At 39.1% G+C, this 60,948-nt stretch overlaps 1 protein-coding gene across 1 annotated transcript; it reads left to right on the forward strand.

Annotated features, from left to right (window-relative positions):
* Positions 1 to 47,556: 47,556 nt before the first annotated feature.
* Positions 47,557 to 60,533, forward strand: JDP2 (Jun dimerization protein 2). Its single transcript, XM_070931415.1, has 4 exons — positions 47,557 to 47,613; positions 56,449 to 56,672; positions 59,051 to 59,155; positions 59,381 to 60,533. The coding sequence occupies exons 2-4, from the start codon at positions 56,472 to 56,474 to the stop codon at positions 59,564 to 59,566; spliced, it is 492 nt and encodes a 163-aa protein (XP_070787516.1). The 5' UTR covers positions 47,557 to 47,613; positions 56,449 to 56,471; the 3' UTR covers positions 59,567 to 60,533.
* Positions 60,534 to 60,948: the final 415 nt, after the last annotated feature.

Consider the following 60,948-nt stretch of genomic DNA (forward strand, 5'->3'; position numbering starts at 1 on the left):
AACAGACATTATCAGTTCCTTGCCATAATTGCAAGACATGAGCTCCCAGCCGAAAGGCTGCAAATTAAGTTCTGGCAAGCAGACTTTGTGGCACAAAACACAATGAGCAAAATCTTCAGAAATACGAACTGTTGTTTCATACGACAACCACTCCCATTTCCTTCTATTTATTCCCCAGCCAGGGAGGGGCCATTCAGTGTCCACGTGTGCTTTACTTCCTGAGTCGACTCCTTGTCCTCCGTTGTTCACTTCTCCTAACTGCTCTGTGCATACGTGCATCTGGAACAGGCCCCAGCTGTTCTTCCTCCTCACTCATATCAGCCTCCAAAGGCAGCTGCCTCTCCAGTGGCTAGGAAATGTCCTATGGCCCTGGCTCTATCTCTGCATCTGACCCAGAGCATCCATCAGAGCCTTCCCCAGACTCCAGAACTGGCCCAAGTTCCTCCCCAACCTCCTCATTGTCTGAGTGATATCCAAGTTCCCCCAGCTCTGCTGGCAGCTGGCAGGCCACAACAGTTGTATAAGATTTAAGCTCTTTCCTCTTGAACAAGTTGACCAATAACAAAGGATTGTGGGAGGGGAGAGGAATCACAGTATAAAACAGGGGTGATAGCCCCTTTATGACTTGTAGACTTCAACTCTCAGAATTCTTGACCCAGCATAGCTGGCTCAGGAATTCTGGGAGTTGACTTCCAGAAGTCATAATAGGGCTATAGTTCCCCACCTCTGGTATAAAACATCAAAAAAGTACCAGGTGGTGTGTCCTGCATCCTTTCAAGCCTCTTCCCCAGTCAAGTACCCTTCAGATTGGGTGCATCATAAATCGCACATTCGTAATCAAGAAATAGAAACACCAAACTGATATTGCTCACCTTTAACTTCACCTTGGATTATCACTTTAGTTCAATCAAAAAATTCAAAGATAAACTGTAAATAAAATATATTAAGTACATAAAATAATCTCTTTATTTTACTTAATTTGCATGGTTCACAAAGTGGGAAATTATTGGTAAATTTTTCTCGGTGCTGGACATTTTTTTTCAAAAAACAAAAAACAACACCAGCCCTTTTCCATGATCCTCTACAAATCTCAGCCAAGCATATACGCTACTTTCCTTTCTCCTTTTCCCCAACCTCCACCCTGTATTCTAGTCTACTGCAATACAATACTGTATGCCCTTGATTCAACACTCTCTGTATCTCCTAGTATCATTCAGGACACTGCAATTGCCAATTTTAAAACCATTTAGGAAATCTTTTTCTTTGTTTCAGTTAATTGCCAGCATCAGTCAAATGGTATTTATCACTGTATGCAAATGAGCACTTAGTGATTGGGAGATGAACAAGGCGCCATCTTTCGCTTTCAGCAGGGATTGTTAATTTAGCAGATTTTGTTGCATTTTCATTATTTGGCTCAATGTAAAATGCCACCGTAAAGTAGCACTGTTGCATCTCTTCCAAGAAAGCTGGGCATAAAGTTGAATCCCAGAATGTATGAACTGGTGCTACTTTAATCTGTGTTAGAGCCCAGAGTCGTATGCAACCTCATATGAGAGCAAAGTTCCCTGTTGTCAGAAACCATAAGAAAGAAAGTGTGAAGTCATGTCTTTCCAGTATTGTGATAGAGACAGGTGAAGCAAGAGTTTTGCTCTCAACACACATTTGTGCCATTTCTGACACCCATGATACAAAGCACAAAAAAAAGATCTCACTGACAACATTTATTTAACTTCACTGATTTGTTTTGGATTTGGTAGCTATGAGTTTAATAACGATATGTTCATATGGAAGTAAATCCCATTGAGTTCAATGAAGATAATTCTGTCACAAAGAGAAACCTTCAAATATACAAATTGATTTAGGGGGTGGGGTGGGGTGGGGGAGAATGGGGCCGCACATGTGTGCTACTCCAATGTTCCTCTATTATGGAGAAAAAGTTATTCCTATTGAATTTCCCTTTTTCTACTTCAGAAGTGACAAGTTTTCAGGTTTGTAAAAATCTAATGATTTTTTAAGTTACAAATCTGTGATCCAATCTAGTGGAAAATATTCAATTTTAAAACCATTTTGAGTAGAGCTTCTGGTCTTTTCAAAGAAAAGCCATTGCTATTACCCATCAAGATTTTTTAATGACAACAATATAATTTACAATAATAGGAAATTTATTTTATTGTTATTTTGTTGAAAAGAGTCAAAACAACAAACTTTGGGGATAGATTTATAAGAGATGAAATCAAAATCTAAAAATCTAAAAATTCAGTAGTTGGGACTTCAGTAGTTAGTAGACTAACCAGAATGATACAAAATGAGGCAAATGGTTTCTCCAGAATTCTTCATCAGGCAACATGTTACACAACATAAAGGAAGGAAGTCTCCAAAGTCTGTTATTCGTAAGTGTCCATTCCTAACCACAATGCCAACATGTCAAAAAGGGTGTAATGATGTCACAACACAAATTCTGCCCTTTCATATTTTTGTCACAAAGTTGCACTCAAATCCACAAGTAGCAGTGTTTGCATCATGAAGTATGTTTCATAATTTGATCTCATTGGCCCCTCAAGTGCTTATACTGTATAGATGCTATATAGATTCAAGCTGAGTGTCAAAATGGGAGTTATGGGATGGAAACAATTGTTTCTGGGAGATATGACCAGGTTAAGATTTTATCTAGCATTCAGAGAAAGGAAGAGCTTCTTCAGTTTTAAAAACATAAAGGATTTGCCTTAAGTTATTAGGAAAGTAAACACATCTGGCTCTGTCCAAAACCAATAGACCTTGATGCTGGAAATCAGTGGACCAGGTCTTTGCTTGATGATATCATTTGGCCTCACTGCTAGCAAATCACTGTAGAAGCATCTGGATTGCTACACAGACTAGCAATAAAAACAAGAAAGGCAAAATAGAATGAGGTTGCCTTTCTTCTAGAAGAAATATTAATGGGAAATTAGGGCAAACAACTTCTTATCTGCTTAAAATAGAATGTAGCCTGTCATTCCCAAACTTGTAATACAAAACTTGCTGTCATAAAAACTACAGCTCATGTGTAACATTTGGAAAAAATGCCTATCCTTTATGATAATTTTATTGAGGTGCCCTATAAAATCAGAACCCTTTCCCAGAACCTTGATTTAAATTATTTTCCACTAAGCCCTTCACTTTACCCACTCCCTTCATATTTGGTTTGATTTGATTGCTTTATCAGTTTTAAAGCACATAAGCACATGTCTTCATCTTAACCTACAGCGAAGGCATTGACAGAATTATGGTGACAGTTAGTGCTTTATAGACAAAGTTGATAAAAACATAGTTGGCGCTATTCTTCTTCTAGTAATCAAAGAGTCGGTTTCTTCAAATTGGCCTCTCCTCTGTGCTTTCCAAATCTCTAACCCCAGACACAGGGGGATACATGGTGGCTCCTCTTGTTGCCTCTCCCAACTAGAAGGGACCAAATAAGATGGAAGGGACTGTTTTGCTAAATGAAACAAAAGAAAAAAAAAGACTATGCTGAAGTTTTGTGGACCTTATGGAACTGTTAATTTGCTCTTTTGAATAAATAGTTTCAGTCGATAGACTATTCTGTTCACAATACCTAAAGGGGAAGGATCGATTTATGACTCCACAGATCCCTCCCATAGTGACTGCTCAAATGTATTTTGCATGGGATCAGAGAAACATAAGTCACCACGCTCACTTTAAAATGCAGCTGGGATTGTTCTGAACTCTGCTGATTGCAGATTCCTGCAGCTATTCCTGCCTGCTTAGTACTGGAAGCGAGATGAAATTAGCAAATTCTGTTCCTTCCTCTTCAGTGCAAACTATCCTCCTGTTTAGATTCCTTCTTTCTTTCCTTCCTTCCTTCCTTCCTGCCTTCCTGCTTGCAATTGCTTCACAGAAAGGGATAATCTAACAATACTCCTTTTATGTGGAGTAGGAGTAGTAAGGGGATATTTGTTTATCTTAAATCATCTCTCCTTCTCACCTACACACAACCTTCAGCATCATATTCATGGTACCGTCTGTAGGCATTGTTTGGAATATATCTTCCATCTCGTCAGCATTCCAGCCACTCCAGCAACTTGCAGCCATGGTTACAGCTACTGGGGAAAGCATCTGGCTGCAAAACTGCCAGCACACCATCCTTCCACCATCACAACTAGCAAAGGTATTTAGGTCAGCGGTAGGTTTCAGGAGGTTCTGACCAGTTCTGGAGAATCAGTAGCGGAAATTTTGAGTAGTTCGGAGAACCGGCAATAAAACATTCTGACTGGCCCTGCCCCCATCTATTTTCTGCCTCCCAAGTCCTAGCAACTACTATATAAACCTAACTTTTTACAGCAACTTCTATGATATGGTGTGGTCAATATCAGGTATCAGAGTGGTCAACACCTGGAATGCTCAACCCAAGTCTGTGGTTACATCCTCTAACCTCACAGCTTCAACCTTAAACTGTCTACCATGGACCTCACCTCATTCCTAAAAGGTCCGTAAAGGGGGCGTGCATAAGCGCAACAGCATCCTACCGTCCCTGTCCTACTGTCCCCATTTATTTGTATTCATTTCTTTCGTTCATATCCATGTTTATATTTATACCTGCTATCTTGTACATGTTTGGCAAACTAATAAATACAAATACAAATATTTTTGGTAGGGAAGACGAGACAAACTTACCCAATAAGTTTTTGAGAAAAACTTTTTGCACCTTATTTCAATTCCTTTTAATCTGGAAATGTATCTAAGTAGTTCTATAGATATGAATACAACTATTTAGACTTCACCAGAAGCTAAAGGTGGCCTGCATAGCTCTCCATACCTAAAGTGAGGTAGATTAGGCTAAGAGAATGGGCTTGGCACAAAGTCACTCTAGAACTAAAGCATTGAGGTGGACTGGGCACTGGAAATCAGAATAACAATGCCAAAACCATCTCCTTTCCTATTTCTTTGTCTGCAGTCACCCTTGCAGAAAACCTGCTGTCCAGGGTTTCTAAACAGCATAAGAGGACCTTTATTTAAAATTTCCAGACAACACTTAGTCACCTCCATGGAATGCCAACAGAAATCATACTCATCAAAGCTGCCAAGGGATGAGGTTTATATTCTTTTCACATGAATTCAATAGCATGGGGATGGAGGCGGGGAGTGAATAATTTTCATCCTTTGCTCTGGTTCTGTGGCCTTGAACTGATTTTTCCCATATAAATCTATTTGGATGCTCAGATACACATTGAAGATTTCCTTTGGGTCTCCCACCATTTCATACTGAAACGTTTTGCACTTCATTCCATCCTAGCAATATACAGCATCTTCTAGAATCATCCAACTATTTCATTGTGTCAAAATGACAATAATATAGACAGATTTTATATCACTTCAGTGATGGCTGAATTGTGCTATGAAAATACTGTAAGACTCAAGTGGGCAAATTTTGTTTGTTTGTTTATTTAATTTTTATGCTGCCCATCTCCCCTATGGGTGGTGCAATGGCTCAGTAATTAAGCTGGCAGTCCAGGTTTGAGACCCAAACACCACGCAACGGGGTAAGCGCCCTTCCTCACCCCAACTCCTACACACCTAGCAGTTGCAAATCAGTGGTGGGTTTCAAATTTTTTTACTACTGGTTCTGTGGGTGTGGCTTGGTGGGCATGGCTTGGTGGGCGTGGCAGGGGAAGGATACTGCAAAATCCCCATTTCCTCCCAATCACCTGGGACTTGGGAGGCAGAGAATAGATGGGAGCGGGGCCAGTCAGAATTTTTACTACCGGTTCTCCAGAACTGGTCAGAACCTCCTGAAACCCACCTCTGGTGCAAATGCGAGTAGATTAATAGGTACCACTTTGGTGGAAAGGTAATGTCATGCTGTGCTCTGTGCTCTGTGCTCTGTGATGTCATGCTGGCCACATGACTGTGGAAATGTCTTCGGACAGTGCTGGCTCAATGGCCTTGAAACAGAGATAAGCACCGAACCCTAGAGTCGGCAACAACTAGCAGAGCAAAATCAGCAGGGACTCCATTTCTCTTGTAAGCTCACATGTCATAAAATAAGTAAAAAATAATTAAAATATTAAAACATTTAAAAATTATTAGAATTAAATAGTAACAAAAACAAAAGATTCTGGCAACTATCAGAACCAGAGTCTTGATGCAAATCTGACAGGAATTTTTTGATTGGAATCTGTCATCGGAATTGTCCGTGTTAAGATATTTAAATTCAGTAGCCTAAGCAGTGGGATTGTGCAGTGAGTCAGTTGTGGTTGATTGGTGGCTCCTGCATGAGGCAATCTGCGCCGTGATTCGTTGCTGTGAGTATGGAGGGGGAGTTTCCCTTTATCCCACCTTTTTCTTCAGTGTGCTCTGTGATTTACCTGATGATGCTCTAGTTTGTTGCACATATTGATGTAAATTATATTTATTTATATAAAACTACAAGTTCATATCAGTGTCTCTGATTCCATCTGGACACTGGCTGCACAATTCCCTGACAATCCGTATCAGAAACTTGCAAATACCCTTTTAAGTTTTTTATTATGGTATCTGAAGAAAGTGGTTTTGGTATAGTTTTGTCAGAGAATTTCCTTTTTATGCCATCGGCAGCTTATGTCACATGATATACAAACTTTCTTTTATGCCCCCATAATTCTAGAATAATTTCCTCCTTTTCTTCCTAATTTTCCTCTGATATTTGCAGATGTATTGAAATCACTATGCTTCATAAGTCCCTGCTCTCTCTTCCAGCACATTTCTCATTGCAACAACCTATGTCTAACCTTTGCTGTCTCTGTTGCTTCTCTTCTCTATTTCTCATTTCATTACCCAACATAATCAGTGCTGATGATGTTACTTGACTCGGTAATGAAATGTCTGCAAAGAAACAACCAAGCTCAGAGAGCACCAAGGACTCTACTTACAGATCTTTCTACATCACCATCCTTGAGCTATTCTTTCTCTTTTCCTTACCTCACAAGTACTGTGTATTCCCACTACCCCATTACTTAACTCAGCTGATTTCTTCAGAAATTAAATGACTTCTTTACTATCAAATGTATTAGCTGCCCACCTCTGTTGTTCCCTGCTTATCTTAGTCCCTACTCTTCAATCTTGTTTGTGGTTGTCTTTCAGGCCGTGTCCCTACTTGCACTTTACCATAACCCACACAATCATGCCCTGACAACGCCTATCTTTCCTGTCAGTCAACAGTGTTTTCTACATTTCATTCCCAGTCCATCCAAAGGTGAAACGGTCTTACATAACCATTTTAAATAGTCTTCATGCCCTTGAGCTGACCCTGTCCGACCACAGCTTTGAGGTATTTTAAACCTGTAATAATTTCTTGCTATTATCTTGTAGGTGAGCTCCTCCAAGTGACCTCTTCTTGATGTGATTCATAGGCTATAGTAAGAGTCTGGAGATGCATGAACACATCCCCTTCCCTCTGGTCCCTAGCTAGTTTCCATCTCAGCCATTTTTGTCCTGATTGCCTTTTCCATTACAACCCTGTCTCCTAAGATCCTTTCATATCTGTCATATCTACTTTTGACACTAATGTATCTGTAGGCTTCCAGCAAAGAAAAGGAGAGGAAAACTACTGTTATATTTGGGGAACAAATGGGTGCATTGGCTCTGCTGTCTTCTGAAACATATTTTTCTTTAAATGCAACAGCCCCACTTTTTCTCAATGCAGCATCCAGAAAATCATGAGACATGTTGAGCTAAGCTTTTGTTGTTCAATTTTTAATTTTTCCATATTTGAGACCCGATTGCCCAACTTCTGTTCTCCTTTTCTATGGGATATATACTCCCCCCTCTTCCCTAGGATTGTTTCTGCTCTGGCATCTTTTCACCCATATCCTTATTTCATTTTCTTTTAACTCAAGAGGCATTTGACTGTGGTATTGAAGGAGAAGTGGAGAAACCCACTGTCAGCTCTTTGAGGCAGTCCAGACAAGAAGCACCAAGTTGAATACTAGCACTATTTTTACCGTAACAGAAACTCGCAAACCTAAAAGTATCTCTCCCCTCCCTTACTTTTACTCTTCTCAAAATTAGGGAGGATTCCTTCTAGTACTTTTTCCACCACCCCCAGCCATCCTTCAGACTCAGGTTTCATTTATTATTCTATTGTCTGAGCTTTGACTCTTCTACTTGTACCCTAAAATCATATCCACACACAATTACACATATTCAGAGACACTTAGGGAAAGTCCTGAAGTAAGACCTGCTCCATTCTTGCCACAATTCATGAAAGTTCCCCCTCCCCCCCCGGCTGATAACATGCTGAAAGAAGATGACAACAAAAGCAGAAAAAAAACCCTCTAATCATCTTATCCATAGTGAGGGGCACATTCACAAATCAGTTTATCTATTGATTAGACATGTTCCCACTTTATTTTTAGTAACTCACAACAATGTACATAATGCTCTCTCTTCCTGTTTCCCACCCAACAGCAACCTTGTGAGATGAATTGGATCAAGAGAGTGTCTGAAGCAAAGTCACCAGCCAGCTTCAGCATCTAAGGGTGGACTAGAGCAGCAGTCACCAACTGGTGGTCCATGGACCACTAGTGGTCCATGAGAAAATTTTGGTGGTCCGCAGAAACATTATTTGCACTTTTTATATCGCATTAAATCAGGGGTCCTCAAACTATGGTCCCTGGGCCAATACGTGCAATGAATGTTTGTGATGCTGCAGAGAGTCTCCCCCTTCGGGGTCTTTTTGTGTGGGTTGGAAGGTGACAGAAATTCTGACTTGGGGTCTGCTTTGGCCTCCTGGTGCAGGGCTTTGGACGAAGGCTGGAGGGAAGTGCCCCTGGTGGCGAAGAGCCAGAGGGCCTTGTTCCAGTGGGACTGCATCATAGGCTTTCCAAGCAGAGGGAAAACCTACGGGAATGCAAGGTCAGGTACTGGCGCCTGTAGGCTCAGCGGGACCATCTCAGCCTGCTGAGCCTACAAGCGCCAGTACCTGACTTTGCATTCCCGCAGGTTTTCGCTCTGCTTGGAAAGCCTATGCTCGTAGTCCTTAGTGAGGTGCTTCTACTGAGCCTCCTTCTCAGTCAGATCCAATCTGAACTGAGCTGTTTTGCCAACTCTTTCTCGTGGTGGCTCCTTAGCTCCAAAAACTGCTTCCTGTTGGGGCCCTAAGGAGCCCAGGCAGGGAGGCGAGTGGCTAGGAGGGGAGGGGTGAGTAGAGGCTGGCGAGGCGCCCCTTGACATGAGTGACATTGAGTTTGCCATGCCCACCCAGTCACATGACCATCTAGCCACACCCATCCAGCCGGTCATTAGGCAGATCATATTAGTGGTCCGCGGGATTTAAAATTATGAATTTAGTGGTCCCTGAGGTCCGAAAAGTTGATGACCCCTGAACTAGAGCTCATGATCTCCTATTTAGTCCAGCTTAAACCTCTACACCAGAATGACATCCCAGTGTTAATGCCATGCAGAAGCAGAACAGGAAAAGTATACAAATAGCAACAAATTTATGGGGGCATTGTTTTATTTTGACTTAATAATGGTTGGCTGGCAATTTAATTTAGCACATTCCCTTCCTCTTTTTATAACTTTCGATTTTAGCTTCCTGGGCCCCATATTCCTCTCTCTTATCTCTGCTATTCCTTACTGGTACCTTACTGGTCTTTCCTTCCTTTCTTTCTCTCAGCAATTTAGCTCAATGAATAATTCTGTTGCAATATTTTCAGGATCAGACTCAATAATATTAGTGAGAGTTGAAGGTTTAAATATACTTCCTTTTATTTACAATAGGCATTCTATATTCACTGAATATTCACAGATAGAAGCGAGGAAAAGGGTGTAGGTGGCTCCTTATATATACAATGGGTGGAGCTATAAGTGGGAGTGGTGAATTATGAATACATTAAGAAGTGAAGAATAAGTTAACCCCTGATACGCCATTCATATACTATTTACACATTAGAGAATAAGGCATTTACATCTGACAAATCCCCCTCTAAATGCCGATTCGTTATACAACACCAATTACATTCAGATTCAGGACAATACAAGACATACAATTTAGATGTTAAATATTTGTGTTGCTTAGAAGGTAAAGGCTTTGTCAATATGTCAGCTAATTGTTCTGAAGTATCACAATGCACTGCTTTAATAAATCCATCCTGAGATAATTGCCTCACATGTTTAAATTTTATATCTATATGCCTGGACCTTTGTCCAATGGCATCAGATCTAGATATTTCAATGGCCGCTTTATTGTCTTCATGCATGACAAAAGGCAAAGCAGGTTTTTTCCAAACATCTGAAATTAAATCATTAAACCATACAAGGTTATTTGCAGCTTTGGATAAACAAACATATTCCGCTTCTGTCGTTGAAGTGGCTACTAGTTCTTGTTTACCAGTATACCAGTAAACTGGACAGTCATTTAAGAGAAAAATATAACCAGATGTACTTTTTCTGCATGATGTGTCTCCAGCCCAGTCCGCATCTGCATAACATGCAAGCTTTGGTTCTTTATTATCACTAGGTTCTAATACTAAGCAAAAATCTAATGTACTTTTCAGATATCTTAAAATTCTTTTAACAGCTTCCCAGTGATACATTGTTGGTTTGCTGACGTGTCTGGATAATAAATTGAGTGGTAAGGCGATATCTGGTCTAGTCCAATTAGATATATAAAGAAGTGAACCTATGATTGATCTATAAAACGTGTTATCCTTGAATTCAGGGGAAGATTCATCAGTATTTCTAAGAAAATCAGTTTGCATAGGAGTATCACAGGGTTTGGCATTGTTTAAATTGCATTTATTTAAAAGTTCTATAATCTTATCTCTCTGAGTAAGTTTGAATCCCCTTCTAGTCTTATTAATTTGAACACCAAGATATTTGTTCACTTTACCTAGAGATTTCAACGAGAAATGTTCATTTAACTTATTTACAAAAGTTTCTCTTCTCTCTTTGTGTTTTCCTATATATAAAATGTCATCTACATAAATCAACACAAATTCAATGTAATCATCACCCTTTTTGACAAAGAAACAGTTATCAGCAGTGGTAGCGTTGAAATCCATGGTCTTAAGTACTTTTACTAAACAATCATACCATCTTTTACCAGATTGTTTTAATCCGTATAAACTCTTGTTCAACAGCCAAATTTCATTTTTGTTGGTGTATTGACTGTGAGGTGCTCTTACGTATATTTCCTTATCTAGTTTTGCGTGTAGATACGCAGTCTGTATGTCATATTGAAATACATCAAGATTGAGTGCTGATGCTACCACTAGAGCTGTTTTGACACTCTCTGTTCTTACAGTGGGGGAATACGTGTCAGTATAGTCCTCCGGATATTTCTGTGCATAACCTTGTGCAACTAATCTAGCTTTATATAGAGTATTGCCTCCTTCTAAGTTCTTAATTTTATATATCCACCTGGTACCAATAATTGTTTTATCTTTAGGTGCAATTGCAGGTGTAAATACATTTAATCCTTGTAAACTTTCCATCTCTTTTTTCATAGCTAATTCCCATTTTTCTTTTTCTTCACGAGGGAGTTTTAACACTTCCTCATAAGTATTAGGTGTTATTGGCTCACCATCCATATGCATTATGTAATCTCTGTATTTATTTGGCATTTGATTTCTGTTGTTTCTAATGACTCTTTCAGGTTTGCTATTGTTATCATGCAAATATCTTGCTTCTTTTTTTGTTAGTGTGTCTGTCTTTATTTTGTGTTGGCTATTTGTCCAAGTTTTGGTTTTGCTTTTATATTTGTTGATATTCTGTTTTTCTATGGTCCCTTTCTCATGAGATTTTGTATCTTTACATTTATTTGGAAATATTTCATTAAGATGTAATTTAGACCAGTTGGCCTGTTCATGGAACACAGCTGTTCTGGAAACTATAAATTTGTTATTATTATCAATGAATCTGTACCCTTTGGTGCCAGTTTCATATCCCATAAATCTGAGTCTTCTGGATACGTTTTCTCCCTTTCTTCTCAACTGCTTAGGTATGTGTACGTCTGCAGTGACTCCAAATATGTGCATGTGTGCTAATTTCGGTTTCCTATTATACATTACTTCATATGGTGTCTTATTTACAATACTGGACCAGGTTCTATTTTGTGTGTAATTTGAATAATGTAAGGCTTCTGACCAAAATTGTTTGCTTAAGCCAGCATCCTCCAATGTGCATCTAATCATGGTTTGTAATGTGGAATTCTTTCTCTCTGCAATCCCGTTCTGAAACGCAGAAAATGGACTAGACGTGTAATGTAGCATTCCTCTATCCTTTAACCATTGGGAGAATTCTTTAGACATGAATTCACATCCCCTATCTGTCATAATTTGTTTTATTTTGATATTGTGTTGTGTTTCTATGCGTTTGTAAAATTCCTTAAATTTTTGAAAGGTTTCATCTTTGTGTTTTAATGTATAAACAAACCCATAACGGCTATAATCGTCTACTATTGTCAGGAAGTAACGTTTTCTATAGGTGATTGATGGAGTTAATGGGCCAACTAAGTCCATGTGTACTAAGTCAAAAATTTTGTTAGTTGATCTAGTAGATTTTCTTGGCCTGGGACTAGTTTTTAGTTTTGTAGATTTACATACTGAGCATTCCAAATAGTTTTCACAATTTTTTATTTTGACACCTTCTGCGTGTTCAGTCATTTTTTGTACTACAGGAAAACTGGCATGTCCTAACTTCCTATGTAAGATGTGAGCACACTCATCATGAATTGGTTTACCTATTTTTGGTTTTTTTTCATTGTGTGCATCTGCGTGATCATGAGATATTTTACATTCATCATTGTCACTGTTGCTAATATTTTCATCATCTGCTTCAATACAATCTTCCATATTTGAATCAATGTTATGCAACCATTTTTCCTTTGTTATCAGATAAGGTAGGCCTCCTTTAATCATCACAGTGCCTATATTTATTTTATTCTTCTCCAAAGTCGCTTTTCCCTTTGAGAAAACTATATTAATGTCAGAATCTCTACTTAGTTTTATGGCACTTAGTATGTTATGAGGTATTTCAGGTATTAACAATACCCCCTCTATTTTTCCTAGACCAGGCAAGGTTACATTTCCTCTGCCTAATACTTGAACCTTTTCTTGGTTAGCTACCTTTATTACAAATTTATCTTCTGTAAATGAAGACAATATATTTTTGTTATTAGTGGTGTGATTAGTTGCTCCAGAATCAATAAGCCAATTATTGTTCTCATTTTGCTGTATTTTAGTGTTGTCTTGTTTATTTAATCCATTTAGTGAACCAGATTTTCTATCCTTTGAATTATCTCTGCCCCCTCTATTCCCTTTGTAATTTGGTGGGCTTCTATATCTATGTCTATCTATGGAAGACTGTCTATAATTGTATTTGTTCCTATATTCTGACCTATGTCTTTCCTTTGAAATTTTGGGACAATCTCTTCTATTGTGTTCCCTGGATCCACAATTGTGACATTTAAATGTTTCATTATATTTTTCTTGGAAAGCTACTTTCCTATAAGGTTTGTGTTCTGTGTGATTGCTAGAACGATTTCTTCTTGAATTGTCTTCTGCTATCAATTTATTGGATAGACTTTCTATGGATAAATATCCTAGATTGATAGTGTCTAAATGTGACATAAAACTGTCCCATGATGAATCAAGTGAGTTGATAATAACACTTTTCATTGTTTGGTCTGAAATCACCTCCCCCCTCAAATGCAGCTCAGCTCTTATTTTGTTTAAGGATATTAAATGCTCACTTATGGAAACCCCTGGTTTCACTCTAGATGAAAAGAAATCCTTAGACATTCTTGTGGTGGTAGCCACACTATCGCTGTGAAACAAATTAAACATGCATTGAATAATTTCTGAAACAGTCAGATTAGGTTTGATGCTATGATACATTGCAGGAGACACACTAGATATTATTAAGAAAAATGCTCTATGGTGTAAACAATCTATTTTTAAAGTCCAAGGTCTTTTTGGGGGACTAGTGATAAAAAATAGTAAATTTTCCTTCATAAAGACAACCTGTAGCTGTTGATACCATTCTTGCAAGTTAATGCCATCAACCCTTAGTTTTGGGAAGTCACTGGGTAAATTTCCGACATTATTTTGTCCATTACTTACGACCTGAGGTAGTCCGTGGTCTCGCAAGTGTAGAAAATTGCAAAACGGCATGGGGATGCTCGCAACGAGTCTGCGTGGTTCTCTCGCCAGTTCATGTCTTCCCGGACCGTCTGCGTAGTTTCGTGCATGCGTGTTGTCCATTTCTTCTTTGAAGTCGTCGTGGAAGGTTCTCTCCGTTGCGGCTCGCTCGCTCTGCTCTGCTTCAGACGAGTCGGTCTCTGGTTCGACCTTGGGAGTTCTGACGACGGCGGCTGCTCTTCTTTTTCTTTTGGGGGCGTTGGCACTTGCTTCGGTCTGTGGTGTAGGGCGGAATCGACAAGGCTCTCTGGGTTCGGGCGTCGTCGCTTTCGAAGTCAGGATGGGAGCGGGCAGGTCTTGAGGTATCGGCTTGCTCGCTCGCTTCTTCGGTGGCTCTTTGGTAATTTTTAGTTTTGGCCCAAATGCAGCAAAAAGTGTTTTCATTGCTGATTTTATTTGGGATTTTGTTGAGTCATCTTCACTTTCTGATTCTGATTCTTCTGAGGAGTTCGAATCTTCTTTTTCATTTTCGTTGTCTGATAACGTTTTTCGCGCCAGAAATTTTGAATTGAGCATTTTGATTGGCTCTGCTTCGCTCACCTTGGAGGCCTGTTGAAACCAAGATGGCTGCCATTCAAAATTTCGCGCGGGATCACTGTTTTTCTTCTTCGTAATGACTTTTTCTGCAGTCATATCACTCACTATTTTTGGGTCTTTAGACTTCTCATTAGTGATGTTTTTCTCTCTCGCTGCTCCGCTGTTCTTCAGCATTTCTTGGAGGTTCGCGATGAGGCTTTCATCATTCTTCTGGCTTTTTAATAGTTTTAATATCTCTGACCTGAGTTCGTTATTCTCTATTTCAATTTCCTCCTGGTCATCATTTTCGTCTATTATTTCTTCGTCTTCAGTGGTGTATTCTTCGGATTCTCTCGAAATTGCGTTTGTGGATTCGTTGATTATTTCTTGTTCTGTTTCCATTTCTTTGCTGTAGGCCCTGGTGTTGGGCTTATCTTTCTTAGACATTTTTAAGTTTTTATTGAGTCAATTAACCATCCTCTGCTACCAGCTTGTTGCAATATTTTCAGGATCAGACTCAATAATATTAGTGAGAGTTGAAGGTTTAAATATACTTCCTTTTATTTACAATAGGCATTCTATATTCACTGAATATTCACAGATAGAAGCGAGGAAAAGGGTGTAGGTGGCTCCTTATATATACAATGGGTGGAGCTATAAGTGGGAGTGGTGAATTATGAATACATTAAGAAGTGAAGAATAAGTTAACCCCTGATACCCCATTCATATACTATTTACACATTAGAGAATAAGGCATTTACATCTGACAAATTCTAAGTAAGCTGTATGGGAGTGAGAGAGCCCACAAGAAGCTGCAAAGAATTGGCATTAACTGGATGCTCTGTGAGAGAAGAAACAGTCATGGTGAATTAGGCACGCACTGAATGAATTGAAAGATACAGGAAACAGTCACAAACAATTGGCATTTTATGTTGCATTTATTGTCACTATTGCTGCTCTTGATTTTTATACAATTTGTTGTTATTTTATATGTTTTATATGATGTTCTCTCTGTGGACCTTTGTATTGTTTTTATGAATATTTTATATTGTTCTTGAATAGTATAACTTTTTAAAATATAATTTTTTTTAACAGTTCCCAAGAAGTCCAGTTATAAAAAAATGACAGTAAAAAAATAAATACTGATAAAATTCCTATAAAGGCCAAAAATAAATAGCTAAGAACAGCAATTCCCAACCTTTGAGGCTTGGTGGCCAGGCTAATAAGGGAGAGGGGAACCGGGTCACACGAACGATGGACTGGCATGCACATGTGCTTGTGCAGCTCGACTTGCATGAGCCATCGGTCGGTGCACACATGCATGCACGCACATGCAGCTGGACTGCAAATTGAGCTGTGTGCATGCATGTGTGCATGCCAGCCTGTGGCCCAATTGCGAATAGGCCACGGCCAAGTAGTGGGCCACGGCCTGGGATTTAGGGATCCCTGCTAAGAACCAGTAAACCTTCTTTTAAGAAGGGCAGCCTCAGCTGCTTATAGAAGAGGGACTGTAAATTAAAATGTATAAAGAAAGCAGCCCACTTTGAAACTGTTTATGCACAAGAATTCTTTTTATGAATGGAATTAGAAACATATGAATTATAAACACATGAATATTTTAATCGTGTTCCATTTAGATTCTGTTGTCCATTTGAGTACTGTATGTACTGCAACTTCCTAGAACTGAAATGCAGGGATTACTATTGTCCACCAGGTGGAGCAGTGGCTTGAAAATAAGCTTTGGTTGGGAAGCATCTATGCCAATTTCCTCCACAAGAGCTGAAAAGCATTTGCTAAATGAAAGGGGCAAATTATAGTTAATGGAAAGTATGAAGCCGGTGGACTGGTGATAACCTGGTGGACTGGTGTTTGTGTGCTATTTTTATAATCTCTACCAATAAGCTATTAGATCTACTGTTTATCTAACAAGGAATTGATTAGCACAGGAGCTTTCCAGGTTTTTTTATGGGACGTGATGGCTCAGTGGCTAAGACGCTGAGCTTGTCGATCAAAAGGTCGGCAGTTCAGCAGTTCGAATCCCTAGTGCCGCATAACGGGATGAGCTCCCATTACTTGTCCCAGCTTCTGCCAACCTAGCAGTTCGAAAGCACATAAAAATGCAAGTAGAAAAATAGGGACCACCTTTGGTGGGAAGGTAACAGCATTCCGTGCACCTTTGCCATTTAGTCATGCCAGACACATGACCATGGAGACGTCTTCAGACAGCGCTGGCTCTTCGGATTTGAAGCAGAAATGAACACCGCCCCGTAGAGTTGGGAACAACTAGCACATATGTGCGAGGAGAACCTTTACCTTTAGCTTTTCCATTTTTGTTTTATTTGTGGTGCCAAATCAGATTGCTTTTTGGCATGTTGCTTGGAATGGACCATTGAACCAGTACTCCAATATATATTTTTGGATTATTCCAGCATTTTTTAAAGCTAATGCCTAATATACATTTTAGGGGCCTCAGGCAAGTACTTGTATTGGCAAAAGGTTGCCTTAAGTAATTAAGAGGCTGGGTGATACTGCTTGTGCTGAATTGTAGCAGTTGTTTATTCCCAATCATAATAACAGGATTATTTGCATATTGTTTGTGTTATAAGGAAATTTCAAGTCATGTGTACAGAAGTTTTGGAATCAGGCGGTGCCTTCATGACCTCTGACCTCTGGTGATTTACATTGAGGAAAGTGCTTTTCTCATAGTGTGTAGAAAGTAAACATGGTTGAAACATACTCACAACTGACAGTATTGTTCTCATGGATTGTTGAAGTATTGTTCTCATTATTTGTGACCGTTATGATTATTTGTTAGTTGATAGATTTAAATTTTGCTGTTCCAATTGAGCTCAAGCCAAAATGGTATCTATTTCGCTTCTGTTTTATCCCTATAACAACCAAGAGAGGCTAGTCTAAAAGATAATGACTGGTCCACAGTCAGCCAGGATGCTCCCATAGTTAAGACTGGTTTTGGACCTGGGCCACCCTAGTCATAGTTCAGCAACTTAACCACTTTACGGCCTCAGTTTTTGTTTCTAGAATTATTCCTTACACCCGGCATCATGGCTGTCGCTGCTTTAACAGACATATGGTATTACCTAGCCAATAATTAAGTAGCAGTGATATTCAGAGATGCACGTCTTCTATTGCTCTGTGTCTCTACCCTTGTTCTAATAATTGTAACATAGCATGTGATGTGGAAATTTCTGCCCCACTTGCTTGAAGAAATAATTTAATATGTCTAACATGGCAGTTTGCTTATGAACAGGCACTAAAATATAGGATGCTTAATACATTTCTCCAGGAAAAACATTCCAAAATGACTTGTTTTGGAAATCTCCTGCTGTATTTAGTGTTCTAAGAGACTATGTCATTCTAGAAAAGTGATGACGAATCTTTTGGGCTTGGCATATCCAAAGTTCAGAAAATGCCTATATTAACTCTGCTGATCGGTCTCACATGCACACACACACACACACACACACACACACACACACACACACGAGACAAAAGGGAGCTCTCTGGATTCTCTTCCCCTTTCCTGCAGACTCTTATCTCTTCCAGATTCTCCTCTCCAGAGCCTCTGGAAGTTGTGTAACAGGGCTCAGATCTTACAGGCCTCCGGAGCCTCAGAAAATCATGTAAGAATGTTTGTGTGATTTGTGGACACCTGAGAGGCTGAATTAGAGCAAGCCCTTCTCATGCAACTTCTAGAGGGTCTGGAGGCTTGACATGTCACCAAAAATGTCATGATGTGTTACCCATGGCATGTGTCGTAGGTTCACCATCACTGTTCTAAAATAAGAGAGGATTCTGAAAAAGTATGGTAATTGATTAAAGATATATTTTGATACTGTAATCATGATAGTGCAATAGTGGAACTATGCTGGCATAACGTATTGAATGGATAATGCTACTAATCATAACTGTGTCACTAACGGAAGACAATGGAATGGACAGGTAGCATAGGATCATAGACATTCATAGCCCATTGGGTTAGACTCTGTCTCTATACTATCACAAAATAATGCCAACAAAAACGTGATCATAAGTAAGAACAACCTATCAAATAAAAATTCAGTGTTGCTTTGTAGTTTTTGTCCTCTTCCCCATGAATCTCCTTCTTTCAAAATGTTTGTTGCCATCCTGCAGACATCAGTGGAAATATGTTCCTTCTGATTCCATACGGCATATATGGCATAAAAGCAGTAGCCTAGAGAAAACTCTAAACTCTTCTCTGAGAAGGTGGTAAATATATAAGTTTGCTAGTCATTGAGCTATGAAGAACTCTAAAGGGCGGGTACTGGCCTGAAGGATTATGAGTGGGATGGAGTGGAATATCTTCTGCAATATTCCTGCTAACACTAGTCCTGTTAATTGGTGCCTTGCATGTGTAAGTAATGTGGGAGTGACATACATGTAAATGGCGTGGTAGGAAAGTTTCTAGATGCTCTCAGGGAAAAACTATGTTGTTGATGCTAACTTTCTATTCTTCTATTACTATGCTAGCTTTACACATTTTGTACTAGATTAGAAAAGGTATCACTGGTTGACTTACACAATTGCTGATATTGCCTAAATGACACTTTTATTATACTTAACATAATCACTGTATGCAAAGTCCTAAACAACTCGACTACAAAAATATTCACAACAGAACCACTGATAATATATATTAAGGCCTAAAAAAAGCTTAGTCACTTCTAGAGTTATAGTATTAATCTTTGATTGATAATAACTTCAATAAAGGTTATTGACTACTTTTAGACACAAGTATCTAGAAAAGTATAGTTTCATTGATTCTTTAATATCTTTGGTATTTGGTTGTGTTGGAAGAAATATCCTTCTGGGTTCAGTTCCAAGTGGGGGAAAAAGACACTGGAAACATGGAGACTACTTGGAAAGATGGTTTAATGGTGGACAGGATCACATGGTTTGAGTTCCTGAGCAGAAAAGGGCAGAGATGCTGCAAGTCCCTGGGTTTTATGCCCTCTCTGGGCTTTGAACTTCCTGGGGCACAGGAAGAGTATCTTGATTGGTTGTCAGACTCCCAGGGGGTGGAGGTCTTAGCTAGCCTTGCTGGCTGATGTAGTCTTCCCAAGTGCCATGTGGTGAGTTTCTCTTGCTAGATGGGTCCTACTGTGTTACAGATGATGATCCATTGACAAAGGTGGGGGGGATTGGGTTTCTGCCTCTGGCCCATTGACAAAGGTGTGGGGGGGAGGCAGGAAAGTGGGAGCTGCTTTGTATTTATTTATTTATTTATTTATTTATTTATTTATTTATTTATTTATTTATTTATTTATTTTTCAGATTTCTATACCGCCCTTCTCCTTTCGGACTCAGGGCGGTGAACAGCCAAAATAAAACATTTGTACACAAAAGTTAAAATAGATTTAAAATAATTAAATAAAGTTTGGCCCATAATTTAAAACATTTCAATTAAAATCAATATCAAATTTTAAAAACCAACCATAAAATCAGGACAGCCCGGCTAACTGAAAAAAGTAGGTTTTAAGGGCCCGACGAAAAGTCTGGAGGTCTGGGATCACTTGTATCTCTGGGGGTAGATTGTTCCAGAGGGTAGGTGCCACCACAGAGAAGGCTCTCCCCCTGGGGGTCGCCAGCCAGCATTGTCTGGCCGACGGCACCCTGAGGAGGCCCTCTCTGTGGGAACGAACTGGCTGGTGGGAGGCAATTGGTGGCAGAAGGCGGTCCCGTAAGTACCCCGGCCCTAAGCCATAGAGCGCTTTAAAAGTGATCACCAACACCTTGAAGCGCACCCGGAAGTCCACCAGAAGCCAATGCAGCTCGCGCAGGAGAAGAGTCACATGGGAGCGCCTCGTTGCTCCCATAATCCCCCGCGCGGCCGCATTCTGCACCAGTTGGAGCCTCCGGGTGCACCCCAAGAGGAGCCCCATGTAGAGAGCGTTACAATAGTCCAGACGAGAAGTGACGAGTGCTTGAGTGACCGTGCGTAGGGAGTCCTGATCCAGAAAGGGGTGCAACTGGCATATCAGGCGGACCTGATAGAAAGCCCCCCTGGCCACGGCCGTCATATGCTCTTCTAAAGACAGCCATGCGTCCAGGAGGACGCCCAAGTTGCGGCCCTTTCCGTGGGGTCCAATTTAAAACATGTTTTTCCATTTCTCATCCAGGGAAATATGTTCTGTCTTTTTAATATTTCCTAAAATATTTCATTCTTCTAGGAGATGGGTAGGTGCTAACTTCCTACAGTTGAATGTATGGAACTGTTTGATTCATTTTTCAAAATGTTATGTTTTCCACAGTTTGTACAGGTATCTGTAAAGAACTTAAATGGCATTTAAAAGCTACTTCCACACACTGGGATTTCAAACCCTTTTAGGCCATGGAACCTGTTAGTTTAAAAAAAGAATCCTGACCAAGAGGCAAAGATCTAGTAATAAATAAATTGGCAATGTTCAAACGAACTTTTATCAGTTTTTCACGCAACCCCATCAAGTTCTGGTGAAACTTTGCTCCATGGAAGTCAGTTCAAACAACATGCATTAAAAAAAAATCTCAAAGGCCTGATTCAAGGAATGAATATGGCAAAATATATGAAGCCATAAGCAGCTTTTCATCTCATTAAAAGATACTATATTTAGCTTTGGGAACTCTCTGCTTCAAGAATAATAACAATAAAAATGAATTTCATTTGAGCTGCAATTGGTTTATCTGCTCAACAAAGAAAAAAGACAAGCATAAAAAACTCTAAGGCATACTATTTCCAATTTAAATGTCGAAACATATCCACCCCTTAAGTGGAAACAGAATTAAGATAGAAAAATATTTTTCTCTGCTGTATCAAACAATGAAGTGTGTCAGGACCAGACGGCAAAGGCCAAAATACTGTAAACAAAAAAGAAACTAATTAGTCAATAAGGAACCAAAGTGAATAAATTTAAGAAAGAAAATAAACATAAAGGAGGGAATGCTAATTGGGTTTAGGCAAGGTCTTTCAACTTTGGTCATGAAAATGCTCTGTTACGAAACACAGATTTCCTTTCTTGAAATAATTTAACTTGAACTAAACAGTTTAGATACTATTTAAATTCCCATATTTATCATCATTAGTTCCATCTGAGTTATCATCAGCAATGCTGTTTCTTTATCCTTATCTTTATTCACACAAGTAATTAAAATTCTTCTAAAGAAGCATTATTTATTATTTATTTATTTATTTATTTATTTATTTATTTATTTATTTATTTATTTATTTATTTATTTATTTATTTATTTATTTATTTATATTACATTTATATGCCGCCCATCTCACTATGGAGCAACTCTGGGCAAGTCATGATTTCTTTGCAGATTATTATTTACTTGATTAGGGAGATTATTCCCTATTATTAGGGAGATAGCGTATGGAGGAAACTATCATTTGGTTGGTGCTATTTTAGATTGTCAGTCATGACAAGTATGATTGCCATGTACATTTTGATTTAAGGGCTGGGTCATATAACTGTTGCTCTCCCTAGATTTCCATGGGTGCACTTTGGACTATCATTATAGCTGCCATCACATCACATCAGCCACAAAGCCACTAGATCCGTTAGCATCTTTGTTTGCCTACCCACCCACCCGAGTCTTTTCAGTGGAAACAGAATTTCAGGCAAACACAGATGGAGGATTTTTTTGTTCATATCAAAGAACGAAACATGTCAGGACCAGAAACTAAGGGCCAAAAAGTTAGCGTGCCTATTTTGTACCCAAATATGCAATTCCAGAAGCAGGAGCCTTTTCTGTTCCTTTGTCATAGAATAAGGGAAAACGTGAAAACTTGGAATTTTAGTCTTTGGGCAATCAAGGACAATAAAAGTCATCTTCATATTGTGTTATGCAATATTAGTCTCTTATTTGGTATAAGATTGGTGCATTGGAGTTGTTAAATTGGTTGCATATGCATGTAAATTTAAAGAAAAATAATTGTTAGTAAATGTTTTCCTTGCATGAATGGCTTCAATCAAAAACATTCCTGAGAAATTTATTTATTGTATCTATCTGCTCCAGTGCCACTGTAATTCCAGAGTTACGTAGAATTACTGTATAAATGAAAAATATCAAACTATTTCATCTGTACACATTTAAATGTGTTTATTTTGCATATTCATTTTATCAAAATGTCTTCCCTCCATCCAATGTTGTCATCTACCCAATTATGCTTCAGTGGAATTATTTTTAGGTTTACACGATGTCAATTTGGTCAAGATAGAACAGTGTCAAAAACCTCAATATTTTGTTAGTTAACCCTTAAAAGTTTTTTTTTTTTTGCTATATGATTTTATTATTTGCTCTACTAATTCAATTGCTGTCCCAAAGGTGCTTTTACCAAAAGGCAATTGAACTTTCTTGGTTTTTTCTTTGAAAACATTTTGCTTTTCATCCAGAAGCTTCTTCTGTTCTATTTTCCACCAGTCAGTTAGAACTGAAGAAGCTTCTTGGATGAGAAGCAAAATGTTTTCAAAGAAAAAAACCAAGGAACTCCAGCTGCCTTTTGGAAAAAGCACCTTTGGGACATCCATGACCTGGATGATTGAGAATCTCCACAGATAATTCAGCTGCTTTTTCATTTTTACTATCACTTTCATTGTCCCTATTAGAACTTCAGAGAAGGTGGGACTTTGGGCTGAAATCCAGGGCTCATACTAAGCACAAGGAGCAATGGGGTTGTTTTATCCTGCTTTGAAGTAATGCGCACATTACCATTAAGATAATTAAGTTCAGAGTCCAACTGGTCTACATGCAGAGCACCTGCTCTCTTGCCATGAAGAGCGTTTCTGCCTGTGCTCAGCCCTAGTTTCATTTCAGAGAAATGGCTTTTTTTTTTCTCTGACTCTGCACAAAGTGGCACAATGATTTATCTGGCACAATGAAAAAAGACTTGAAGAGACTTATGTAGGTGAAAGCTCTGTCACTTCTCCTTTTATTAAAGCTAACCACCAAAAGAGGGGGAAGGAGAAGTGGCATTGAACTGTAGGAACAGATCTATTTTGAAAGAGGTAATTTTGGAAGCTGCAGATGGAGATTATGCTGTGTTGATGGTTTCTTAAGCAGTTAATAGTAATTTGGCGAAACCTGTAGAGGGAATGTAGTGGGAATTTCTTCATATCTTTGAAAAATTGAGGAAAGGGTGGGGAGCATCAGCTGTTCTTTGTACTACCTGCAGCACCCAAGGTATTATGTTCTTATAATGTCTGAATTTGATTTTGGAAAAGACCCTGAATGGTATTTCTGGACAGAACTGCTAAGAGAAAAAAAAATGAGGGGAAAATGTTTTGAAATGTAGAAAGTTTAGCCCAGTTTCTATGTATACCATAATTCAGTCATAAAAATATTTCATATTCTAGCATCCAAAAGGAAAATACTTTGCCAGTCATCTTCAGATGACTGCTTGTGGAACATATCTATGTCAAATCACATATCATGGTCAGCTTTATCACTTTACCATAGGTGAAAGAAACAAACCAACTGTTTCACTAAGTGCTGAGTCTGGTCCATGTATGTGAGTCTTCCCCTTATGAGTATCTAATTGGGAACTGCATTCTTATTTTAATAATACAGTGACTTAAATTGGTTGCTCTATGTTGGAATAGCACTAAAATGAGCATTTCTAGATTTGCAAGGGTGACTTTGAACTTTATGGTATTTTTCTCCTTTCAAAATTGCCAAAAAAGAATTCCATTGTGCACATATGTGTTCCATTACTGGATGCAGTTTTGCCTCTAGCTCATGCCTCAGGTTAGTACAAGCCCAATCATACAACTGCTAAATGTACAGCTCCTAAATTAATGCCCTGATTCTTGCACTGTATGTGCTGCAGGCTTACTTACCAAACTTGATCTTGTTTGGTTCATGTGGACTTTTTATATAGTATATGATCTGCTTCTGAATAATTTACTTCTAGAAACTACTAGATTAGGATTCCTTCACTTCAGTAGTATTACTATTATATATCACTAAATAATATATTTCATAACAATCTAGTACAAGAGATAACTGCATTGCATCATTGTTTTATTTATTCATTTTAGAAACAAACTATTCAGAAGCTGAACATATACCATAAGATGTACATTAAAAAATGCAGAGTTGACAATTGTCCATATAAATTTCAGTACCTTCTAAGAATCCAACATACCCTTTCAGTGGTGTTGCTGTGCACCAAACAAATTTTAACAATATGAAGGATTAAATTGGTCTGGAATTGTATTCATCTCTTGCCTGAAATTTCGTATCTTACATGCGAAGACTCCTGAATCTGTTATGTTTAGGGGCACTGCTAAGTGCTTTTTTTTGGTAACATTTGTGTCCCATGGCATAGATTTGCATAATATTTGTACATGCATCTATTGTATATTAAAATTTGCTCATCATTTCTATTAATTTATCCTAATTTCTATCTAGTATTCCTCACTATAGAACATGCTGCCTTCTCATTTAATTTCCATCAAACATCATTCATCCTGAATCCTGTTTATTCACTTGTGTGGCCTCAAATGTCCCAGTACATCAATTAACTACTGTTATCTAAAGATAGATATGTTAAATAGCCTGCCCTTTCACATAAATGAATGCATCAGAACATCAAGCATATTCCACTGCTTCACGATTAGCCAAAATGGAAATGGGAAGTAAGACAGGAAGACTTTATTAAGCTTTTTCCTCGATTAACTGGCAGGACCAGACACAGAATTCAGATTATGTGCAAGAACACAGGAAAAGGCTTGTGTCAGGCAGCAGTTGGCATCTTATACCCATCAGAAGCCCAATGCAGTCACACATCTTCTCTTTTTGATATAGTTAGCACAATTTGTACCGTGTTGATTGAGAACTACAGAAATTGTAAACTATCACACTTGGAGAGAACGAGATTGGATACCATGCTGCATCTGGTATAGGAGGGGTATATAATAAGGTCTCATTCTTTTTTGAAGCCATCTAAGTTCATTGCCCTCACAGGAAATGCACGGAGATGGAGTCCAAACACATCTGGAGAGCATTATCTTGATCAAAAGCCCTCATCTTGAGGACTGTGAGGTATTTATTGTAACAGTAATCATGAGAAGGAATTTCTTGGAACCATCTGCAAGTTTTGTTTGAGCTCCTTCACATGCTCTAGTACTGAACTTCTCAGTGTTTCATCGGCAGATGCTTTCTGCTCATTTGCCTTCATGGATACCTTCTAGGACACTTACCTTTGCTGATACTTGGTAAGAGCTTGCTGCATTTGGAATGTTATGGTCAAATGGATTCTCTTCTATATTGTGATTACTGTATCTAGTCGCTATTCTGTAAAATATATTGCTGCAATTTGTGATAGTTTTCCAGTTGTAAGAATGCTGGAAGAAGACAATCTGTGACCATGAACATTTGATCACTCTGTATTGTAGGAGATTTGTATGATGGGATAAAGAAGTTAATTACTATTTCATAATCTGAAGCAAAATATCCTTCTCTGCGATGACTTCTTACCCCAAGTTTATGTGGGTGTGAAGGAATCAAGAGAACCCAAAATAGAATATGGAATCAATAGAATTACTGGTATCCCACAAAAGATTATCACAGTTCAATGAAATACTGAATATAAAACAAAGAAAAGGCCAACTTAGACTTTAAAATGGCATCCCATGATCTTGTTACAACAATTAAAAAGTCCTGCTGCAAAGTCTCTTACCCAACATCTTAGAAGACAGCTGAAATGTATGGGGGGAGTATGGGAATATTGAAGAATTTGGGACTTTAAATACTTTAACATTGAGTTTGAAAAATAAGAATCCAACCAGAGTGATCTTATTTGTTTAATTATTTACTTATTTTATAAAATTGTCTTTATATACTGATCTTCCTGGGGGCAAGTCTAGAGCAATGTACAAGAGAAAAACTTGACAGAAAAAAATAAATCTGATTTTACATACTGCACTTATTAAATAATTAATAAATTAATAAATCACTTATTAATACTAAAGTTTTGCAAACCTAGCATAGCAGTATGGTCCTGGGAGGCAGATTTACTACGCAAATATCCAAATGAATATTGTTAACTTAATTATTACTTGGAACTACTGCAGTTGGAATGGTTAGAGTTAGTGAGATTACATTACGGTGCTCCAACAATTTCCCATTATCAATAGCATCAAATGCTATTAAGAAATTGAGGAGAATCAGCAGTGTAGCGCCCCCATTTCCCTTTCACTAAAGGTAATCATTAGTTCTGTATCCAAGTCTACTACTAGAAATACATTTAAGTAATTGGCTCATCCAAATCTTAATTAATTATACCCTTCCTGAAACATATCCTTTCCCTTACAAAAACATTTCAGGAAACTGAATCATGAGCTGAAATAGATGACATCTTAATTGCCTGCAATTAATAAATACAATTCACACTTGGCACTGAAGCATGTAAAGATATAATACTTCTAAATCAACGTTCTCCAAACCAGCACCATCTGGGTTATTGGATCCCAACTCATATAATTTCCAGTTAGTACAATTTGTACCATGTTGACTGAGAACTGCAGAAATTGTAAACTAACACACTTGGAGAGCACCAGATTGGAGTAGGCTGATCTAAATATAAATCATTGGTGGAATCTTTGAGGCAAGGCCTTGGGTAATGAATGGAGACCAGAGTAACATCCTTCCCTTCTCATGAGGACTGGAAAATAAGCTCTGGACTTTGGGGTAAAGAATGTGTCACTGACCCAGTAGACTAGGAAGTGAAACTTATAACCCCATCATCTGTTCTCCTCCTCAAAGACACATCAGTCTAAATATGAAATCACATTTGGATTGGTCAGAGTTAAAACAGGAACTGCACTTTCAAAAATCATTTTTTAAAAAGAATTTAATAAAGTTTCAAAAATAAAAAAGTTAAAATATAAAGTTACAACAAAAGGGGAAAAGTAGAGGAAGGGGATAACAGGAAAAGTTTTAAAAAATGACATTTAGAACACCATCAAAGATAACGTAGGAAAAATAACAGGAAGTAACATAGTTATTTCTAACTCTTTAATATGAATTCAGTTATAAGATAAAACACATTCTTGTTTTAGTTTAACAAAAAAGGTATAAAACTAAAATATGAAATACACACACACACATAGATACACCAAACAGTTAAATAATATATAATATAGTCTCTTAGCCTAAATAAAACGTATAACCATATCATAATAACTCCACAAATACAAATAATACTATAATCAAATATCCGTACCAAAAAAATCCACTACTTTAAATTTAAATAAATACATAAAAACCTAAAATAAATGTGTATCTATTAAACTCCAACAGGATAAAGCATTTCTATAACCAATATGGTGGATAAAAATCAATGATTTTTTTAAAAAAATCAAAAAAATCAGATTTTTTTGATTTAAATTGGATTTTTTTGATTTTTATCGAATTTATTTTAATAAAAAACTTTTGGGGTAAAAATCTATCATAAGATAGTTTTCTATTTAAGACACGTAAATAATTTAGTTTATTCAGCATGAAATGGAGCTTAGTTATGTAGCAGGACGCTGTATATTCTGCAACACTGGGACTATCGGTGAGTAAACAGTGGGTCAAAGGAGTAGTAGAGATGACAGTTGCTCTTTAAAAATTATGATTTAAATTGAGTTGATTTAAATCAAGCCTTTTTACTAGTGATTTAAATCATGATTTAAATCGTGATTTAAATCGTGATTTAAATCGTGATTTAAATCAACTCAATTTAAATCAAATCCACCCTGATAACCAAAATATATCATAGCAAGCATCAAATCCCAAAGTCAAAACTTTATTTTTATCTTTATAAAGCAAAAAGTCCAAATGTGGTTTCCATACAAAAAGTAAAACAGTCAATTCTTTATCTTTAATCAAAGCAATCAGTTTTGTAATCTTGGCTAGTTCCATTAACTCCATAATCCATTCTTCCCATGTGGGAATTCATATTTCCTTCCACCTCTGTGAATGTAGAACAGTAGTTATCATATATAACTACTAAGCGCCATACTTTCTTTGAGTCTGCTTATCCATCCATCCTAAAATGAAAACTTTTGGTTTCAATTGTATATCAATTTTAAGAATATTCTGGATCAAACTCCCCCCCCATCATCATCTGATGACAATATTTCTTAGCACTTTTACAAGTTCACATAAATGATCAAAGGTGTCCTTACATTGGTTACATTTTCAACATTGCCTGACTTTCCAGTATTCATCTTTGACAGTTTATCAGACATTAAATACCAACGGTACATCATTTTATTGCCTTTTAAAATGTTAATGCCCGGAAAGACTTTCAGTTACATATTTAGGTTATCTTTTAAGAATTATAATCCATAATTCTCCTAATATGTTCTGTTAACGGAATCAAAATATGGTAAAACCAACTTGTAACTGATGTAAAACCTAAAATCGTAAAACAGGGTCAAACTTAAAGTAACCCCATTCAATAACAATCTCTAGCACTTAAGAACATATTTTAAAGATATATACGTAGATCTGTGGTAAAGGAGAGAACAAGGATTTAAACCAGGAATAGTGCAAAATAATGTTCAGAATAATGTTCAGAATAATTGGAAAATAGTAATCTTAAAGGAAGCTTTACACTAAGAGAATTCTTAGTAAAATGAAAACAAAACCCAGTTACTGCCTGTTTGTCTGGTCAGTTTTGTTTAAACATACACTTAGATTATGCTTGAATTTACTTATTTGTAAATACAGTAACTATTTAACTTAGAGACTGATCTTTTAGTCTTCCTACACCACCACCTGTTTTTTGTTCATTGTTTTCCCTGCATGCAACTTTTCAGTGTCCTGAAGTAACTTAATACCTCAGTCTTGAAACCACTTTTATATGTAGATTGCTTGAGAGGAATTCAATTCACAGACCAGAACTTGCAAGACTTTTTCAACCCAAAATCTATCTAGGCATCCCAAAGAGGCTTGGATAAACACAAGTCTATCCATCTTCCATCACTTTGCTTATCGAACGAATTTATGATTCTACTATGGAGTAAAAGAAAATGCCAGCAACTTCAACTTGGCCACCAGAGCATGCTAATTTACAGGACCACTTTCACAATTCTCCCATTATAAGAGGGTGGGGCTTCAGCTTTTATGTATCTCTTCTCCCCATTTTTAACCTTTAAATGCTTCATTGTTACTATTTTTTGTTCCTTTTTTGCATCAGGCGTTTATCCTATGTTTATCCAGAACTTGCTTTTATTTATTTTTTGAAAGCTGCAGCATACTTAACAAATGTAGGAATTCTGCATTTTGGAAGTCACCAAAAATAATTTTTTACATAGGAGAAAATTTTTAGGAGAAGTTACAAAAGGAAAAATATGAATGAGAGGATGACTTGAAAAAGCTGAGTGTGTTTTATTAGTTTTATTGCTTGACTAAGGGCAGGAAGCTGATGACTCAGTGTGTGGAAAGCAGTGCAGATAGAAGAACTGAGCTGGGATAATATGATGGCACAGTAGATGGACAAAAAAAGTAAAGGGACATGGTGGCTCAGTGGTTAAGACGCTGAGCTTGTTAATCGAAAGGTTGGCAGTTCAGCGGTTCAAATCCCTAGTGCCGCATAACGGCACCCCGTTACTTGTCCCAGCTTCTGCCAACCTAGCAGTTCGAAAGCACGTAAAAAATGCAAGTAGAAAAATAGGGAACACCTTTGGTGGGAAGGTAACAGCTTTCTATGCGCCTTTCGCATTTAGTCATGCCGGCCACTCACTATGGGGGGAAAACAGGCATTCTCATTTCATTCTGATAATGTTATTTGTCCCAGATCCCAATGAGTATGTTTCTTGATGGTGATTTTCTTTTCACAGGTACAAAAGAAAACAAACATCACTCCCAAAATTGTTGTCAAGGGAGAGGTAAAGTAGGAGCAACTAACATTTAAATGTGAATTGGTCATGCAGGAAGGGTTGGAGGAAATAGTATGTTTACCATTACAAGATGATGATATTTTGGTAGTGAGATGAACACAGAGCTAGAAAACAAGAAACACACACACACATGCACGCATGGAGAGAGAGATGAAAAAAGGGAGGGAGGGAGGGAAGAAGGGAGACAGAACCACAGGAAAGTACCAGTAGGAAGAATGTTAAACAATACAGTAAATGATAAACTTCTCCAACATAAGTAAGAAGGGAAACTAGTTATTCTTACATTTAGTATGTTTCCACTTCCCAGAAACTAATAGTGACAATTTATGTAACAAAGTAAATAACAGGATAATAAAATGACATTAAAACACTTAAAAGGTTTATTTATCTCTCTACTCCAGTGCAGCTAACTTTATTGCTTCTGGTTTGTTTGTTTCAATCCTGCCAATAATCAAAGCTGTCTAGGCTTTGTCTCAGCAGAAGGAAGTGTCTGATTGATCTTGTCTGGGAGTAGAAGCTACGCAAAATTGGGGGCCAGTAGAAAATTCCTGAACTATAGACTAACAGTGGAAATAAAAAATAAACAAACAAAAACAGATACACGCTTGTTAAGAAAATTGGTGGGATGTCTTCACAGAGTCACTAGAGGTTGGATTTGTCTTAAGACGGTCTTTACTTTCATCTGAGGCTTGAGAAAACTCCTCTAGAGTCAAGGAACAATTATTCTCTAAAACTTTATAGCCCTTTCAACATTACCATTTATAGTACAGTGTAGGGCAGTCTAAGACATTTCACCCCAGAAGAGAGGGAAAGCAACCTCTCATGCTAACGAAAGTGGTATTTCAGTTTTACTTTAAATGTTCGAGTGTCCTCTACTTGGGGGGGGAGAGGGGAGGCACATTTGGTTGAATGATTCATAGCTCTGTATTTTGGTAACTTGTAGTTTAATTTTTTATGTTTTAACTGTATATGTAACTGTAAGCTGCCCAGAGTTACCCTATGGTAAGATGCATGGCCAATAAATCTTATAAATAAATGAAATAGTTGCTCTTATACAGTGGTGAAATTCAAAAAATTTTATTACCTGTTCTGTGGACATGGCTTGGTGGGCATGGTATGGCTTGGTGGGCATGGCAAGGGAAGGATACTGCAAAATCTCCATTTCCACCCCACTCCAGGGGAAGGAAACTGCAAAATCTCCATTCCATCCCCACTCCTGGGAGAAGGATATTGCAATCTCCATTCCCACCTCACTCTGGGACCAGACAGAGGTGGTATTTGCAGGTTCTACGAACTACTCAAAATTTCCGCTACCGGTTCTCTAGAACCTGTCAGAACCTGCTGGATTTCACCCATGCTCTTATATCTCTAATATCTGCCAGAAGAATTGGGCCTTCTTATTTGATGGTTGTTAGACTGCATGAATGTGGTGGTATCCTTGTGAGAAGAACCAATGATTTTTTATGTTGTTATTTTAGAAAGCAAAAACTAAATTTCAATAACTTAAAGCTGATAAGGGATTTATTTATTACATTTTAATCCTGCTTTTCTCCAAGTAGACCAACAACAACAGGCAAGTGGAGATGTACAGTTTTTAAAAGAGAGGAAAGAAATTCCCAAAGAGCAAACTTTAATTACTCTTACTGTAAAACCTTAAATGGAAATTTGTTGTTTCCGAGTTTCCCCTTGGTGTAAAATATCCAGTGGAACAAATTGCTACATTCATGCACATAATTTTAAAGACATAGACCTAGGATGACACAGCCACCTCACGACTAGCATGCTCAATGATCTATCCTAGTTCCATATATGTCTATGTGTCCTGTTGCAATTAATTAATCAGCATTGCGATGGGGGATTTTTGTTTGTTGTCACTGTACACGTTGAACATTTCACACAACTTCATTGCTCTTTTACTGGATTTTTGGAGATCGGCATCCTCTCATTCTTAATGGTAGTTTCTACTTTTATTTTTTCTTGTAGAGAGTTTACAAATTCTTATTGTGGGATACATTGTATGCTTTCCCTCATCTAGAAACCTGGATTTGGCTGTTTTAGGGAATTGAGAATAATTAGCCATCCCAGTTAAAAAAAAAAAAAGTAGCTTTCATGCTTGGCTTCTGTCCATTAACATAATTTAAATAGTTCTCTTGGGCCCACTAACTCTTTTTCATGACAGCCCCACAATCTAATAAGGCATAATAATAAGGCCTGTATTCTTCCTCAAAAGAGTAACTCTATTGACCCAAGGAGCAAAATCAGTTATTATCAAGCCTGATTATTATGTCAAACCAAGATCAAATACTAATACCTCTTTTCCAAGCAGCTCAAGAACAGATCCAAGAATAGCTCTCTAAATATACAGGTCCTGGATTCCTGATACCAGATTAAATCTACTGTTTCCTTTAATTTAGCAAGGCCCTGCGGTGCTGGATAGCTGCCATTCGATCTGTCAAGACAAGAACTATTTTGGGAATTTTTATGATGGAATAATATTTTTTGGATAAACAGACAGAAAGCTATTAAACAGGGACCTTCACCTCTCAGCTTCTGGTTCACCTCCCTCACCACTGAAAAAGCCACAGTGGCTACACTGTCCACCTCAAATAATTCTCCTCACAACTCTAGTGGGGATAAAATAAACAGCTGCTTTTTTGCTCTCTTTTTATTAACAGTTCACACAAACAGACACACTAGGAAGAAAAAGTAGCTTTCTGTTCAAAGGACAGAACAAACCATTTACCTCAGGGTTTAACCAGGGCCATCACCGGGGGTGTATAAGATGGTACCCACAATCACCTGACTATAGCCCCACATCTTTTTAAATGTGCCTTGAATTTTGATTAGTTTTAAACAAAATTACAATCCTGCAGGGACAGAGATGAATAATATCATATTTTCAAAAGGCAGGTGTGATAGATAAAAGAGAGGCAACTGTGTGTACAATGTAACAGTCTACAACAACATGAGGGTCTTTGCTTTTGCAACTGTTTGTATGGCACAAGGAATTCTGTGTGTATTTTTCAAAAGTGTTTGAACAAGTTTTGTATGAAGCCAGAAGCCGGTAACAAGATGATCCTTCCCAATTCTATGAAATCCCAAGGTTTCTTGTATATCATGGCATGCATATACCGGTACTAACGTGAATTTGTTGAAATGCTGATGTTCTATTTTTGGCTATTCTTTTAAATGTATGTTTTAAAACTAAGCTTATTGACGCTGGATGCTTTACAGAGTTTTGTTCTCTCAGCCAGTCAATGGTCAATGGTAAGTGTTAAATGAATAAACAAACAAATGTCAAAGAAATGACCCAATTACTTGATGGCCCATTTTTAAAATATCTAAATTTATCTTTTAGTTTTCACAAGTTAGATAGCACATTTCTATATTTAAGCATTATAACTTTACAAGTGCCATATTCCCACACATGCTGCTCCCTGTATACTAAAATTTTGGAAATATGAAGGTGCTTTTCAAAAATGTAGTTTGAAATGCAGTCGATTTTATCTTGCCATTCATACATGGTAAGAAATAGAACCCTGCAAACTTCAAAAATGATTCAGAAGGATCAGATCTAGCACAGGCAGAATACCTTTCTGCTATTCATTGAAGCAGCCATATAAAACTGAAAAAAGGCGCAGCTGTGGTAAAGGGGTGGTTTAAAATATGACTCTTAAAGCATGTTTTAACTAAGAAAGAACTTGGTTGCTTGAATACACAGCATTGTTTCCCTGCTAGTTTTGGCACTTAACATTTTGGGGACAGACCAAGTGGGGGAGTAATAATGCAATTTGGGAGGACTGATACACATATAGCTAGGCCCAAGATGTTCTATTTTTTCCTCCTCATTTGGAGCATACCTTGAGGAGTTAGATTTTAATTTTCAAAATCTCAAAATGGTAAAAAAAACAACACAAGAGAGGATCTAGGAGCCATAAAAATGCCTCTAGCCACCCCAGCTTTGGGTTCTTCAGAGATTAATTCCTGCTATGCAGTGTATTATTCAAGCTGTATACAATCAACTACTGCAGTTGCTAAATGATATATTAAGAATTCTTCTTGTTGACTAAAGATTGCAAGTTTTCTTTGCAGACTTTAACCTACTGTCAATCTTGCATTATTTATGACTTTGTAATTGATTTCCTTGGAAATAATGGGGATAGCTTCTCAAACATTTTATTATAGGACCAGACAAAGAGAACAGATGTTTCTAAAGTACCCCCTCTTCAAACATTCTTTAATATTGCACTGGCAAGGAATACTTAAGACTCATGTGGATTTTTAAAAAGTGGCAGGATGGCAAGGTGAGCATAGCTGTGTAATCAAAGGAACTGACTCTGGGAAGAATGGTAATAAAGAGGCTTGGACAGAAGTGAATGTTTATGCAATACTGTTCAATCTCTTTTCAGTTTCTGATGTTTTAATCACTCTTTACTCCCAATGCTTTAGTAATTGTCAGTGAATCACTCTGAATAATTATACACTATCCAGGGGATTTATGTCTTTACCTGAATGAGCAGCAGAAACCAGGCTTTAGAGGATATTAGGGGCCCTGACATTAGAAAACAGGGAGTTATGTGGTAATGGTGAGGGAATTTGCTTACAAAAACAGTAGCCTTGGCTAACAAGTCTGCTTTGTATTAGTTGGAAGGGCAGGCTCCAGTCTTTACCGATTTCTCACCTGTCCAGACTGATTGAAAGAGAAAATGTCTTTTTATTGAAGGTTGAAAAGAAAACCAAACCTCTCACTGCACACTGTCCTGGGCAGCATTAACTATTTACTAACCTGCAGAGAGTCTCAACAGGATGTTGTAGAAAATAAATACTGCATATTTTGGTTGAAGATGTGACTCTGAATGTCTGCATAAATGTATGTGCACTTATTAACCATTACTTGTCAAGTTTTTCCTGGATAATTTTTGTGATTAAAAATGAACCTAATAACTGTCCCTATGACACTGTGATATCAAGCATGTGTTGGCCAATTTTGTGGCCAAACCAAGTTCTAGAGTTTGGTAAGCAACTGTCTTTCAGGTAGACCTTTATTAACAGACTGCTCTGAATACCCTGAAGGATTCATACCCCTTAAATTCTTGTTATTGGTACAAAAGTTCTCTAGCAAAGGAAAATATAGTAATCTCTCTCCTAAAGTGATCATATCTTCTAAATCCTATACTGTATATCTGCATACTCAGGGTTTTGAAAGGGTACCTATTTCAGTCAAACTACCCATATTCTATCTGCAAATGTTTTTCTCCAAATATTTCTTATTTCAGAAATACAGCAGAATTCAAATTTTCAGTTGTGGCAAATGCCCTTTGGGGATGGGGAGCTGGTACCAATCCTACTTTTTTTCAGCATGAGACAGAAATCTTTCATCCATCCAAGCTTCTAAAACATGATGCATTAAAAAAAATTTTATCAGTTTTTTAATCAGTTCCTTTTTTATCTATACTCTTTGGTTCTATTCAGATTATTTCAATTTATTTGGTTCTATTTGGATTATTGTTGTTATTGCTATTAGCTAGTTTGATGTAGTGGTTAAGGCACTAGACTATGACTTTTAGTCACACCTTAGGAACGAGGGGGGGGATATTGAGCTAGGAAGATCTCAGGCAATTGTAAACCACTTGCGTAAATCTTGTCAAGAAAACTGCAGGGACTATTAACAGGCTGTCACCAGGAGTCAAGATTGACTTGAAAGTGCCAAGAATAAAAAAGGTGGACTGTAAGTCATTTGAAATTAATTGTTAAGAGCACTGCTGAAAAAGTTAAAGTAAAAAAAAAGTAATTATTCATTCAGAAACTAATTAAGGAGACGAGCAACCTGGAACTAAAGAGAAATTTCCTGACAGTTAGAACAATTATTATTTATTATTATTATTATTTATTGGATTTATATGCCGCCCTCTCTCTGAAGGACTCAGGGCGGCTCACATCAACGAAACAATCCCAATAAATTCAAATTAAAACAGACTAAAAACCAATTTAAAACAGTAGACCCCATCAGTCCTGGCTAGGGCGTTTAAACAGCCAGGTCTTAAGCTCACGGTGGAAAGTATGAAGGTCGGGGGCCAACCGAAGACCCATGGGAAGTTGATTCCAAAGGGTCGGCATGGCCAGAGAAGGCTCTACCCCTGGGGGTCGCTAGCCGACATTGTTTGGCCGACGGCACCCTGAGTAGGCCCTCTCTGTGGGAACGCACTGGGCGATGGGAAGTCGATGCTGGTTGCAGGTGGTCCGACAGATATCCTGGGCCTAAGCCATGAAGGGCTTTATAGGTTAACACCAGCACCTTGAATCTCATCAGTGGAATTAATCAGTGGAACAACTTGCCTCCAGAAGTTGTGGATGCTCCAACACTGGAAGTTTCTAAGAAGAGATTGGACAACCATTTGTCTGAAATGGTATAGGGTTCCTACCTGAGCAGGGAGTTGGACAAGAAGACCTACAAGATCTCTTCCAACGGTGTTATTGTTATTATTCTGTTAATTTGTAGTTCTTCACATTCTAAATACTCCCAATAAGCTTGATGATATCTAATTCATTGTATTTTCTTATGATTTAGCCGTTTCCTAAAATAGTAAACAGGTCTATTTGAACTCATTTAAGTATTGTCCTATGCTTTGATTTTTAATGAATTTTATCAGATCATCTGATGACGTTTTACATGCAGGGTAAATATTGATATACTCCCATACCTAATTCAGTAGGAAGGAATTCCAGCTTTGAGAAGAGTAGTTTGCAGCGAGAAAAGCAAAGATTTGGTGAACCACCTTAGGATCAAAATCTTCAAATCTCTTGAGTTATCACACCCTCTTCAAAAATCTTGTGGTACATTTGAACCCAAGAAACTGATTATCGCGTAAGCGATTGTAGATAGCTTTTTAAAAAGTGCATGAAGTGGTGAGGCGCACCACTTAATGGCACTTAAGAAAAAAGTTTCTAGCTACAAACATTTACGCGATAATCAGTGTGTTGGGTTCCAATGTACCACAAGACTTTTTATTATTTAAATAAAAGTGTATTCAGTCAGCAGCCTGAATTCAGGTGCCAATGCCGTTCAAATGGGTTGAGCTACGTTTCCCATCCTCCCCAGCCGATTCATTTATATTGGGTGGGGATAAAGGGAAATGCAATCCAATAGATCTGTGGCTTGAGCCAATTCTCAAACAGCGGGTTCGGCCCAGGTGCCGCCATCCAAACTTCCTCCTCTTTTTGGGCTACCTTTCTCCCTGCCTTTCCTCCAAAAGTACATCGCCACCCAAGTTCTACGTTTTGATAAAACAATCCCACTTTTTAATATTCTTTGTTCCGCACCTCGTGAGAGGAGCGCGGCGCCATTCACCTTCCCTCGAACGTTTCTTAAAGGCAGCCGCTCCGCTTTCTCCGCTCTTGCGGATCTAAGCCGACGGCCTCCTTTCTTGGCGCTGCTGCCTGTGCTGCAACAGAGGCCGCGCTCAGCTCCTCGGCAGACGCGGGGATCCCACCGCTCCGCCTTGTCTGCCCCCCCACCACGTGGGCACTTTCCACCCGCCAGTTCTGCAAAGGCCTTTTCTGCCAGCGAGAGAGAGAACCGGGAGGAATCCTTCTTTTTCTCTCTTGAGGTTGGTAGACCCAGCTCGGCTGTAGCAGAATATCCCAGCCACCACCAGCTCATAACGGCCCTTTCCCGCTTCCCGGCCTGCCTGCCTCTTTCCGATTTCTCGGAAGAAATCCCGCCTGCTGGCTTGCTCCAACGCTACTGTTGTGATGTTTTCCTTTCGTCGCTATGGGCCGGGATTTCCAGCAGAGAAAGGCGAAGGGAGGGCGAGGAGTACCGGGGGGGGGGTGAGTGTAAACCAATGCCTCCGACGATGATAGGGGAGGATCAGGGAATTCGAGAGGGACGAAAAAGCCTCTTTTACTTTGCAAAGAAGGGGAGGGCTGCTGGGGACGGAAGTGATGGACGCGCGGGTCGCACCTCTCCCTCCGTGTTGGAGTACCTGCCATTCCCGTCCCGGTTCCTGTGTGTTTGGAAGAAGGCAGTGCCTATGAAAAATCATAATCTCCCGAAACCTCTTAAAAAGCAGGAGCCAAACTTCTCTGGTCATGGCAGTCCTAAAACGGATCAAAGCAACTTACAGGATTCCTCCTTAAAAGTTTACTCAGATTCAGAAGACACTTTCGTGTAATAATGGAAAAGGTTCTTCCTTTTACTGTAGGCCATATGTTCCCAAGCGTGGTAACCTCTTCCAACCAAAATAAATTAAAATATACCAACCTTTTGCTGGATTCATTTCCCATTATCCCCATCATCATGGCCATTGCCAAATCAGCTGGAATTGTCCAGTTGGGGAAACTCTTCAGTAATCAGAACTATATGCCATAGTGCTTTGTGATATCACAGAATGGTTTCTACTAATGAATTCTTCCCTTCTGATTCAGTAAAACACTTTTAGCATACAGCAGATGTTGTAATTTTAAATAGTGCCAAAGTAAGACATGATAAAATCATTTCAGAGCGTAACATACTTTTATTTGTTCAGTTTACATGGGCACATATAAGGTAGTGTTGCACTCAGATATTGAAAAACCATGCAGAAATAGAGCAGATTGTTTTCCTTTCTATAAACTAGATTTAAACAAGCCTTACCTTAATGGTGATACCTTTTTTATGTGGATGTGTGTGGATGTCTGTTGCTGAAGACAACTGCTGCCCTATAACGTTACCTTGCTTGTCAGATTTTCAGGAACTGGCTCATTTTGCAGAGTACTAGGCACAAAAACAATTACATATTCCAAGTAAATCTACATGAAATGTAGCTGAATGTTTTAATCCTGGATAGATGACTGGTTTCATATTATTCCAAAATGCAGACCATAAAATAATGGATTTAAGTCGCAGGAAAGCAGATTTCATTTACAAATTCCTAGCAATTTATAGTGGAGTTAGTTATGTAGGGAGGTGGTAGACTTTCCTTCATTGGATGAGTTCAAGGGAAAGTTACACTGTCTGAAATACTTTAATTTGGATTCCTACACTGAGAAGAGGAATGGACTCAGTGGCTGAATGGTTTCTTTTGACTCTGACTGTGGCTGACTTTAGCTACATTGAAAAGCTAAGTATGAATATTACTATCTTTTTATTAAGAATTCTATTCATAATATTTTGTCACTTTCAAGATAATACAGCAGCAACAGTCTGGATTTATAATATGCCATTGATTGAGTTTGGAACCTAAGTAAGGTCTGGCTTGATTAGTATTTGGATGAGAAATTATAGAGAATCTGTGCTATAGGCATGGCAATCATTTTCAGTATTGTTGCTATGAAAATTTCATGGGTTTTTCCATGAAACCTCCATGAATTTAAATTAGTGCAAAGGAGACTTTACCATTATTTATTTTGGATAATAATTATAAATAATTAAATAACCTCAGGATTAGAGGAAGCCTGTTTTGTGTAGTGATTGAGGCATCAAGATAGAAAGCAAGAGAGTGTGGGTTCTAGCCCCACCAAGAGCCAGTTGGGTGCTCTTGGGCTGGTCACTCTCTCAGCCCTGGGAAGAAGGCAATGGAAAACCATATCAAAAAAACTTTGCCAAGAAAACTTCAGGGAGTCATCCAGGCAGTCACCAGGAATTAAAAATTTATTTCAAAGGCATCCCCCCAAAAAAGAGGAGATCAGGAAAAAATATATATAAATTACCATTGGTAAGCAATTACCTTGTTTACCAATGGTAATTGGCACTGGGAACTCCATCACTAAGTGACATGTTTGTATGGCACAATATCACATGACCATGTTGACTTGCAACATCAGTTCCAGTTGCTGTCAGTAGGTGAAATCTGCTAAATTGCAGTGTCCTGCAGTCACACGATTACCATTCCTGCCAGCTTCTCCTTTAACTTTGCTTGTCAGAAGCTGACAATAAAGGCTGTGAATGACTATCATCTGACCACAGGACACTGCAGCATCATAATTGCAAACTGGTTGCCAAGTGCAGAACTGATCACGTGACTGTAGGAATGCTGCAACAGCTTCAACTATGAGAACTGGTCATAAGTACCTCTCATTCAGCATTGTCATACCTTTGAACCTTAAATGGATTTAAGGGAGAACTAGCTGTAGTAATTTTCTAGAAACAACATAGCTAAAGTAAAGGAATTAATTGGGTATATCCCAAACAATCATTTTTTTGTTCTAAGCAACAGCAAAAAAAATGGTAATACAAAACCATAATTAACCATAAATTTCCTTCTGGTATAAATAAAATCAGACACAAAGTAATTGTCCAAATGGCAACGCATAAAGTATTTATTGATCAATCTCCAATATCCATTCACACTGTAATGTGTTATCTTGTGTGTATTTACCTGAATTCATTGAGCAAAGCAGTTCTGAGAAGACACAAATAGGATTAGATTTCTCTATGTGCAAACACATGCATTTGAAATATAAAAAAGAACAAAAGTTGCAAGGCATCTGACAACTTGGTAGTACAGTGGTCTAAGGCACCCTGTTATTAAGCTGGTTAACACCAGCTGCCTGCAATTACTGCAGGTTCGAATTTCGCCAAGGCTCAAGGTTGACTCAGCCTTCCATCCTTTCTAAGGTAGGTAAATTGAGGACCCAGTTGTGGGGGCAATAAGCTGACTTTGTATAAATATACAAAAGGATGAAGGCTATTGCTGAGCACATTGTAAGCCGCCCTGAGTCTCCAGAGAAGGGCGGCATATAAATCAAATTAAAAAAAAAAACACACTCTCAAATGCACATACATACACTCCATTTTTTAATTAGCTGGGTTCATTTAGCTTCACAAAACAAAATATAAAAACTCAATTGCAAATTCATAATAAAGATGAAGGGGACTTTACCATCATTCAAGCTGAAGATCACCATCTCCTTAAATCAGGAACTACAGGCTGAAAGAGTATCACATGCACCATTCCTAATGGTAGAACACCTGCCCAGTATGGGTACTTTTTAAATTTCCCTTTTTCAATAAACTGAGAGCAAAGTGATCTACTCTTGTGTTGAGAAGGTATGCATCCATGATTGTGTTCCAATAAATCTACCAGTAGAATCAGAACCAAATAATACTGTTTATTTGATATTGAATATTGGTAAAATATTTAATACTGTAGGAACTCCTTTGACCCAAACTTTACCAGGTTTAAAAATAAATGATAGGATCCACAACAAATGTGAAAAAACTTTATGACAGTGTAGGAGAATAGCCTTTAGAAACAACCATAGGAGAGGATCCTAAAACAGATTGGCCAAGTCTAAATCCTCTGGATAGATTGAGTTGAAATTCCCAAGATTTCCAAAGGCGTAGTCTAAACGAACTTTTTTGTTTTAAAAAAAGTACTAAATATAAACATATTAACACCTGTACTATTATGAAAGAATGAAATATATTTAAACTAACAGGAAAGATGAACTAGACAGAATGATTGTAAGTTTGGCTACTTTGAAAGAGCTAGTACACGTAACTGTAATCAATAGGGATGGTTTTAGCATAGACTAAAATGTCAATCGAGTCTCCACCCATCCATCCCAACTATGAAATTCTATTTTCAGCCACTAGTGTTTTTAACACTCTTTGCAAGGAGGCAATGAAGATAATGTGAGATGGGCAGCTATGTAAATTACATAGATAAATAAAATGAAGGCAAGGTCAGAACTTAGGGTCAGAGCTTACAGAGTTCTGTAGTGTGTGAATCTTTAGCTTTTCCAGAGAAAAGAAAAAAACGTTGAAAGCTGTGGTTTACTGCTGAGAGTCTATGGGTAATGGTGGATATAAATCTAATAAGTCATTACGTAAGCAGGCAAGCCTCTGAGCAATAAGAAAGGCTTCTCCCTAAGAACCTGGAAAACTTGTTAGTAGTTAAGTTCCGTATCTTGAAGTGATATAAGGAAGCTGTGTGGTTTTACATTTATGCTTTATATTTGTGTATGTATATTTTTCCAGGGCCACATTAGTTGCTAAAAGTCCAATCTTCTTCCACCACTATTTAGAAATGATGAACTGGGATTTTTTTTTAATGAGGGAGAAGATTAAAAAAAAAAAGAAATACCTTCTCCCTCATTATTCTCAGCCAGACAAGATGAGTAGATCTTAATTTTTTTGTGGGCAAATGTAGCTCTTACTTTCACCAACAGAGATTATGCAGGAGGACCTAAGAGGCTGGCTCTTGTATTCCTAACATTTTAGGTGAAAAGTAGGCTGCTTCTATACAGATACTACATTATTCCCAATTTTGACTCACATGCTTCTCAAATTTATATGGCTGCCCATCTCATAAAAAGTTACTCTGGGTGGCGTACAACAATTTATTAAAACAATAAATATATTAAAATAGTCATTATTAAAATGTAAAAAACTACCAGGCACAAGAGAGAGAATGTTAACCACGGTAATACAGCCACCTTAAGATCTCACCAGGCCTGATGATATAGCCAGGTCTTGAGGGACTTCCTGAATATTAACAGACAGAGCTTACCTCACTTGGAGGGGAGAGAGTTTTCCATAAGGTTGGCACCATGGCAGAGAAGACCCGCCTACTGAGATCCCCTCAACAAATGGGACCCACAGTCCTCTCTGCCAGATCTGATGGGATGGACAGATTAATCATGGAGAGCCTGGTTTCAGAAGAAATATGAACAGAATCTAAAGCTATATTTTAGGTGATTATGCAACATATGGTAAAGAATGTTTAATAAAGATAAATGTTCTAGATTAGAATCTAGATGGTCTAGGTTAGGGGTATCAAACTCATGTCACGGTGGCATCATGTGATGTATCAGGACTTTTTCCCCTTTCACTAAACCAGGCATGGCCATGGCCAGCGCAGGCCAGGAGTTTGACAGCCCTGGTCTAGGTCCTAGGAGTAAGGAAGCAATCACTGGTTTCAGAAAAGGAACAGCTACCAATAATTTCAAATCAGTGAGTTGAGAGCTGTTTGTACTATGCAAAATAACTATGGGAAAATTAATCTGAGGCAGATCAAATTATATGGCACTATAAATCAAATTTTACCTTCTGATTCCTTATGATTGAGAATTTGGGGTGGAATTATTGTCTCATATAAACAAACATACTGTATAAGAAATAAAATGTCACATCCTAACTTTTTTTTAGATAACTTTTTTTTTAGATTTTTATGATACCCATTTGTGAATAAAGCAGAGCTAATCACATGTGATGCTATTGGTAATTCACATTTGACTTCTTGTCAACATTTTTCCACTAGCAGTGGAAATCTCCCCTGGTTAGCAGCTGACATTGCCTAGATTTGTCATAAGCATGCTTGGATTCCAGACTTTTAAAACACCAATGGCCATTTAGAAATCTGTGTCCACAATTATAATTTGTAGAAACAGACGTTGATAACTGCAGTAGAATAGGCAAACAGTAGAAGAATGGCTACAGTGTTCTACCAGCTGAAAGTTATGGCCTGATCAGAAATATAATTATTGTTCGAGAGAAACCAAGTGAGAAGGACAAAGCTTAAGGAAGTACTCATTTATATAATCATATGATTTAGTCATAAGCTTAAACTTTTCTCTGCAATAGTGTGCAGTATACCAACATAGGTTAGAGGTCTTAATTACTTACAGTATCCTCAAAAATGATTCAACTATAACTTACCCTGTTTCCCCCAAAATAAGACATCCCCTGATAATAAGCCAATCAGGCTTTTGAGCGCATGGCAATAAGGCAAAGCGCTTATTTCAGGGTTCACAAAATATGTAAAACAGGGTCTTATTTTTGGGAAAACATGGTATTATTTCCATTGAAGTACCTATTTTTAATATATTCAGTGTAGTATTGCAATTTCTTCCAATCCTTACTAATTTTTTTGTTGTTCAAACAAAATATAATTAATAATAAACAAAGATATCCATCATTTGGGAATATTTTATGGATTATTCCCGTGCATCTATTGGAACTCCTAGCTATTGTTATCCTAGAAATCTAACTAAGCTGGAGTATTTGCATTGTAATTTTGAAAAGTTGATGGTGGGGAGATGTAATATTGATAGCATGCAGGTAGAATTGAACTGAGCTGCTATTCCTTTGACCTCAAGAAAGCAGCTCTGTGTAACTTAATCACGTGCTTAATTAAAATATATATGATTTTTTTGCACTGAAGCTTATGTGCTCGTTTGGTATCCCTCCCATAGTTTCATAAGTCATATCCATCATTCTGCATCCTTGTTACATTTCTAGGGCCAGGTGGCAGCAAGCTTAGCTTTTCAACATTGTCCAGGTAGCAGCAGCAGCCAGCTGTTGATTCTTGGTTAGAAGACCAGGAATTCCCAGGATTGTAAACTATACTGGGAAATAAAAAAACCAAAACAAAACAACTGAAAAGAGAGTAATGTGAATCACTTCCATATTGTGTCTCTTGTGCAAACAATTTCAGATCACATATCCTAGGAAAGCAGAATATTTATGCCAATATGTAGAATATACAAATGAGTGTAATATCTCCCGATTTATTTTGAAAGTGGGTCCAGCAGTAAGATCAATCTTACAAAAAGACAGAATGAGATCTCCTATATATTCTTTTCATGTATTTAATTTAAGTTTTTAAATTCTGACTTTTCTCCAGTGTACATTTTATCTCTTTTTTTTTGCTTACTTAAACCTATAAACCAATGCATGAAAAGATACAGTAAAGGATTAAGAAAAGGAAAGTGAAATGGAGGGAAAAAATGCATCTTGGACAATCCACAATTGTCTAGTGTTTTGAAATCCAGCTCTGATCAAGACCAATTACCATAACCAATGGAAAAGAGATTATGGGAATATCGGTCTGAAACATCTGGACGAAATTCAGTTGCATGTAGCTACAACATCTGTTCATGAAGACAATCCCACAAAACTCAGACCTATTTCTGGTCGTCCCCCCCCCAAGATGAGTGCATTGATACATGATCAAACAACCAAATAGGAAATTCATACTTTTCCAGCCCTTTTCTCTGGATATCTCTGGAGCATGAGTAACTTGCATGCTGCAGAAGTGGAGGAGGATCTACGATATTTTCTTAGTGCCTCCTTGCATTGCCATCTTAGGCATGGATATGTTCTCATTGGGTGGGAAGATAGAAGAAAAGGAGTTCTTTTTAGCAAGTGGGACTGTGCTAACTAGAGATGGCTTGTATACTTGACAGTATCAAACCTTTGGTATGTAGATAATAGCCATCTGAAGCAGCAAACTACCCTTCCTAATGCCACCACCTTTTAATACAGTTCCTCATGTTGTGGTGACCCCCAACCATAAAATTATTCCTAAAACCATTGAAAATATGTGTTTTCTCATGGTCTTAGGTGACCCCCTGTGAAAGGGTCGTTCGACCCCCAAAGGGTCGCGACCCACAGGTTGAGAACCACTGCTCTCAACATTTGTATGAAAATGCCATACAAAAATAAAATAAATTTCCCCATGCTTTTCTCGTGCCAGCTATTAAAATCTACCTTAAAAAAATGTTTAAAGTGCTTTTATAGAATACACTACATTAATAAGACTAGGTTATTGAAACTTCAAAATGACTTTTCCTTCATTAAGAAATGAAAAGTATAAATAGGCAACATTAATCACCTGTTAGCTCTATTTTTTTAAGCAGACTGAGGTGCCTGCCTGTAGTCTTGAGATGTTTGATGTGAAGTCCAAATAACTGGGAATATTTTCCTATTTAATTTGTTTTCTACCAGGGAGATGAACTGTTTGCCTTTGGTACCGACTTAATTTGATGAGATTTGTGGATGTACAATACATATTGTGCAATATACCCCAATCCCAGTTTCACTTAAGGTAGTGAAATGTTGGAGGGGGTGTGTGTGCTTTATTGATCTAAGGACAAATCACATAGAAAACATTGTCTCTCTAAATTTCTTAAAATAATCCAATGCAATTTTTTTTCTGTCGTATTTGTTGGTGGGATCACTTGCCCATTCCCACGCTGTTACATGATACTTGGAAATTTAGGAAAGGAAGGGGAAAAAAATGCCCTTCCAATAGCAGGAAGGAGATAAAGAGTACAGCAAGTGCCTTGCATACCCACAGAATTAAGATGCAGGATGAACATTTGATTTGAGTAGCCAATAATTTCTTTTTTTAAGAGCACAGGAATGCAATCAGATCTCCTCAGCTAGTTATGACTAAGCTTAGGGTACTTTCTCATCTCCCCCTAAAAAAAATCGTATTCCCGTGATCAGTTGTTAGCCTCCCTTACACCTTTTCCAATCAAGCGAACTTTCGAATCAAAAGTAGCCCTGAACCAGATGCTCTGCTTCGCTGGCTGAATGGCCCCGCATTAACCAAAGGGAACTATTTTTATCATCCGGAAAAACCGCCCAGCCCAGTTCGCAGCTTTCCTTCCGAAAGAGAAGGTCCGAGCGAGGTTACAGCCCGCTTGGAAGTCACGCCCTTTGACCTGGAAGCCTTCCCATTGCAGCGATGTTAAAAGCTGGCATTCTGCACATGCTCGGGGCTCCTGCTTCCATTCCGACTGGACTTGAGTCTTGGGGGGGAGGCTGAAAGTGGGCGAGAGGGGCGCCTGGCGGGAACGGGCGGCAGAGCCACCCTGCTCTGCCCGCGGAAAGTCCCGCCTCCCCCCCCACGCCGGCTGCGATCTCCTCCCCTGCGGTCCCCTCTTCTCCTCCCACCTTGACGTCTGGAACTGGCAGCCCGGCCGGTTCCGCATTCCCGACCCCTCCCCGCAGCGCAGGGGCTGCTATATAATAGGGGCTGATGCAACCCACCCAGCCGTCCGACACAGCCTGCGAGAGGGGCGAAGCGACTTGCGGCGAAGGCGGGGCTGCTGCTAGCCAGGCGTGCCCGCGGCCGCAGGGATCGGTCCCGGGACCAGGCTGAGCTCGGCACGACGGGCCTGGGGAGAGAAAGCGAGAGTCGCTCCCGGAGCTGGGCGGCGGCGGCGCTGGAGGACCTGAGCGTGCGACTCGCCTCCCGCTGCAGCCGGGCCCCGGGGGCACCTTTTCCGTCCCTCCGGTGGGTACAGAAACGGATTGCGCGCGGCGGAAGGGCGGGTTGGTACTGCGGGAGCTCCGCGCGTGGTTTCTTCCTGGTCCGCCTGCGATCGTCGGATCTGACTTTCGGCGTCTCTGCTCGGGGCCTGGGCTTTTCCCAGGAGCGACGTTGGTGGAGCCTCAGCGGCTCCGGGGGGCTGCTAGCCCTGGGCCGTTGGCGCATTCCCAGGGTCGAAGCTGCCGCGTCCCCCGCCCCCCCGTTAGCTGCTGCTTAGGACTCTTTAACTGCCTTGCTGACACGCAGAGTGTCTGAATACCATAGTGGCTTTTTTTTTTCCCCCGGTGCAAAATTCCGGTACATTTTTATGGTGAGCGGGAAACTGTAAAATGTTCTGATACTTAGTAATGGAAGAGAAAGCTCCGTTGGTATTTATTTATTTTGGATGAATCGAGGCGGAACGTAAATTTAATTGTCGGGCATCGGGATATCCTGAAAGCTTTCTCCCTGGTTTCTTTAGGCACCCATTCCGTATTCTAACTTTCCAAATAGCTCGGAATCTGGGCTGGAAAAAATATTGAATTAAATTTCCTTTCCTAATCTAGCAAATGGCATCAAGGCAGGATTCTTGGCATCAGCAACAAAGCGCTGATATTGGTGGTTAGATTAAACTGTAAGGAGGAGGAAGGAAGTGGGTGCCTGTGCAACATACCTCAGGTCAGAGGTGACCCTTTAATGCAGGTATACTATCCAGCTATCATGTTTAGGAATGCTGTAAATTACTAAAGAGGCAGCGATATAATATTAGGAGGAAAAGAATTTTATTCCAGTTTTAATTTTGTATTTTCTTTTACAACCATTTTATTTAGAACATTTTCATTTCACTTTTCATTGATAAACAGTTCCAAAAAGGGAACGTCCCACTGGAAGATTCTTTTTGTGCCCTGCATCATCATTGGACATTTTATTTCACTGTTTGCTTTTCTTTCTCATCCTGCATGTCCTATCATTTAGCAAATCTTTTCCTTCTTTAGCCACCTATTTGGCTCCTCTTCCATCGACCCTCACTTTCTCTAGAGGGAAGGAAAACAGGACAGGAAGGCCCTGTCTTCTATTTGATATTAGGGAAGAAATTTGTAATAAAGGTGGACTTTACAGCATGGTGGGCTGGCTTTTCCGGGTAGGCGAATGACAACAAGGCTTTTATGTCCCCAAAGAGATAAGAGCTGCAGTGTGATCCCAATAGATAGCAAATAACAAAGAGTTGCAGTCTACTTATGTGTTATATAGAATTTCTGTAAGCATTATGCCTTCTGTGCTAACTGCCCCCTCACCTTCCTTGTGATTTTCTAGTTAATAATGTTCCTGTGTTGTCTGATTCAGCCATAGGTTTTCTTCCACTAATTCGAAGTATATGTTTCCCCATCCATACATGTGTCTAGGGCTTTTATGAATGAGTTTTCTGCTTTAGGATGGGGCCATTGCCACTGGTTTAGTTTCGATACTATAATGGGGTGAAAGTTGTGGATGTAGAAGTGTTAGTTAAACTGGGCTAGGCCTTGCCTGGAGGAGCTAGGAAAAGTGATTTGAAGCTTGCAAGTTCCATGGCTTTGGTTTGGGCGTGTCTGTTAGTTAGCCACACCTTTTCTGGCATGTTAAGGAGGGCATGCAAGTTTAATTTTACTGATTGAAAACAAGAGCATGAAGGCTTGAAAAAAGCATCTTTCCTGGGACCATATTTTCAGTGTGCTGCTTTCTTTGCATATCTTTTGCCTATTGTTATAAACTTGAGTGCTTTCTTGAAAAACATTGTGACTTTCTGGAAAACTGATAACCTTTTTTGTTGTTGTTGTTCTGTGCTTTTTTTTTTTTTTTTTACACAGAACAGTTTTGCTGAGTATACAGCACTGTAGGCTCCAGATCCCACAAAGGCAGGGAATGCTGTCTTAATCCCTTTGAAAAGTATCTTATTACTAACTAGGATTGAGAGCTTCTCTCTTTCTGTTTAGACTGGCAAAGAGAGTAATGGCATAATGGTGCTTTTTGCCAGTCTGCTTGTTCACTTCTTTGGTTTGCACAATGTGATCGTGCAGGCTAGTAATCTTTTTGACTAAAGCTTGAGCAGACCTCACATCCACCTGATCTGTTTTGTTCTGGAAGGTGGATGCTTCGTGTCTGCCGTTTCTCAAAAGATCTTCCTTCTTCCACCTCTGAAACCTGCAAAAGAAACTAAGCAGCAGAAAGAATCCTAAATTCACTTTAGTAATCAAGCATGAAATGGAGCGAAAGCTGCTTTTCTGCATTTCCCTCTAGAAGGCCCTTTTCTTTCTTCCCCACTCCCTGCCCTTAATTATTTGGGAATAGATTGCAGATGAAATTGAGAGGGGAAAAACAGCAAGCAGGAGCCACATTATGTTTCTTTTTTCTTTTAATGAAGGCCCTGCGGAGGTGTACTTGAAAACACAGGGTCTCCTATGCCCTCAAGGTGGGTGAGAACACTCACTTGGCTGGTTCCAGGGCCATATGCAACTGATGGTGGCCAATGAAATGGGGCCTGGCTCGTTCTGTTGCTTGTCTTGGCAGCTTGCTCCATGGCTTGTATTACCAGCCCTGGAACGCAAGGACTGCCAAACTCACTGGCTGTATGTGTATGTGCATGTGTGTGCGCGCACGCGCATGTGTTGGGCCTTGGAGAGCTGAGGAGAGACAAATATTTCACTGAGTCAGGCTAGGAATTTTTCAGCTTATTTCTTGAAGCTTGCATGGAAGCAATCTGCAGGCTCTTGCCAGAGTTCTCCACTGGGAATCGGCAAACTTGTGGGGGCGTTCAGGAGACCAGTTGTTAGGATGTCAAATTCTTTGTGCAATTCCTAACAGTTTAAAATGCCCATTTGTGTGGGTGGGTCAGCAGGACATAGGACTTGCAGTCAAAATCCATCTTCCTTGCAAGGAGCAGCAGATAGCTGTCTTGAGATTATATGACTTGTTCTGGAGGATTGAAGAGACAAATGTGGCTGTTTGCTCTGTAACCTCTGACCATTATGCAGGAAACGCCATGGGAATATTGCATCCCTGTCCCAAATTCTAGTGACTTTCTCATTGAAATACGATCTTAATTTCTATAGTTATTGCTCTAGAAACATAAATCAATATCAAAGAGATTCTTTTATTGCTGCAGAAGTGAAAGAATGGGCAGCATTATAACTGGGCCTAAAATATGGTGATCTGCCTAATACAGAGGTGGGCAACTATGGCCCTTTTATGACTTGTGGACTTCAATTCCCAGAATTCCTGAGCTAACATGGCTGGCACAGGAATTCTGGGAATTGAAGTCCACAAGTCATAAAAGGGCCATAGTTGCCCACCCCTGGTAATAGATCTAGGTACAATTCATTTCAACCTTTAGTTGATTAAGAGGCTTTGAAGAAGTATTTTCAATGCCTCAGTTTGTGTTGGGCTATAGCTTCTGTCACTCTCAACCACCTAAGGCCCGTGATGGCGAACCTATGGTTGGAAGTGGCACACTGGAAGTGGCACACAGAGCCATCTCTCTGGGCACGCGAGCTGTTGCCTGTTGCTCTTCCGGGTTCCGATGGTGCCGGCCAGCTGGTCTTCACGTACGCAGGAGTGCCAGAAACCGGAAGAGCAGCTGCCTGGTGCGCATGTGCGCACCGGGCGGCTGCTCTTCCGGTTTCCAGCGTGCGCAAGTGCACCAGCCACCTGGTCTTCCAGTTTCTGGCACACATGCACACGCTAAGATCAGGTGGCTGGTGCACATGTATGCACCGGAAACTGGAAGAGCAGCCCCCCCAGTGCCCACATGCACACACAGATGCACCGGGCAGGTGCTCTTCCGGTTTCTGGCACACACGCGTGCATGCGCTCCCATTTTGGCACTCCTTTGGCACAGTGTTTGGCACTCAACACTGACCTACGCCAATAGTAGAACTGACTATAGATTGTGGGGACTCTAGCCAAGTGCTTCTCATGAGGCACCTTGAGAGGATTATGGACCATATTTTTTCATTGCTGCTATTACTGGTCAAGGCGATAAATAAGAGGTTGGAATATTTGGAGAAGAAGGACTTCAAAGGCATTGGACCCCTTTCAAGATGCCTTTGGAAGATGCCTCTGTTTCTACCCTGTTTCCCTTAAAATAAGACATCCCTTGAATATCCAGTTTTGGAATGTTTTACACAACATGCTAAGCCTCAAAAAAAGCAAACCACTATGTCTTCGGTTTTATGAAGACCTATATAGAGATAGGAATGTGTTCTTATGGCTCTCTTGCATAAAAATTATTTAATTGGGTCACATACTTCCCTAATTTAGGTAGGCTGAACTACATATCTCATTATCGCCAATCAGCACAATCAGGATGTAGCAGATTGAACTAGACCTAGGATAAAGTTAGTGAAACTTAAAATCTTAAGCACTGTCCTAATAAAAATGCCAGCTTTGGGATTTGAATATGAAAAAATCATATCAGAAAAAATCACTTGTTTAATATCCAAATGTGATATTAAAAGAAAAAAAAATTCTACTGCATAGGAGTTTTCCTTGAGTTTCAGAATAAATTCCACACTCTACTTCCAGTTAGTTTTGAACATTTGCATAGCTGTGTTTAAAAAAGTAACACAAATTAGAAAAAAGTTGCTTTCAAATGCCTTTTCATTTGAAACACTATTGAAACACATATGGGCCAAACTAGACATAAATAATGTAGGTTAAAACATCATTCTCCAAAGCATCTGAAGGTAGAACAAGAAGCAATGAATGGAAACTAATCACGAAGAGAACCAACGTAGAACTAAGGAGAAATTTCCTGACAGAACAATTAATCAATAGAACTACTTGCCTCCAGAAGTTGTGGGTGCTCCAATACCGGAGACTTTCAAAAAGAGTCTGACAAACATTTGTCTGAAATGGTATAGATAGAGTCTCTTGCTTGAGCAGGGGTATGAAGTAGAAGACCTCCAAGGTCCCTTCCAACTCTGTTACTCTGTTATCAGAATTGAAGCCTCAGCCAAATCATGACGAAGCTAATAGGAAGTGACTTAGGAAGAGAAAATACAAGGTCGTATACCACACTAAACCACTTTTCAAAAGTTTTTTTTTTTTTATATCACATGTTTCTTAGTCTCCAGAACTCTGGAAAATATTTTAAAAGTTTGTTTACAAAAGAAAATCAAGAGTAGAAGAAAGTGCAGTTATTAATGTGCTTCAAATGTATGCCAGCTCCTTTGTCACTTCGGCAGTAGGAGCAATTTTCTACCTAGACAAATTATTTCTGGTTTGGCAGGTTTAATCGCTTCACTTTTGAGAACCTCAATAAAAAGCAAGGGACACATAAAATGATACGGAAGATGATCTTTGTGGTGTGCAAACTTGAGTCTAAAAGCTGAAGCTTTCGGCTGCCTTTTGTGACCTGACATGCTCCGTCTGTGTTGAACTGTAACTTGATTTATACCTCTGTCCATGTGACCTTAGGCCAGCAATGATAGGAGGTGCATTTAACATATCTAGAAGGCATTGAATTGGAAAAGATAGATTTAGATTAATAATAGTAACTGATTTGTTTTAAAATAGGGCATTTTGGCTTCCTTTAGTTCCTCCAGTTGTTATAAATTACGGTTGCAATGGCCTCTTGTGATTGAGAATGTTGAATGGGGTTAAGAGCTGCTCTGGGGGAGCCCTAAATGGTCTGTCCCTGCTCTAAGGTGAAGGGGGTTAGGGAAGGAGAGTTGATCATGATAAAATACAGTATACACTTTGCATTGAAATGCGCCTTTATCAAACATTAGTACAGGTGCTCCTCAACTTACGACCACAATTGAGCCCAAAATTTCTGTTGTTAAGTGAGACATTTGTTAAGTGAATTTTGTCCCATTTTACGACCTTTCTTGCCACAGTTATTAAGTGAATCACTGCAGTTGATAAGTTACTAACCTGGTTGTTAAGTGAATCTGGCTTCCCGTTGACTTTGCTTGTCAGAAGGTCGCAAAAAGCGATCACATGACCCTGAGACACTGCAATGGTCATAAATGTGAACCAGTTGCCAAGCATCTGAATTGTGATCACAGGATTGTGGGGATGCTGCAAAGGTTGTAACTTTGAAAAATGGTCATAAGTCACTTTTTTCATTGCCATTGTAACTTTGAACAGTCACTAAATGAAGTGTTGTAAATCGAGGACTACCTGTATCTCCCCTTAGGATGACAGGTGATATGAAAGAGCTATTTCAAATGCTACAGAGCTGCTGTCAGTGTCCGTCCTGGTCAAGTGGAAAAGTAATGAAAGATCCGGTGTTATATAGTGGTTGATGTGTTGGGGTGGCAGGGAGAAGACCCGGGTTCTAAACTACTTTCAGCCATGGAAACTCACTGGATGCTCTTGGTTGAATCACTTAATATCTTAATCAACTTCTCTAGAATTGTGGGAGGTGGGGGAAATATGCCTTGTACTGCACTTGAATAAAAGTGCATACTAAATGAAAATACCTAATTCTAAGTCACCTCTGGCATAATATAAGACAGCTGTGTATTATCAGGAATATTGTGCATATTTATTTTAGATACAATATTTGAATTCATACTTAATACTACCCATACTTCTTTCTGTCTAGCTCAGAATATTGCATAAATGCAACTATTGAGGTTTGTAATCCAAGTTAATTATAGTTTATTTACTAAATAATGGTTTAGAGGATGTGTGAAGCCAATGTGTTCTTGACCTTGCAAAGGCCAAATGTTCTTTTCACTAGATATTCAAGGATATTATTAATGTGACAATACATAGCAAACCCCCCACTTTCTCAACTGTCATTCAAGCTTATAGCATCAGTGTCAATTTTAATCACATGAATTCTGAAAAAGCAAAGCTTTCTGTCTAGCAGTGATCCGTTATTTTAATTTTATTTATTTACTTTATTTAACACAACTGTTCATGATTACCTTTCAGTCAAATGAACATTTATAACTACCTGTCAATCAAATGATTTCCAAAGGTTACCAAATCTGTGACAAACAATAAAACCTGCATATACATACCTTGCTTCTTGCACATACACACAAATACAAAGCAGTGCCCTACACACCTCCTTCACATTTTGCATTTTAAGAGCAGCAGTTGAGTGAAAGTTCTGGCAGGATGTTATAAATTTGGCAGGATGGGAAGAAACAAGGTCTGTAGCTTTCCCTCCCACTACAATACATGAGACCTTTCCCTTCCCCACAGGTTCTCACAGAGGAGAACTTGGCCAGAAGCAGAGGGGAAGAGTGCTCCCCTCATACTGTCCAGGACTACTAATGGGTAGGGAAGGAGCAAAAATAGTGTAAGCTTCTGGTTTACTTTTCCCATCTTCTAGGGCAGGGGTCAGCAACCTGAAGCTCCGGAGCTGCATGTGGCTCTTTGGGCCCTCTGCTGTGGCTCCCTGTCAAGTGATCCCACCACTGGATGGCCCCCCCCTTGCCCTCCCCTCCCAGTCACTCCTCGCCTGGCCTGAGAAGGTAAGGGCAATGGTGGGGGATGGAGAAGCAGCCAGGGCAGAGACAGGGAGATACAGAGAAAGGGGGAGAGAGAGACAGAGAGGGATAAAGAGAGAGGTCGGGAGAGAGGGAGGAGGGAGGGAGCGAGAGATGTCAAAAGGATTTTGTGGTTCCTGGTGTTTTTTAACAACTGGTTCTCTGCCCTAATTACCAGCTGGGTAGGCGTGGCTAGGGGGGATCATGTGACTGGTGGAAGTGAGTGACATCGAGTTGGCTATGCCCACCCAGGTTTTGTGGCTTCCAGTATTTTCTTTTCTGTGGGAAACGGGTCCAAATAGCTCTTTTGAGTATTTAAGGTTGCAGACCCCTGTTCTAGGGGGTGATGAATTCTTTAAAGATAGGCCTTTCATTTTTTTACTCTAATAGTGTCATAAATCTCTGTGTAGTTTTACAATCTTTCTTATTGCTTACTCTTCTCAAAATCATTGTGCTGAAGAATATGAATTTTTCAACAGATAAAATCAAGGTGCTTCTTTATGAAGATTCTTTTTCCCAGACTTTAAACTACTGGCTGCAGCTAGCACAACCCAAACCAGATATGGGAAAGAATTTTAACATTTTAGTAGGCAGTACTAAAGTTGATCAGTGCTTTTGAGGTTTCACCAGGAGAGATTACATAATCCCTAGTCCTAAATAATCTGTGCAATTTGTTAACTTCCTTTTGTAATTCTGTCTTCCTCCTTGAGTTTCTAAATCCATTGAACAGGCTCTTTGCTGAATTAGCTAATCATTGCTTCTTGTTTGTTAAAGCATTAATCCACAAAGTTGGTTTGGTTCCTCTCAGCATAGCAATTATTAATTCCTCCTTTTTTTTTCTTGTGACCAACCTCCTTTCAAATTAGCACATGCTTATAGACCCATAAAAAGGTACAATGTTCAGTTATCTAGCTTTGCTTAATGTTTTCCCTCCAACAGCCTTTTACTTTTGCATTTTATTTTCTTTGTTTAACTGCTTGAAAGCAGATTGGTTATGATCTGCGATGGGATTTCTTAATAATAGTTCATATTCATAAAGATATCTTTATCCAAAGATTATTGTATAATGTCCTAGAAAGAAGACTACATGGCAGGAAAGTCTGCTTTAAATGTAATTTATGTTATTTTATTTATTAATTTCCATAGTCGTGTATGAGGGAGGAAGAGAGAGAGAGAGAGAGAGAGTGAGAGAGAGAGAGAGAGAAAGAAAGGCAGGCGGGGGGAAGTTTCACATTATAATAGCCAATTATAATGCTTCTTCGTATCACTCTTTGTGGATTCTCCCTGCTTAGCTTCCTATGGCAAATGATGGTTAGCTTCTCCTTCTTTTGTCTAGGGTGTGGAATTGTGTATCTTGCTATGATGCCAGGGCAGATTCCAGACCCATCCTTGACAGCTGGCGCTCTGCCTGGCCTTGGCCCTTTGGCAGGGTTACCTGGTACTACCTTGACAGCAGAGGAACTGAAGTATGCTGACATTCGCAGCATTGGGGCCATGATCTCACCACTACATTTCCTGGAGGTGAAACTGGGCAAGAGGCCTCAGCCAATGAAAAGTGAGGTAGGTTCTAAAATAAAATTGGGTCACAGTGCCAGTCGAATCTGTCAACCAGGATTCAAAAACAGTCAAGATTCATTCCTTTTGTTCAGGCTTTCTCTGCTTATGCGCATGCATGCTTTGAAAATTATTTGGGGAGGTGATTTGGGTGAGCTTTGTACCTTTTCCTCCTGCTCTTTAAAGCAGCCCAATTATTTCCAGTCTTCCACGCGAGCCTGAAGAAATGTACCATTGCTATAAGTGGCCTATTCCTTAAAGGTAATGAGCTCACACGGATTTCTGGTTTTTATTAGGATTTTTTTTTTTTTTAGATTTCTAAATTAGGCAAAATAGACATTTTGAAAATAAAGATAGTATTAGTCTTTAGTCTAGTGTTACGCAGTTCATAATTTCAGAATAACTACCCAAAATAATAGGAACAGTGGTTCTGTGGAACAGTGTCGTCCTTTAGATCCATAAAGCCATCATTCTTCTGGGTTTCACAAGGCACTGAAGACTTGGCTTTCCGTCGACACTAGACTAGAATATTAGGGGAGCCTCTTTTCAGGATGTATGTATATGTATGTAGATGCATCAAACACATGAGGGAGAGAAAGAGAGAGAGAGAGAGCATCTTGGATATGATGGGCTTTTAAATTGGTTTTAATTGTTACTTGTTGCTTTTAACTGGATGCTGGCTATTCAGAATTGCACGTCAAGTGGGCAGTCATATAAATTGAATGAATGAACAAACCTACATATAAATATTTACTGTATTAAAGAACTGACTCCTTGATTAGTTGGTATAAAGCTCATACCAAGCAGCATGGAGGGTATGTCTTTTCTTCTCACACAACCAAGGATTATAATGAAAAAAAGTAAAGTTGATCCTTCTTTCTAGAACTGCAAAATGGGTTAGATTTATATAGTTATACCTTTTTTTAAATATTTGTAAAAATACATTTACTTCATTAACCTCAGAAAAGCTGACATGTGTGCTTGTCTGTAAAAAGGAAATGTGGTTTTAAAATAATGTTGACATTTGAAAAAACTGATTTTCTCCACACCTCTAAATTATTTACTTGGAAATAACCATAGTGTGACTTGCTTCTACATAAACAAGTGTGATTGATTTGGGCAGAAAGGTCCAATAATGTAGTAGATCCGAGAGGTAAGATTATTGTAAGAAGGAAGTGAATATTCAGTGGTAAATGTTGGAATATATAGTAATGCAAATTTGTAGGAAGAGCAAATGGCAACAATGGAGAGTCTAGTCCTATGAAGTGCGAATACCGGATACAGCGAAAGCAAAGGTTTCATACTATGCCGTGGGGAATGAAGTTGCTGGTCACTACATTCTATGGACTGAGTTCAAGATGGGTTATACCAGGGGTGAAATGCTCCCAGTTCGGACTGGATCGCCTGATCCGGTAGCGAGAGCGGCGGGTGGTTCGGAGAACCGGTAGCAAAAATCCCTGCCCCCCGCCCCCATGCCCAGCTGAGTCGCGCGATCATCAGAGCTTTTTTTTTTTAATTTTTAAAAACATTTTTTTCTACAATCTCTTCGGCCGAAAAAATGCTTTTAAAATAAAAAAAAAAACCCTCTGATGATCACGCAGCTCAGCTGGGATCATCAGAGGCTTTTAAAAGCATTTTTTCTAGAACCTCTTAGACTGAAGAGGTTATAGAAAAAATGGTTTTAAAAGTTAAAAAAAAAAAGTTGGCCATGCCCACTCAGTTACAATTACCCCCCCCCCCAAGCCACGCCCACAGAACCGGTAGTAACAAATTTTACATTTCACCACTGGGTTATACCATCTGAACAGGGTTGATTTCAGCATTGCATTCCAGGGACATTTTAACAGGAGTGCTGCAGACATTGGCTGAAGGTCACCCAAATAATCTAAATCTTTCAGGGTCCTTTACAATGAGATTCCCAGGAGAAAAATTTTAGATGGCTTCTTTGCTGAAGCTATTCAGTAGTGATATAAAATGTCATCCAGGCCTCAGTGGTGATAAATGGTCCACGGGTATAATGATACGCTGTCCTGAATCTCCTTGTGCTTATGCATGGGCATGGAGAAGAATATTTTGAAGGTGCTAATTGACTGATGAATAATTAGTGGCATACATTACCACTCTCCCTCTTAAGATGTAGGCATCTATTCCGTATCAGTGTCATCAGGACATGCGAATCTGTCTTTGGGCTTGTTAAAAAGCCCACAGACGGAAAAGCAGAATATAGATTTGAGTATTTCAATCCATATCTCTATGGCAGCATAAGGATTAAATGATTTGTGGAAGAAAGCATCATGCGCTGGGGGGGATAAGATGTAGTTAGCATCATGTGATTCCTTGTCTTTGTTCAGTTGTCTTATTGCACTTGCGTTTTTCTCTTTTAGCTAGATGAGGAAGAGGAAAGGAGGAAAAGGCGCAGAGAGAAGAACAAAGTAGCAGCTGCTCGATGTCGGAACAAGAAGAAGGAGAGAACTGAATTCCTTCAGCGGGTGAGTGTGACCCCTTGTTCCTTCTACTATTATAAAGATGGATAAAACATCTGAAGAAAATCCTGCTTTCCTGGAAGCGTCTGTGTTATTCTCTGTGCGTGCTTCACAATGCAGAGAACTGCTCTGTCTGTTTTGCTTTGGTTGTTGGATGAGGCAGTAGCTTTTTTCCACAGTGTAATTGAGAAACCGAAAACTTCACCTCCATATTTCTCTGATTTTGCATAGGAATCTGAGCGCCTGGAACTCATGAATGCTGAGCTGAAGGCACAGATAGAAGAGCTAAAGCAGGAAAGGCAGCAGCTGATCTTGATGCTGAATCGCCACCGTCCCACCTGCATTGTTCGGACAGATAGTGTGAAAACACCAGAGAATGAAGCCAATCCACTGCTGGAACAGCTTGAGAAGAAATGAAAAAAAAACACACGGTGGGCAAGGCGTTGCACAAACAGGGTCTCTGAGAGTCTCTCATCTAATTACTGTATGATGAATTGTGCACTGTCAAGATTAGTGCAGTCAGGACTAAGGAGCTTCCTTAAGGATTGCACATTCCAGATAAAGGAAGAGAAGAAGGATCAATGGAACACTGAAGTAGGGAAGCTTCCTTTGCCACTAAGAGGTCAACTTGAGTGGATGTGGTGGCCATTGTGAAGGCTTTCCTGGTTGTCCTTGCAGTACTTCAACTTGTGGAAAATCTTTTAAGCAACTCATTACAGGCCTGCATTCCAAGCCTGGAACATTTTGGGACACTGGGAGGGTAGCATCATGGTTCTTGCTACTACTCTTTTCACAGCGAATGGTTGAGAGTTAGTAGGGATTAAGTGGAAGCCATCAACAGGCAAAACTGGGCAGACAATAGTTCTTGTATTCTCCCCATTTAGGACCTGCCATGTGCTCTCTCTCTCTCTCTCTCTCTCTCTCTCTCTTTCTCTCTCTCTCTCTCTCTTTCTCTCTCTCTTTCTGTCTCTCAGAACTAAACCAGAAACCAAGAATGGCAAACACTTGACACAAGTCCTGCCTCATTGCTGGGCCTGTCTGTGGCACTGTGGCGCAGGCGCCCCCACAAGCACACCCTCAGTATAATGTTTACAGCCCAGCTGTCCAGAGGCCATGCTTTTAAAATGCACATTTTTACAGTTTTTAAATATTTTTTTATAAAAGTTTTATACAGTCTCTATACGGATTTATATAATCACTTGATGTGATCCAATAGAAATGTATGTTATTATGGTCTTTGTTACAAATATATATGCCGCAGTTATCTCCATTGTGTTATTTGTTTGGTGGTGTCCAGTCCTTTCCCTCGGCATGCTGGGAAAAGGGTCCTGTGCCTTTAGTCTGGCTCCACTGCCATGTCCATCCATGTATGTCCTTCATAATATTCAGTCTGTATCAGTAAATGTTAACTTTTACTTACCTTCCTATCTCCTGTGCTTCATTCCATTGCATTATGCTTAAGTATGTTTTTGACCTACATTTTTCAGAACTATTGAAAAAATGTTTTAAAATACTCTAGCATCCAAAATTCAAGCCATGACTACACTTTAATTTCACCAGTCTCATTCCTGACACCTGTGTGTTTGTGTTTGATCACATGTCAGAATATTTTTAAAAAAATCAGAATTTGAAAACTATATTTAATTTGGTGACCAGCTTTGAATAATTGGCTGTTGGTGATAATCTCACAACTCGGGTTAAGATAATTATGATTTGGGTTCAAGATAACTCTTTGACACAGAATTGCATGCAAATGTTTAGGCACTCTGATCAAATTGCATGTCTCAGTGAATCCTTAA

This window comes from Pituophis catenifer, unplaced genomic scaffold (assembly GCF_029215685.1).
Source record: "Pituophis catenifer annectens isolate HBS135680 unplaced genomic scaffold, rPitCat1.0.hap2 SCAF_1, whole genome shotgun sequence".
Classification (NCBI taxonomy): Eukaryota; Metazoa; Chordata; class Lepidosauria; order Squamata; family Colubridae; genus Pituophis; species Pituophis catenifer.

Bases quoted from the DNA above. Each gene is read 5' to 3' on its own strand.
- JDP2 (XM_070931415.1), top strand. From the start codon at position 56,472: ATGATGCCAGGGCAGATTCCAGACCCATCCTTGACAGCTGGCGCTCTG. The intron at 56,673-59,050 runs GTAGGTTCTAAA...TTTCTCTTTTAG, and splicing joins CTCAGCCAATGAAAAGTGAG to CTAGATGAGGAAGAGGAAAG. The intron at 59,156-59,380 runs GTGAGTGTGACC...GATTTTGCATAG, and splicing joins GAACTGAATTCCTTCAGCGG to GAATCTGAGCGCCTGGAACT.